Here is a 72,089-nt window from a genome sequence, read left to right as displayed (position 1 = left end):
AATCAGCCGCTCCACGTACTCACCTAGGATATTATATATATATAGATAGATAGATAGATAGATAGATAGATAGATAGATGGATATAGATGTAGATAGAGATAGATAGATATATAATGATTAAATCACAAACAGGGATTCCATGATCTATGTTTCCATCACCAACAACCAACATTTCCATTCTTATAATGATCTAGCACGCATAGCCTACTTACGAACCAATGCGATAACACATGACCGTACATAAACAAGCACTGAATCAGGGAAAACAGTCTTCTCTGCATAGTCATTGTTTTTCCCTGGGCTACATCACAACCCCCTTCACTCCAGTGCAGACACAAAACATAATCAAGAACTTTCCTTAGCACATGGCAAGGCGGCATCAGCAAATTGCATTCGAAATACTTAAGATCTTATGGGATCTATGCTCTCACAATCATTTGCAATTCCTCATAAGCACGTTCTAGCATTACTAATATAAAGAAGTATGGAGCAATCATTATTAAACTTAATCGAAACAAGAACCCAACACACCCTACATCTCACAAATCAATAACACAACTTAGTACTTCATCCAAGACAACTGAACGCTTAATTTTCAACAAAGTCACTCCTCACGTCTTCGGTGCTTTATACCATCATGGCTTTAGTGCCATAACCTCTACAAATACCTTACTAATCTACTTAATACAACTGGGATATTGTAATAAAGTCTTTGAGGCTATCCATCGGTAAACCAGTCAACACAGTCACTGAGAACAATACCAAACACAGGCTTGCCAGCTACCTGTTTAGTAGACAAGTCACCAATAACAAGAATTTTCCTAAACGGAATTCCTCAGAGCTGCATTCCTTCACCCACACTTTCAAGTGTATACAGGCATGACATTCAAATCAACCACCATATTCATCACCAATAGCAAAACTGTGCACAGATATACTGTAACATCACATTATAATATACCGGTGCCACACACACATCCTCAACTAATATCCTGGAGTGACATCGTCAACGACCGCATACGCACACGACATTAATAGACAGTGCGTCCCCAGACGCAATGCACGCAGGGCATTTACAAGTATAGGCTTTGAGCAAGAAAACAAAACACTTTATTTTCTATAAAAAGTATATCAGGTCTTTATATTCTATTTCTCTTCGGTTTGGCCCCCTCATCCTATGTAACATTCACTACAACACTTACAAACCATACAAACCCCAACACCTTTTGTATCACCATTGGCCGCACCAGTAGCTCTCCCACAGGTCACGCTTTCAAACTAAAGTCCTCACTATAAGAGACTACCATGTTATGAGAGTCACACAGTTCTACATGGCAGTTAGTGCTAACAAACAACACTACTGTAATTCAATGACTGCCACACAACACAACTAATCACATAAATTATTCATAGATTAAATAATACCAGACTTTCTTCAATAACCTCCCTCCTCCAGGCATTCCAGCATAATCATTTCAAGTGCACGACAATACAACACATCTTTTAGAACACTGTATAGCACGTCAGTTTCCCCACATTATACATCAGAGACACCCTTTAACAGAGATAACCTAGTTTACCTTGCTAGGCGTACATCACCCAACCCTCCTTAGTTACAAGTTTTTCATGTGCAAGGCAGTACAACACAGGGATCAGAATACTATACTACAAGCCCCTCTCCCGACTTGCAGACATTAGAGATATCCATACGAAGACCAGCGATTTTCCATAGCTGCTTAGATCAGGACATCACACTTCCCCCCAACTCACGTACAGCACACATTAAGGGTTAGGAGGTATTACATAATTATGACGCGTGTCATGCTTGTAGAATGTGTCCCTGCAACCTAACATACAGAATATGAATGGGGGGAGGCGGTGGCTCAATCGGTAGAGAGTTGGCCTGCAGTCCTGACAGACCCGGGTTCAAATCCCGCTGAGGCAGGGAACAGTTTAAGGATTTGAATTTCATAAAATCAGACTTTACTGATCTACCAGAAGGCCCGCCGACATGTCGTAAAAATACCCCCGCTAATACCAATACACCAGTCCTGTATGAGACAACCCTAGCATGTATTCAATATGGACGGTGGGTGTTAGCGCCGAAGTGGTGACATGTAGAGGTGTGCGGTACGTAGGAGGACTACTGGGCCTTGAAAGCAGGCTTTGAAGCCTATGCCCAGAGTCTGTCACATAAAAAAAAAAAAAAAAACATACCACACTAAGACGCAGACTAAACATGAACGGTGTGGGGAACCTGTTGGACGACTTCAAAGGGTCAACTACGGTCGATAGCTCGCCTCGGCCATATGGACAGACCGAGGATAATTAGCAGCAGCAGCAGTAGCAGCAGCAGCAACAGCAGCAGCACCACCACCACCACCACCATCATCATCATCATCATCATCAGCAGCAGCAGCAACAACAACAACAACAACAACAACAACAACAACATCATCAACAATAACAGCAACAACAACAAAATAACAACTGAACAACAACGAAACAAAAACACCAAGTGAACCATACCGAGATATGGAGAATTATAATATTTCTTTCTTACTAATGCTTTGACAAAGTTCGGACCTTTTTCATAACAATATACCTACTGACATTAGTAATGAATCTCTTCATTAAAATATAATAACTATACAATGAGTGATGACTTATGGAACACAATGATGCAAACTCTTATGCAAACTATCAGAATGTTATCTTACAGCTTTAGAATATATGACTGTCAGTTGTAGCCATTTAAATGACCGTTCATACACTAAGAGGTACTGAATCTCAGTGCTAGTATGTGTGTTGGTATAACAGCATATTGATTAACAGATGTACCGTTATCCTCCAGCCTCCACAGGTAGTGATACCAAACCTCATTAATCCATTGGAGCCCAGTGTCCGGAATATTTAGCAGATCTGGGATTTTTCCAAGTCTTTATAAAGTGGGGAACCCCCGGGTAGGGACCTATGAGCTTCGCGACAATGAGCCGATAGGCGGAGGGCGGTACGCTTAGTACCCTCCCAGTGCCATGCCTCGCCCAGCACCCCTGGGATCCAATGAGTTAAGAGTGCACATCTCGACTGATGTAGCTATCCTTTGTAAGACAGTACCTAAATGGGTCATGCTGCAGCTTGACCATTCTTAACCACTTGACTCAGACGAAGCATTTGATTGTTGCATTCATGAGACAATTTTTTGTTCATACGAGGATAAACTTTTCGAACTGGGAAGGTATATAGAGCTTTTATTAGGTGAAGGGAATGAGAGGTAGATTCACCGTCCCCGCCTCGCGCAGCAAGTGTGACGTCAAGGATAATAAGAGAGAAAGAGAGAGAATGGGAGCGTGAAAGAAAACGAATGTAATGGTGAACCAGTGTAAACTGACGATTTCCGGATCAATTGGTAGGTGTTCGGTGTTACTATACCCTCAACCAGTGATCTCTGTCAATATTTTCAGTTGTTTTTCTCATAATCAGCTAGCTTACAGGCATCAGTGACGTCGGATCTGTGTCTGTATGACCCTGTATACAACATTCCTATATTCTCTGAAAACAGATAGTTCTTCTTGAAGACATATTTTATAATATCTCAGAAACATAGCATTAACCTTTTCATTGCTCTGCATGCAGTTTAGGATGCAAATAAAAGTAATCCCTATAGGCCAGGGAGCTCTTATCACAGGGCAGGGAGGTGAGTGACTGGCCTCACTATCAAGCGGAGAACCTCAGTCTGGATTATCTGTAACGTCATGCGCAGACCGAGACACGGTTTTGCTCTCCCCCCCCCCCAGGTGTGAAACTACCTTATATTCTCTTTACCTTGGCATTTATAACCCACTCACTGCAAATCATTATATGCGGCTTACAGTCAAAACTGGAATGAAAAAACTGTCACAGAGATAGCGTTTAAGATTACCTGAGCGTACTGTGCACCACAGTTACAGCTATTGCATTTAACTTGGATGTTTATATGCCTGTCATATACTGTGCACTGTTATTTAAATGTCCATGGAATTGAGTAGCGCTGATTACATTTTCTAGATAACAGAAAAACATGCAAATCAGGAAGGTCGTGGTGAGAGCTTTCGTGCATCTTTTGACCCCGTCTGCATTATAACATTAGATAACCCTACTATTACCATGACGCCCCTTTTTTGTTTATGCTTCTGTGTCTAATCGATTGTATTCAGGTTTGGGAAAACATTATAGCATGGAGTGTTGAGATGTAGAAATCATTATTCTCTTTATTAAAAAAGACCTCATCTTTACCCATTAAAACTGTATGGCCTTAAAAAAATTAATCACATTGAAGGTGTTACCTATACTGTTACTATCCTTTAGCCATCATTGTTGTTTCTTGTTTTACATTTTGTCCATCTTCGCATCTATGTTATCTGCACCTTAACCTTCTCACAGCAGGACCATTATCGTGTTCTTATTCAGGTAATGGTAAAGGATGATATTCAGCTGAGAGTGAGTACAGGAGTTCGGGTGTATTTACAATGATATCATTGACTCAACAGCCAGTAGTGAACTCCAGCAAACTCCAGACAATATTATTTTAGCTGACAAGATGCCGTGCGAGCGTGAGAGCGTTATTGAAACTCTCATTACCATAATTATTTGCGCCATTCCTCGATAAAACAAAATAAAGCGCCACAGCGAAGTTAATTGCTACAAAAATATTTCCTCCAACAAACTTCCCCTGAATTTATGGCCCCAAATTTTGGGGGTGAGCTAATGAACCCGAACAAATAAGCTCTCATAAACTCCAGCCGGAAAAAGTTCATTAAAGCCACACGATGATGCAAGGCTGCTCATTAATCCCAGATAACTACCAGAGCCTCGGAAACCTTTATCTCATTACCAGTTCTATAACTGTTGTTTAGGTGAGGTGTTCTCATGCCCATGTGGTGGATTTAATGAAGACATTGTTTCGCTCATGGGTGCGAGGTGGATGCATGACTTTGAACCATTGCAGTGCAGGGAGGGAGGCTCCTGAGAGATCTTCACGAAGCTTTGTATTGACATGGACTGACTCATCACTTTGAATCTAAGATACTGTGATTAAAATACTATGCATCACGTGCAGAGGAATAGCCTACATTTTCCTATTAGATAAGCATCAAGCAGTAATGTATGATACATCATCATATTCACCATCATCATGATCATGTTTTCCAAGACCTTTATTCCCACCTGTCGATGCATTAAGGAAAATATATATATATATATATATTTAAAATCAATTAAAACTAAAAACCACAAACGAAAATGAATGGATAAAACATAAATTAAGTCCTAAAGTGGCATCCCAAAGAGATAAAAAATATATGCAGTGAATCAGAAAGATGGATAAAATCGTTAAAAAAAAAAAAAAAATGAGGATGCTCCGCAGCTGCCTGGACCTAGTAAGAAAGCAGACCCTAAGCAGAAGTCCTTTTGCATAACGTTGTAACATTTTACGAGAGAATATCTGACTCACTGCTTTTTGAAGTATGATGTCTAATATTTGTGTAAGGATTTATGACTATGTGTGTGTTGGTGTGATGGTGGCTTGGGTCTTGGAGACGCCTGACTGCGATTTAGTTATTGCTGTCAGACTGATACTGGGGGAGATACACACTGATCAACAGATGGATAGATAGATATTTACACTGGCAGGCAGGCAGAGTGAGACTCGTGATGTGTGGGATGCTGTGGGGCTGGATTGAAAATGTGGGACTTAGCTGAGTGAGGGATGAGACAGCGGACGTGGCGTGTGAGGATGAAGGATGAGGGACAAAGGTATGTGATATGCAACAGCGCAAAGACTTCATCTGTAGAAAACTCGTTTTACAGCCAGGAAGAATAGTAAACAAGATAGGTGGAAAAGGTGGCAGAAAAGGAGAAAATGATATATATATATATATATATATATATATATATATATATATATATATATATATATATATATATATATTGTTACATAGCCTATGATTTCATCATCCTTTGTGTAATTTTAACGCACAGTTGCTGCATGTTTGATCACGAGCGTGTTCTGCCTCAGTCCCCCCCTTCTACCGTTATAGTAGAGTAAGTCGACATCTCTGTTATACTTTGCGGGATTGTCATCTCTTTGTCCCCATGGCTTCATTTGCGCGTCCTCATTACAAGTTGTATCAGGCTCTGCTGGCCCCTATATAATGAGCTCAGTCTCTGCATCGTTGCCACTTAGATCTGCTCCTCACTTTGTTCACATCTCTGTCCTCCCCTATACAGATATTATTATTGTGAGTGCTCAAGAAATCTCCAACCATCTAGCAGCTGTGTGTAATTTGAGTATTACTGTTATTGCATTTTTCTTGTACTGTATAGCATAAGTTTAATTTGTAGGCCTAGTGAAGTTTTTGTAATTCGTGTGGGGTTCTTTATGTCAGTCATTTTTGATAATAGTTTGTATCTGTAATTATTTATCTGGCATTCACTGAGTATTATCTGGTATCTCATTTTTATCAGGGCTGACTTAGATAAATTTATTCTTGCTAATTTCGTGTTAATAGAGGCTATTGCAGTTAACCATATATTTAACCTGTTTATTTGCCATTTCATTATCTTTATGAGTCCTGAATGTTTTGTTGTTAATTTAAGCATTAAACTTTAACTTGTAATTTTACCTAACTCTTTTGTTTTGAACCTGGAACTTTACGGGACAGTAGTGATTTTTAGCATTCTCACTGAAAGTGTACGTTATCTTTCTCTGTTCCGTAACATAAATTTGGCGACCTCATATCAGGATATTCAGGATATTATCATAAGGATATTGCTTGATATTTTGTGACTGTTACTTATTAATTATGGCTACTATTACTACACTTGATGAAGCCAAAGATTTTTTGTCAAATGTGCAAACAGTGTGTGATATAGAAAACAGAACAAAGAATGAACTTAAGCTTGTTGCTCAACAATTGGGAATTGCAGTTCACTCTCATCATTCTAAGGATCAAATTGTTGGCATGATTAATAAAAGCTTGTTTAATGTAACTCCTCCAAATGAGCAAACGCAGATTGAATTAGCTAAGTTACAGCTAGCTCTGCAGGAGGCTCGTGCTAAAGAAGCTGAATTTCAGGCAAATGCTAAGCAGGCGGAGTCTCAGGCTCGTATTCAGGAGGCTGAATTTCAAGCACGTGCTAAGGAGGCTGAGTCTCAGGCTAAGGAGGCGGAATCTCAGGTTCGGATTCAGGAGGCACAGATACAGGCACAAGTTGAGCTTGCCAGGATTCAGGCAGACCATGAGTATCGCATGAAACAAGGTGGAACTGGATCATCTTGCTCTGATGATTTTGATGTGGCTAAAAATGTTAAACTTGTCCCTCCTTTTAATGAATCTGATTTAACAAAGTATTTTCAGTTGTTTGAGAGGGTAGCTACAGGTTTTAATTGGCCTAAGGAGTATTGGCCAGTACTCCTTCAAACTGTTCTCACCGGTAAAGCTCAAGTAACTTATGCATCTTTGCCTCAGGATCAGTCTGATAATTATGATGTAGTTAAGAGCTTGATTCTTAAGGCCTATGAGCTTGTTCCTGAAGCCTATAGAGTAAAATTTAGGACAACTTACAAGCAAGATAAGCAATCCCATGTTGAGTATGCAAAAATCAAAGAAGATTTGTTAGAGCAGTGGTTAAATTCTAAGAATGTGGATTCTGATTTCGGTAAATTTAAGCAGATGATTTTGCTGGAGGACTTCAAGAGGTGTATTTATAAAGATGTAAGCCTATATCTTGATGAGAAAAGAATAGATAATTTGTCTGATGCTGCAGTTTTAGCTGATGAGTATGTTCTCACTCACAAGAGATATTCTAGAGAAAAAGGGAAAGCTGAGAGTAAGTACGTTGCCTCTACTCAGAGTACAGGTAACAGGAAAGAGAATAAGGATGATGTTTCTCAGGAAGTAAATACCAGCTTCACCTCTAGATTTCAGAAAAGTAAATGTACTTATTGTAGTAAGCTTGGTCATACTACGGAGAGATGTTTCAGGAGACAGCGTGATGTGAACAAAAAGGAGTCTTTAAATATTCAGTCAATTGGTCTAGTGTCCACTCTTGAGAGTTCCCAGAATTCTTTAACTGAGTTAACTGAACCTGCTTTGAGGGGTAACTTAAATTCTCATGATGGAGCTCCTCTTTTGAGCAGTAACGTGGGTGACACTCTCAAGAGTTCATGTGCTAATTTCCTGTCTGATGGTTTTGTCAGTCCTCTGGACAGTAATGACAGGAAATCAGTTAAAATATATCGTGATACAGGTGCTTGCCAATCCCTTATGCTGACCAGTGTTCTAGGCTCTAATTTTAATTCCTCTGATGAAACTGTAATCTTACAAGGTGTAGGGAATAATTACTTCTCTGTTCCTCTGTGCAGAGTGAATTTAGAGTCTGGTTTTGTTAATGGTTCTGTTATGGTTGGGTTGGTTGAGACACTCCCAATGTCAGGTGTAACTTTCTTACTTGGAAATGATATTGGTGGAAGTCAAGTGTGTCCAGCTCCTCAGTTGTCTAGTGAGCCAGTGGCTGCGTCCCAGGATTGTGATGTCCCTGATGTGTTCCCTGCATGTGCTGTCACTAGGGCTAAGTCTAAAGTTACTGGTGATTTAGAGGATAATGATGATGATGATGTTATCCTAGCTGACACTTTTCTTGCTAATTTGGACCACTCACCAGATGAGGCAGTACCCCGTAGTGTTGATAATTTGTCTCGTCAAGAGTTGGTTGAGTTGCAGGTTGCTGACCCTGAGTTGAAAGGTCTAGCTAACTCTGCTTACAGTGAAGAAGAGTCAGCCGGTGCTTCTACTTGTTATTATGTAAAGTCAGGAGTACTTATGAGGAAGTGGAGACCCCCAACAGCATCAGCCGACTGTGAATGGGAGGTTGTACATCAAGTTGTCATCCCTCGTGTTTGTAGGCAGGATATCATTCGAGTGGCTCATGATTCCAGTTTGGCAGGACACCTTGGAGTGAGGAAGACTGTGGCACGCATTTTGAAACACTTCTACTGGCCAGGTATCTTCAGGGATGTTTCCTGGTATTGTAAGTCTTGTCACACCTGTCAAGTTGTGGGAAAGTGTAATCAGACCGAAAAGGTTGCACCTCTAGTTCCCATTCCTCCTTTTGAGGCGCCTTTCACCCGTGTGTTGGTGGATATTGTGGGCCCTCTTCCTAAGACTTCTTCAGGATTTTCTTATGTGTTGACCATGATTGATATGGCTACTCGTTATCCTGAAGCCATTCCACTTAGAAATATCTCAGCAAAGAACGTGGTTAAGGAAATGCTGGGGTTCTTCACAAAGTTTGGTCTGCCCAAGGAGGTACAGTCAGACCGGGGAAGTAATTTCATGTCAAACGTTTTCAAACAGTCTCTGAAAGAGTTGGGCATCACCCAGATCACGTCTTCAGCTTACCATCCCCAGACCCAAGGAGCGTTGGAGAGATATCATCAAACACTCAAATCGATGCTCAAGAAATACTGTTTGGAACATCAGAAAGACTGGGACAAAGGTCTTCCATTCGTTGTGTTTGCTGCAAGAGAATCTCTAAATGAATCACTGGGCTTCTCACCTTTTGAACTACTGTTTGGCCATGAAGTAAGAGGACCCCTTAAGTTACTCAAGGAATGCTGGCTGTCGGAGGAAGATGACGTCAACCTGCTGGAGTATGTGATGAAGTTCAAAGAACGGCTGTCCACTGCTTTACAGCTGGCGAGAGAGAATTTAGGAGCTGCTCAGGAGAAGATGAAGACTTGGTATGATAAGAAGTCCAGGTTACGCCACTTTCAGCCAGGAGATCAGGTTTTGATTCTGCTACCAGTTCATGGGCAACCTCTTCAAGCCAAGTTTAGTGGCCCTTATTTCGTGGAGAAGAAACTCAGTGATGTCAGCTATGTCATCGCCACACCAGATCGTAGAAAGAGCAAGCAGCTATGTCACATCAACATGCTAAAGTTATATCACAGGCGGGACGAAAATAATCCAGTCTGCACTGTAGCTGTTCCACCCGAGTCTGCAAGTGAAGCTCTCCCATGCACTATGAGCCTGAGTGATAGTTTGGGGAAGAATCCTGATATCATGAATGATCTCCAGACTAAGCTTTCTCATCTACCACCCAAGGAAAGGCAGGAGTTTTCGGCATTACTGCAGGAGTACCCGCAAGTGTTCCGTGCTACTCCAGGAAGAACCACTGTGTTGATGCATGATGTCGATGTTGGAGACGCAAAGCCAATTAAATTGCCTCCTTACCGTGTGAACCCAGTGAAAGTTCCTCTCATCCAGAAGGAGCTTGGCTACCTGTTGGACCACAAGATGATTGAGCCCTGTCAGAGCGAGTGGAGTTCTCCTGTCACTCTGGTCCCTAAGCCAGGTGGGTCACAGCGGCTTTGCATTGACTACAGACGTGTTAATCAGATAACCAAAACAGACACTTACCCTCTCCCTCGTGTGGAAGATTGCATAGACAAGATCGGAAAGGCTAGGTACATAAGTAAGTTTGATTTGTTAAAGGGATACTGGCAAGTACCTATGACTGAACGTGCTAGGGAGATCTCATGTTTTGTAACATTAGGAAAGGCTTTTGCATGTTCAGTAATGCCGTATGGTATGAAGAATGCACCAGCCACATTTCAGAAGCTCATGAATGTTGTAACAGAGGGTTTGGCAGGGTGTGTTGTTTATATTGATGATGTATTAATCTTCAGTGACAACTGGAAAGATCACCTATGCCATGTCAGTAATTTTCTTGACCGTTTAGTTCATGCTAATCTTGTAGCTAATTTATCAAAGTGTGAGTTTGGTCAAGCTGAAGTTCAGTACCTTGGGTGTGTAATTGGTGATGGACATGTTGCACCACCAGGAGCTAAGGTTCAGGTTATAAGTGATCTTCCCAGACCTAAAAGTAGGAAAGAGCTACAAAGATTTTTGGGAATGGTAGGTTATTACAGGAGATTTGTTCTTAACTTTTCTATTCTTGTATCACCACTTACAGACCTACTGAAAAAGGGAGTTAAATTTGTCTGGACCGATAACTGTGAATCCTCTTTCAACAAACTTAAAGCTATTCTATTAAGTCAGCCAGTGCTCGCTACTCCAAATTTTGCTAAGCCTTTTAAGATGGCTGTTGATGCAAGTGATACAGGAGCTGGGGCTGTTTTGCTGCAAGAGGATGATCAGGGTATTGAACACCCTGTATCTTATTACAGTAAGAAGTTCACTCCACCTCAAAAGAACTACTCCACTATTGAGAAAGAGCTTTTGGCCTTGATTTTGGGTTTACAGCAGTTTTCATTTTATTTGTGTTCTGGTTTTGACCCCATAGTCATTTATACCGATCATAACCCACTGAAATTCCTTAGTAAGTTTAAAGATAAAAATCAGAGATTGACAAGATGGAGTCTACTTCTTCAGGAGTATTCATTAGACATACAACATGTCAAGGGGAAAGAAAATGTTATTGCAGATTGCTTATCTAGACTTTAGACAGATTGTTTAGAGTAATAAGAAATTTCCTTTGTAAATTTCTTTTTCTTTGTGGGAAGGTGTTACATAGCCTATGATTTCATCATCCTTTGTGTAATTTTAACGCACAGTTGCTGCATGTTTGATCACGAGCGTGTTCTGCCTCAGTCCCCCCCTTCTACCGTTATAGTAGAGTAAGTCGACATCTCTGTTATACTTTGCGGGATTGTCATCTCTTTGTCCCCATGGCTTCATTTGCGCGTCCTCATTACAAGTTGTATCAGGCTCTGCTGGCCCCTATATAATGAGCTCAGTCTCTGCATCGTTGCCACTTAGATCTGCTTCTCACTTTGTTCACATCTCTGTCCTCCCCTATACAGATATTATTATTGTGAGTGCTCAAGAAATCTCCAACCATCTAGCAGCTGTGTGTAATTTGAGTATTACTGTTATTGCATTTTTTCTTGTACTGTATAGCATAAGTTTAATTTGTAGGCCTAGTGAAGTTTTTGTAATTCGTGTGGGGTTCTTTATGTCAGTCATTTTTGATAATAGTTTGTATCTGTAATTATTTATCTGGCATTCACTGAGTATTATCTGGTATCTCATTTTTATCAGGGCTGACTTAGATAAATTTATTCTTGCTAATTTCGTGTTAATAGAGGCTATTGCAGTTAACCATATATTTAACCTGTTTATTTGCCATTTCATTATCTTTATGAGTCCTGAATGTTTTGTTGTTAATTTAAGCATTAAACTTTAACTTGTAATTTTACCTAACTCTTTTGTTTTGAACCTGGAACTTTACGGGACAGTAGTGATTTTTAGCATTCTCACTGAAAGTGTACGTTATCTTTCTCTGTTCCGTAACAATATATATATATATATATATATATATATATATATATATATATATATATATATATATATATATATATATATATATATATATAATATTATAATTGCGTAATTCAGAAAAATGAAAAGATCAGAAAAAGAAATGAAAACTGAAAACTAGATCAAAACGGTGATGCAGACTATGGTATAAAGAGGAAGTTTAGAAAAACTGTGGTAAAAACCGTGATGTGTAGAGAGATAAACCAAAGCTGTTGGAATGGAAATGATACACAGAGAATGGGAGACAGGGAAGTAAGATGCAATAGAAACAGACGAATAGATGGGGGGATTCGGAAAGTGAGCGACGAAAGAGAGTCTATAACAGAGAAGGCTAATGAGGTTATCAGTTTGATGGTGATGATGGACACATAAGGCATTAAACTGCAATTGCGACACATCATCATCAGTATGTATTGTCTCTTGTTACATTGGTTGAGGTCACTGAAATTACTGCCATATTACTTTTAAATGACCGGCAATAATTCAAATATTTTTCTCAAACCTATCTGTATAATTACGAATTCAATACCGTTGGGTCTTATCTCTTGATGTCTGGAGATGGTTTTATTCAGCTAGAAAAACTGGATATGAAGAAGTAAGCTATAGTCTTAATTAATCCATCACTAGTAATGTCTTCTTATCATCTATAGACTCAGCTGATCGTATGAAGAAAAATATATACTTGTAATACGTACAGAAGTACTTGTGGTGGGAGCTTTAGGACCGTTCTCATAATGCTCTATGTGTAGTGTAGTGTGGAAGGTCTTGGTGCTGTGTTGTGTGACTATGCTTAAATCATAAAGGTAAACGGGTGTGAAACACCCAGCGCTCGAAAATCGTGAGTGAGAGACAGACAGACAGACAGAGTCAGCTCTTAAAGATGCACTCGTATTTGAAAATCACTCGTAGTAATGATATATATATATATATATATATATATATATATATATATATATATATATATATATATATATATATATATATATATATATAAGAGGATAAGAAAAAGGCAGAGTATAAGAGAGAAGTGGAGGAACGATTGGGCAAATATGAATTGGAGCAGATGGGAGACGTGGAAGGTGTGTATGTAGGATATTTACAGAAGAAATATGTGCAGTATGTGATGTGGTGTGTGGTAGGAAGAGAAGATGGAGGGGGGTGCAAGGAACAGCGTGGTGGACTGAAGAGGTGAGACAGGCTGTGGCACAAAAGAAGAAAGCATACAATGAATGGATGAGAAATAGGGGCGTGGAAGAAGTTGAGAGGCGGAGGAGAGAGTTATATGTAGAAAGAAAGAGAGGTGAAAAGATTAGTAAGAGAGAGTAAGAAGAGAGTGGATGAGGAATTTGGAAGGAATTTGAGTGTAAAGTGGAGAGACTGTAAGAAAATGTTCTGGAAAGAGGTGAAAAGAGTAAGACAGGGTGGAAGTGAAGTTAACAGGGGAGTGAAAGATAAAAATGGTATATTACTAGTGGAAAAGGGAGAAAAAGTGAGCAGATGGAGAGAACACTTTAAGGAATTGTTGAACATAGAGGATGGAAGTAATGCGGGTATAAGTGGCTGGGGAATGGCTGGGAGAAGGAGGGACGTGAGAAGACAGGAAGAAATCAGTAGGATAGAAGTTGTGGAAGCAATGAAGAAAGTTAAATCGGGGAAAGCCTCAGGAATTGATGGAGTGTGTGGTGAAATGCTGAAGCATGCGGGAGAGATAGTAGTAGAATGGATGTGGAAGATGTGCAGATTGGCCTAGGAGGAAGGTAGAGTCCCGGAGGATTGGAAGTCAGGTATAATTATTCCCTTGTACAAAGGAAAAGGGGAAAAAGAAGTGTGTGGTAATCATAGGGGCATTTGTCTTCTTAGTATAATAGGAAAAGTGTATGGTAGGATACTTATTGACAGAGTTAGAGAAAGAACAGAGAAATTAGTTGGAGAAGAACAGGGAGGCTTTAGGAAGGGAAGAGGTTGTGTGGATCAGATATTCATTCTTATATCTTTAGTGGAAAAGTTTCTACAGAAGGGAAAGAAGTTGTATGCGGCTTTCATGGATTTGGAGAAAGCATATGACAGGGTGGTTAGATAAGGATTGTGGAAAGTGTTAAGAATATATGGAGTAGATGGGAAGTTGTTGAATGCTGTGAAGAGAATGTACGATGGTGCGAAGGCTGCAGTGCATGTGGATGGTGAACTAAGTGAATTTTTCTCTTTGAAAGTCGGGTTGAAACAGGGATGTGTCATGTCTCCATGGTTGTTCAATCTGTACATGGATGGGGTAATAAAAGAGGTACAAGGTAGGGTAGTGGATGTTGGAGTGGCCCTGGTGAGAGAGGATAGTGTTTGGAAACTCCCTGTACTGTTGTTTGCAGATGATACTGTGTTGTTGAGTGAAGACGAAGGGGAGCTGCAAGGCTTGGTGGATGAGTTTGGGAGAGTGTGTAAGAAACGGAATCTAAAGGTGAATGTAGGGAAGAGTAAAGTGATGGTCTTTGAGAGAGGTGAAGTCAGTGAATGTACAGCGAGGTTGGATGGTGAGGAATTGGAAAATGTGAGTACGTTTAAGTACTTGGGTAGTGTGATGAGTAAGGATGGAGGTTTGGAGGGTGAAGTGCTTGAAAGGGTACAGCAGGGAAGAAAGGTTGCTGGTTCTTTGAAAGCAGTGATAAGAAACAGGGAATTGAGCATGGAAGTGAAAAAGTTACTGCATGACAGTATTGTGATACCAACTCTAACGTATGGAAGTAAAGCTTGGACGTTGTTGGAAGGACACAAGTCAAGAGTGATAGCAGCGGAAATGAGTTATTTAAGAGGATCCTGTGGAGTCACATGGAGAGACAGGCTGACGAATGAGGATATAAAGGAGCATTGTGGTGTGGATGTGGATGTGATAGGAAGCATTATGAGGAACACACTGAGGTGGTTTGGCCATGTGGAGAGAATGGAGGGTGAAAGACTGACGAAGAGAGTGTATGTGAGTGAGGTGGAGGGGGGAAGAGGGAGGGGGAGGCCGAGGATGAGATGGAGGGATGGAGTGGAGAGGTATATGAGAGAGGGGTGTGTGAATTGGGAGCAGGGCAGTGAAATGGCGGGGGACAGGGCGACTTGGAGGCAATTTGTTTGTGGCCACCCCAAACGGGATTGAGGCGTCTGGCAATAGATAGATAGACATATGAAACTTCATTCAATACAGTTTTCATTCATCATGTTTTAATGATGACATCCTCCAAATGGCGGCTGTCGTTGTTTATACATGCTTGGAGGTGATTTCTGAAGGCTGTCATGGCTTGACGGATCATGTTGGGCTCAACTGCGGCTATCCTCTGCTAAATAGCAACCTTAAGGGCTTCAAGAGTTTGGGGTCAATGAGTTTACAGAGCCACTCAAATGAAAATGAGCTTCGTCACTGCACAAGAGAACTGCATCTTCCTGAACATGATGTAGAACGTTCTCGCATAACTCCCTGTGACTTATCCAGTCTTTCGCATTGAGTTCTTGCACAACCATCATTTTGTATGGATGGAAATGAAGGTCTTTGTGCAAGATTCTCCTTGCAGTTTCCCGGCATATCCCTACAGCTAAATCAAGCTTCCGCACAGAATGTCTTGGAGACTGCACGACAGATCGCCTCAATGCTTCAATATTCTCAGGCATACGAATGCTCCTACGTCGACCACCTGGTGATTTCCTTTTTAAAGCTGAGCCTGTTGCCCTAAATTCTCAAACCACTGCAAGATGGTTTTCCGATCTGGAACGTTTTGGTTCCGTGGAATACTGAAACGTCTTTGAAAGGCCCTCTGCACAGTGATCACAGAACGGTTGTTTGTGAAGAACGCTTCGACAGTGAACGCACGGTGTGCTCCCGACCACGCAATGTTGGCAACTGAGGACGGTTGGGGTTGGGCTACCAACAGACCCTAGCCCCGCCCTTCCTGCCTCACTACTGCCAGTGCTACAGCCTTTCAAAATGTGGGAGTTTTGGGGGGGTCACTCTGTGTATATATATATATATATATATATATATATATATATATATACAGTATTTCATCATAAGCAAGTCCACTGCTGGACACAGGCCTTGGCCAACCTTCTCCATGAATTCCTTGACTGAGCCAATCTCTGCCATGTTGTGCCTGCAAACTTCTCTATCTCATCTCTCTACATCTTGTGTGACATTTTATTATTACGCATACAGTCTCTTGGAGTCCAGTCAATAAGCCTTTTGCTCTATCGGTTATCCATTATTCTTGTTACATGACCTGCTCACCTTCATTTCTGTTCTTTTCTAACTTCTGTAATGTCTTTGACCTTAATTTGCTCTCTCACCGAAGTTGATCTTTTCGCGTCTCTGAAAGATATTCCGGACATTGACTTTTCCATTGCTCAGTGAGAAGGGATTTGTTGATTTTCCATCGATTTTGTCAGTTTCTAGGTCTCACAACCGTACATCATAGCAGGAATTATACATTCGTTATATACTTTTCGTTTCATACCTTTTGGCATGCTACTTTACATGATGTCTCTGTGTTTACCAGAAGTCTTGCATCGAACTGCAATGCATCATTTTATTTCGCTATCATGGTTTTTCGTTAGTTTTAGTATTTTCCCAATTTCTTCGTTTATGCTGTTGACTCTCTTTGGTGTATTTAGATTAAACATTAATTTAGTTTTACTCCGATTCATCTTTAGCCCTACTTTGAGACTTCTCTGTTCAGGTCATTTAACACTTCTTGCAATGTCTCTGCCGTTTCTGGAATTTGGACAATGCCGGCTGCAAATCTTAAATGATATAGCTTTTCTCCATCTATGTTTACTCGTTTGTTTTCCCAGCCTAGCGTTCTGAAAAAAAAAAAAAAAAAAAACTAGGCATGCTGTAACTGATGGTGAAATTGTATCTCCCTGAAGCACACGCTTCTCTATCTTAATTTTATGCGAGTCTTAATGCAATTTAACTGTAGCAGTTCCCTCTTTATTTATGTTTTCAAACAGTTATAATGTTCTCATTTACTCCTTGTTCTCGCAATGAATTCATAATTGATATGTGCTCCACTGAGTTGAAAGCCTTTTCGCAATCAACAAAACCTAAGCACGGTGGTTGATTACCCGTCCACACTTCGGAGGGGCTCGGGGACAGGTATTGTTTTCATTCGGTTTGTCTGTCTGTTTGTTTGTCTCATTGTCTGTCTGTTAACAAAGTTACGCAAAAACTACTGGTGCGATTTTGACAAAAATTAGAGGAGTGATGAGCGATGACCTTCTGATCACCTGAATAAATTTGTTGTCCAAACTGGGCCAAGGCCCAGGCTGTAGGCACCCAAAATGTAAAAAAAAAAAAAAAAAAAAAAAAAAAAAAAATCGCCATAACTCCTTTCATATTCGTCATATCGACATGTAAAACAAAACCTAAAGCTACATTTTTCAAATCTGCATCCTATAACATGCCTCATTACATCATGGGGTTCACCCCCCAGTTTGCGGTAGGGGGATCAGGCCTAAAATTTCAAATGGGCATAAAATTGTCATTTTTCATCCAGTTTACACCAAATTTGATATGTGACACATTTGACTAGATGTCCTGTTGTGTTAATACGTCAGCACTAAAATGACTGCCGGGGACGGGTTTGCTGTGCCTTGGCACCACTTTTTGTTATATTCTGTAGTTTTCTCAGTTAGCTAATTCATTGCGTGTACATGATCAGTAGTCGAACACCAGCTTCCGAATCCTGCCTGTTCAAGAAGCTTTCTCTCTCTCTCTCTCTCTCTCTCTCTCTCTCTCTCTCAGACTTGTTATTCTGTTCTTTAGGACTTTAATGAACAGTTTGTAAATAAACGATAATAAACTAATGGGGCGATAGTTAAAAAGATATTTTTATACGACGTTTTTGTAAAGTAAAATAACTATTGCATTACACCATGTTTCGGGAATTTTCTTCTTTTTCATACACTGGGTAAATAAGTGGGTGAGTCTGTTTTGTAATACTATCCCTGCATCCAAAAGTAAATCTGCTACTATTCCATCTCCTCCCGAGCTCTTCGTTCTTTTCACATACTTAGGACAAATGTTTATTTCGTGTCGTGTTACCTCAGGTATTTCACTTGTGTCTACTGAAAAGTTAGCTATTGGTACCGGTACCGCTGTTTGTGACTTTTACATTTCTTTGGAAATTTTTCAGCTCTCTTCACCATCATATATATATATATATATATATATATATATATATATATATATATATATATATATATATATATATATATATATATATATACAGTATGTGTGTGTGTGTGTGTGTGTGTGTGTGTGTGTGTGTGTGTGAAAACATTAAAGAATATTCATGGAATGAAGAGCCTGAAGGCAACCAAGTGGAGGCTTGGTATAGGAAGAAACAAAACGTTTTCTCTCAGATATCTGTGACATTTCCTGCCTCATACCTGAGACGCGACAAATTTGGGAAACTTTTCTCTGTCTCAATTATTAAATTTCTTGACAAATGGATGAAACAAAAAGAATATTGCGAGGAAAGTAGTGAGCACGAAAGTGAACTTGCTGTGGGGGGAGTGGTACTGCATGGAATGACAAAGAATGAAAATATACAAGCTTTGATGGGAAGCGGGCAAAGGATGATGAAAATTATCTGGTTATGAAAAAGAAAAATTAGTCTTCTGTTAGGAACTGAGGAAGAAAAGAGATGAAGAAAAGGAATTGAAAGAAGATAAAAATGTAAATGCATACATGGATGAACAAAATTATGCTGCGAATAACATGTAAATATCTTTCGTCAGTATATTCCAATGAGAGATTATATGGAATTAATAAAATAGATGATTCAGCATAAGGATATAACGAGAGGGAAACGGGGGGATGAGCAAAAAAGGGAAAATAATAGAGGAGTTTGAGAAACACAAGACGGAAACAGCAAGGAAGACTGGAGACTCAAGGAGAAACAATGAGAAATGGCGAGATAAACTGATTAAAAATGAAAGCATAAGACAAGAACAAAGAAAAAAATACAACAAAAGTCAAAACTACACAGAAGAAGTGCAAGAAAGATAAGACAGTTATATAGGAGCTGAGAACAATGGTAGAGAAATGTTACACACAGAGAAAAAAGATGAAGACGCATAGTAAGGAATCACGGCAAAGAGAAAATAAACCGACAGACTGGATCGACCAAACACACGTTTTGTACGAAAAGTGTGTGGCCCGACTGAGACGAGGGAGGCAAGAACAAGAGGAAGAGGAGGAGAAGGAGGTAAAAGCATCAGGAAGGTAGAGAAATGATGAAACAAGGAAGGGAGTGGAAGTGGGAGTACATGAAAGGATACGGTAACATGGAGAGAAGTTAATGGTATGATGGAGTGTAAAATATGGGACGGACAGCAATTAATATGGGAGACTGAAGGAAAAGAAACGGTGAAAGGAATAATCCATTACGGAACAGGTACTGTGAGAGCGATGAATGGGGGGGAAATGATGACAGGAAGAAAGGAAAGGAGTATGGAAGAAATGTAAAAAGAGTAGAAGAAAGTAGAAAAGTGGACGGAAAAAAAGAGAAGCAAAAATAAAACAGAGAAGAGACCGGAATTATAGTTAGGTTTAAGGAACACTATATCCCCCCCCCCAAAAAAAAAAGGAACATGAAAATGAAATAAGAGAGCAGATGATAGAAACCAGAGAGGTAAGAAATGAAAGAAAGAGTGAACGACGAAAACAAAGAGAGAGAGAGAGAGAGAGAGAGAGAGAGAGACCAGAAGGATGAACTCGTAACTGAACGGAATAATTATCAAAATGAAATGTAATTCTTCTTTTATGCAGCCAAGTTTACGCTGGGATTTTGTTATTATTTTATTCTTGATTCTTCTTCACAATTATATCCTGTAGAGGATAGGGTTTTCATATGGAAGGGTTATATTCGATACCTCCGTAAACCTCCTAGAGACTGGGAGTTCTTGGCTAGGAAAAATCACAGAGTAAGAACAAGAATATCCTTTTAACACAATTAAATAACACTGTCACCAAACTCACTACACTATACATGTTAAATACTAAACTCGTTCAAAAAATTATAAAGCGTTGTATGATGCACTATGGTATTCAACACACTCGATTTTCGCAAGAGTATTAGCAAGAAGTAATGGTAGCCTGGTGCAATACCTTACTACGTGGTATATTTCAATAAGTTTCAGGTAGAGAGTGGGGATGTTCTTTATTCATGTACTGTTGTTCAGTTAGAACTAGGGCCTCTTTACACTTATGAGGAAATACAGCTTCTTTCTACGTGCGCAAGCGCCCGTGTGTGTGTGTGTGTGTGTGTGCTTTGTCTGTGTGTGTGTGTGTGTATGTGTGTGAGAGGGGAGGGGTTAAATTAATACCCGTTGTCCACAGTTATGAGAAGATTCCTTCAAATTCTCGTGTCACACTCATCTTGGATCGACCAATTTCCAAATTCCTTTCACATAAACATAAAAAAGTAGCAGATTACTACTTACGCTGAATATTGCACTGGCACACACACACACACACACACACACACTTAGATCAGCCAGTTAGTATAATTATATTGCCGGACACCAAATTCAGAAGCAAACGCCAGTTGCTGTATTTTGTAGCAATGTTCTCTGGTAATGGAGGCATTTTTCATCATCAGGCCATAACATGGCCATATAAGCGGCTCTTAGGCAGTTATTATTTTTTTTTACCTGTCTCACGTTGTGGAAGGAGGTAATAGGCCAGGCTTATAAACAGAGAGAGAGAGAGGGGGGGGGGGATGGCAGAATCACACAGGGAAGAATTGAGGCATGGCACGTCAGAAGGTGGCTTAGTGCCATTTTGGGCGACATCCGTTTTTCTGCATATATCACTTTATTCACCTTTCTTCTTTACCCTGGTAGTGATTTGGTACCCATCCAGCCCGAACCGTAAGGTCGAGAGTCCTGTTAGTGAGAGTAACTTTTTCACTTTTCCACCTGCAGCTCAGAGGCTATGAGAATGCCAGACAAATCATAAAGGGTTAATATCACGTTATAAGCAGGGCCACACATTTTCTCACTATGTTATTGTGTGCCACTGGCACACAGGCCAATGAAAACTTGTGGAAGCATCCTGCTTGCCAGCCCCGTGTTCTTACTGGCTTACATGTTGTGTACTTACCTGACTTACCTGTAATATGATTTGGGGTGAGGGATGAGTGGGAATCATGCACAATACCTTTTATTCTTGATCTGTAGTGAGTGAAATGAGGATATGGCATCAAAAGTGATGACAGTGTCACTTTTTTTTTTTACTTAATTTACACATACTGAACCTGGAAAATTTTGGAAAAATTGGTCCTGTACAAAGAACATGACTGATACCTTCAGTTACTGCATGTGAGGTGAGAGAGTAGTCCTTGATAAAGCTTCCGTGCAATTATGAAAATTAAACTCCCTTGTGTTTGAACATGGCACTTGTTTAAACATTGCCAAACTTTGGATGCGATTTTCTCGAAATATAAAAAATGGCACTTAGTCCCCTTCTGATGGGTCACATCTCAGTTGAAGATAAGGTTAGAGAGAGAAAATGGAGCGACAGGGAGAGAGAAGAAGGTCATAGGAGAGACGGATGGATGGACGACTGGGAAATTGGTCGTTCAATATAAGAGCAAAAGGAGAAAAACAAAGTTTAAAATTCAGCAGAGTAAGAGAAGGAAGATATGTTACGAATGAGGATACCGAGAGTGAAGAGAAATATGGTAGCTCTGTATGGAGTTGGCGGTATGAAAGCGAGCAGAGGCAAGAGAGAATGAGAACGGTTGTAAAGAGGAGGGCACAAAGGGCAAAAGGAAGGGGAGAATAAAGGCGGAACTGGATAAATAGAAAGGGGAGGGGAGGAAGGAAGGGAAAGATGAAGGGACATTGTTTGAGGGGAAAGAGGGTAAGGGACGGAGAAGAAAGGCCCAGAAGAGGATGAGAGAGGGATTAAGAGATGAGGGTAAGAAGGACCTGCGAAAGAAGGAAAAGGGGTTGAATGGACTGGGAGGAGTTGCAAGACTGGAGAGGAGGGAAAAAAATTGAGGGGAAATAGAGTAGAGGGATTTTGAGAAGGGGCAGGAAGTATAAAACCAAGGATAATTGTAAAGAAGAAAGGTGATTGTGTGTGTGTGTGTGTGTGTGTGTGTGTGTGTGTGTGTGTGTGTGTGTGTGTGTTCCATTACCCTCACCCGAGTCTAGACGCTTGTGTATGGAGGTAATTAAACTTTTGTGAGGCCAGGTTGTGAAAGGAGAGTATGTGAGGGAAGGGCAGAAAGAAGAAAGTGGTATTTTAAAAAAATCTGACAAAATGGTGAATTCCATATTATTTTTTAGGTGTACTCTAACTGTGGATACCGTAAACTCAAAAAGCAAACAGAAAACTGAATACCCCACCCACATCAACTCACCAAATTATTTCATCCATTAGGAGAGTAATGTATGGGAATAAAAAATATTTAATAAACAAAAACTCTTGTGAATTCTGATGGAACTGATAACTGAAAACGTAATCTGCGCAATAATGGAATCAGTATGCGAGGGAAATGACAAATAACTTCATTACCATGCTGTGCGGTTCCATTCCCTGATACCTTGACGAAAGGAAATGAGTATAAAGAGATGGTGTTGTGTTACTGAGTCATGAACCATTCAAATGCAAGATATAGCTTTAGATAATGAGCAAATAGTATTGTGAGTGCAGTTTTGAAGTATATAATGTTTGTGTGAAAAATTTCCACATGTTTACAGTTAAACTTAAGAAGATATTATGAACTTCATCTGACTCAAAACGGTTTCAGTTTACAGTATTTTCATTAACACTTCGGCATCTCAGGACGTGGATCCGCGTCCAACCCAAAAGTGTCCAATCCCCTCTTTGAATGGAGATCCGCATCCAAAGAAATATTCACTGTAAATCAGGAATTACGACTAGTGTTTTGAAAGTTAGGCTGATATTAGCCTGATTGAATTTCCAGTTCGATGATACTATTTTCATTCATGAGAAAATTCGAAAATGTGACCAAAAAATGCTTTGGACAAAAGTGGTATACAGATCATTGTGCATTCTTTCAATTTATACTCATCATAGCTATTTTACTTTATGCAATATCACTATATTTTTTCTTTTATCTTATTCTACAAAGTTTCAGCTCTCTAATGGTATAAAAACAAATCCACTAATCCAAATATTCCAGGTGAAATAATGATCAAAACAGAAGAAAACTCCAGCACACAGATAAGGTCTAAACATTCTTATGCACTCTTCCAACTTATACTCGTCAGGACTATATTTATTTATTCACTATCACTTTCATTTACCTTTCATCTTATTCTACAAAATCTATGCTTTCTAACGGTACCAAAACAAATTCGCTAATCCAAATATTTCAGGGTGAAAAATTGATCAGAAAAGAAACAACTCGAGCATGTGGCAAGGTAGGATGGAGGGAGAGCAGGAGGGGGGAAACCAGGAGGGTTCTGTTGGTTATTCGGGGGTCGGATCGAAAAGTGTAATTCATCACTAACATAAAGATACAAATAATTCTTATGTAATATGACTACTGTGTTGAAAAATTCAAATCAGTCCCATAAGTGATGTCTTCATTGAAAACTTCAACCCTTAAACAGTGGGCCACTTTCCAATTTTAATCTGTGTGGGACTGATTATATTGGAAAAAATAGTGTTATGAAACCAGGCAAAACATGCATAAATGGATCAGAATAACTGGAAAAAAAAAACACACAGAGAATTTCACGTTATTCTCTTCAAATTGCGTACTGGCTGGGTGGTGGTGTGAGGTGAGTGAGGGTGGTGGTACGTCAAGGTCACTCTCAGAGGCACGTGACTGAGAGCAGGCGGGCTGAGTCTTGTTTTCTGCTCTTCTTTGTAACAGAAGCCTAAAATATATTATTTTTAAATTATGTACACTGTTCTGTGTCTTTATGGTGCACTTTGAACACTGTACATTACATTATAATGTAAAATTTTTCTTATCTTACGTCTCTACAGTACATTTATAACCCTACTTATGTAAATATTATTTACGACTATATATTACAAATGTTCATACTAATATGTCTTTAGTGTGTGGTATTCTGTAAAGCAATTGATACAGAGACCCACACCACACAGGGCACCACGTAGTTAAACATTTGCATTTACCTGGGCGTCTCACTGAATTCTTGCACACAACTCCTCTGGGCCCGGATACTCGAAGCTCACGTAAGTTGCGTGAGCGACGGGTCATGTAACTGACTTACGTTCAAGTAGCTTACAATGTGTCTACAATCCCAGTTACAGGCCATACTCGAAACATATTTACATGCAAGTATCTCCTCCCGCTTGTAACTCTTTCACGTAAAGTTGGTTGTTGGCGGGACTCTTGTAGCCAATCACAGTGCAGTTCCTTACTGGCTTTAAAGAAGGGTTGCCAATGTTATAGCCAATCACAGGACAGCCAGCTGATGCGACCAAAACAAACGACACGTCAGCACTCACAGATAAGGCCAAGTGGGCACCCCAGCCAGTGACACAGCAGATAATACCCGCTAACAGGACAAGAAGGAAGATGGAGCCTACCGGAACAGCAACAGAGCCATCCGCAAAAAAAAAGGAGACCCAATTTCACCGATGATGAAGTGATGGTGATAATACGAGAGGTGGAGAAGAGGAAGGACATGATTTTGGGTAGCTTCTGGCCTACTGTTAAAACAAAAGCCAAAAACCTTGCTTGGGAGGCTGTGGCACTACAAGTCAACGCCATTAGTAGATTCAGGAGAGACAGCAGCGAAGTCAGAAGAAAATTTACTGACTTCAAAACTCAGTAAAAAAGAAGGCAGCAGCGATAAAGAAGGAGCTAAGTAAAACAGGTAAGACCATAACAAACTAAGAAAATTGATAGTACTGTACCTCAGAGTTTAAGTGTGGTAAATTCCCACAAAACAAAGAAACTGGACTCCTTTAACATTGCTTACCTATGAAGCCATAATGTCACTGACATATAAGCTTTAATTTACCTAAGTTATGGCAACGTTACCAAATAGTCAGCCAGTGATATCCTTTCCTTTGTAGTAAACTTGCAGAAGGGTTCCTTCTTTGCATTTTTGTTTTATGATTCTTTGAATTAATTTGGGAAGCAAACTGCTTTCAACAGTTCAATTGGTGGACATGGTTAGGTTTTTGGGTAGGGGAACAAGAAAATTATTTGGTTGTATAACTGAAGCTCAAAATCAATCTAATTATGTCAGAAATACCAGAAAAAAAAAATCTTTCATCAAATATACAATTATCCAAACGTAAGAGCATCCCTAACTCTTTATTAAGCCATAGTGCCAAAACCAGTGCATATATAAAAGGAAAGAAACAATGAGAAACTTTGACCAAGTGAAAAAAATTAGGTAAATCATGAGTTCTTCCCTAAAAATACTGTATACTATTGATGTAACACTGCCATGAATAGGGTCATTTATTTTTATATTTAATTTTTTTTTTATTCTCAGGAGGAGGTACAAGTGATTTACCAAGGCTAACCGAGATTGAGGAGGCAATGTTAGCCCTGATAACTGTTGAAGCTGCCGAAGGGCTGCCTAATGTCAGGGACAGCCTTGATGATGACCCTGCATGTGAAGAAGGTAAGTACATAATGCTTTTACTTCGTTTATGTTTTTGGTATACATTGTATACTCCCTGCTATTAATTAATATATCTGTACAGAAAAGTAAACAATGTTGGCCACAGTTGTACGTAAACAGACAAAAGATGGTGTACAAGTAGGCACATTATATCAAGTCACAGTGTCTTGTTATTACTGTTTACCTACAACGAAAATTTTCAGTTAATATGGTGAGAATTGATCATTAAGTCAAAACCTTTATACTCTGAAATGGATGCACTCTAACATAGTCAAGGAAAAATGAAGTAGCTGGAATATATATTCACTTGTATTATTCCAGTAGATCATAATTACAACCTTTGAGAGCCACTGATTCCCATTCCCTCTCAAAAGATTTTTGAAATTCATTGCTGCCAGGGATTTTTCACTTATTTGATTGTCTAAGCATTAACTTGTGTCAGTAGCCAGAGCTAATCAAAGGTTTGTGTGAGGTTTGAGGTTGTATTATTATTGTTGCTTAACCACAGCACAGCCTGGGTCTGCCAACCACAGGTACACAGTTGCCACAGAGGGAATGTTTTGCATTTTTCTTATGCTTTTTTCGTTGTGGCGTTTGTTTACAGTGCTATGTGCCATGTATTGCTCCACTATGTGTGTTTTAATTTCCCCACCTCAGTCAAGGCACGTTTCATGTGTTATTTAACCCGGCACAAATCCAAGCTGCTGTGGGCAGGTCTGTGTTGTGTTTTCTCTACTTATCCTGTTGCAGTAGTATTCTATTATTGCGGTTTTATGAAATCATCCAATATAAAAATAATGACAAATTTTAAATTTTGTTTCCCTGTTTCAGTTCCGGTTGCTCATGCGACCGCCGTGCCAGTGTCTGAAGTTGTGCCCGAAGATCAATATACAGTCGAAGTGACTGACTTCAGGATGGAGGAAGTTTCACGAGACACTTCAGATATTCAAACACCCAGTCACAGTGAACATCAATATTGTGGCATGGTCCCAGCGGAATTTGCCACAACAGCACAACAAACACCACGGCCAGCCACGGATCAGCAGAAGGCAACTTGGTTCCCACCATGATTGAAGTTCAGCAGGAACTAAAATCAGCAGTACAGGATTTATCGAGAAACTTGGAAACCATTGATAATACTCTGCAGAATATATCAGATGGTGTTCAAGTTCTTCGTGAACTAACTACTTCATTGTAGCCTGTCCCAAGATCAATGGAAACTCTTGCATCCTCAGTGCAGAGTATAGCTGCAATAATGCATGCAATAAATGAAAAGTAACAAATTTACTTATTAGATAAACAAAAAAATATTTTAAAGGGAAATTAACCATTTCTGGCCAAAGACTTATTGAATGTTAATCTCTCCTTCTCTGTTAGAATATAAAACACTAGGCATTTATCCTGGGACTGGCTGAGTATGGTATGTAATTATTTGGAAGTTGCCCTATTAATTTCGGAACACCCACCTTACGATACTGTGATGTGTAATGGTCAGCATTACCTACCTACCTCTAGACTGTGATATAATAGCCAACAATGCTCATACGTAGACTATAAGAGTGAAAAATAATGTTGTTTGCAGATGATACGTTTGTGTAAAGTGAAGGTGCGAGCTGTCAGGCTTGGTGAGTGACTTTAATAGAGAGTGCAACAAACAAAATCCTAAGCTGAACGTTATGGTGTTGGAAAGGAATGATGCTAGTGAATGTAAAGTGAGGCTGGATGCTGAGTACATGGAGAATGTGAGGGCCTGTCATTCCTTTGTGTGATGAGGTTGGGCTTGGCAACACAATCATTTTTTAGTGTCAGTGTTGGAGCATGGTATCGAAGTTTTGTTGAAGCAATGATTGTGTAAACGGAAAAACTAAGACGGTTGTTGTCTACATGATCAGTGCTTCTGCAAAACTTCGATACCATGCTCCAAAACTGACGCTAAAAAATGATTGCGTTGCCAAGGCCATAGGATGGTATTTTGGAAGATGAAGTATGTGAAAGATTGTAGCAAGGAAGGAAGGTTGCTGGATCACTGAAAGCTGTGATAAAGGATATGAAATTAATTATGGAAGTGTTATGGTCACTCCATGAATGTATTGTGCTACCCACCTTAATGTATAGAAGTAAAGTGTTTGGTAATGTAGATGTTACTGAAAAGGTGAAGAGGAATACTTTATGGTGGTTTGGACATGTGGAGAGGATGGGGGAGTGGAGAGGTGATTATTTTTTTACTCTACATGTATTTTCCTATCCTGTCATTAATTTTGATAAAATTGTATTTCTGTAAGTAAAGTGGTTCATACCTTAAAGGAATGTATTTTATGTTCCTTTTCAGTCAATTGACTATCCAGTTTTTTATGTAACTTGTTGTTAATGCATGTAGTCTTCTGGTTATTGCAGGTAGTAACCCAAATTTGCTATTCTTAAAAGGGATACAAAAATCAGAGGATATTGTTCACATTCGTGGTTACCAGTTTTACTGGTATTAGCTTCAATAGGTAATCAACTAGCCTACAGCTAAAACATGGGGTGGTTATCATATAACCAGGGGTGATGAACCCACTGAGGTGCCTCAGTTAATTGGATGGAATATGTACATTGCCAAAGCAACCACAGGTTTCCTCGCACCTTCCTATTGTCAGATGCTGTCTGTCGTATAAGAACATCGGTTCACTCACGATGACCCAACATGAATGTCAGATTGCATGCGATATATTGGGTGTGTCGTCCCAAATGACTTCGGTTTTTCTACCACAGAAAACAATGAAAGAACTTTTTGGTTCTACTGGTACATTAATGAACAATGAAAACAAGGTACACAGTGTGAGATATAGTTTAATGCCAAAACCATAACACTGATTTCAGATAAAAACATACATACATACTGTACATATACCTCAGCTGTTTTCCCTTCAGAGAGGGAGTATAGCCAAGACAGGGCAACACAATCATCCAGTACCCACACACACACACATTTACACTCATACCTTAGATAAAACAGCTAACATTAACTAAACTTATATGTAAATTTTAAATTATGTGCTTAAATGCCATGAAATTCATGAAAACTACCAAAACTGTTTAGCAGGAGGAAATTAATCATTAAAAATTATTTGTTTTACATCAAGTAGACTTCAATAAGAAAATGAAACTCTCATCATGACAATTTCCTATCAAAACAAGGTACAGTATAAGGTAAAACCTAATAATGACAACACTTTTGCATACTGTACAGTAGCTGAAACAATATGGTCAGTCAGCAGGAAGAATGACATGATATCAATGCAAAATATGAAATAAGAATTCTATGGAAATATGGTTGCAAAGCATGGTACTAATATTGAACAAAGACAAGAAGTGCTTATATGTAGGAGGAAGGTTTGATGCGGAGGTGGAGTGAAAAATGAAGCATGTTATGTGAACAGTCCTCTCTAGCAGGCTACATGAAAGCAATTCAACTACCTCTCGCCTTACTCTGTGACCATCTTGGTTCAATCTTTCCTCGGGTGGATGTTGGTGAGGAATGTCTCCATGATTATCCTGTAGCAGCTCAGCCAGTGGGATTCGACGCTGCACACAGTAATTATGAAGCAACATGCATGCCACTGTAATTTTGGCACACTTCTCTGGAGCATACATCAATGTTCCTCCCGAATGATGCAGGCACCTGAATCGTGACTTCAATATTCCAAAAGTATGCTCGATAACTGATCTTGTCCTGCCATGGCTTCTGTTATACCTTTCCTCTGCTGGTGTTTGGGGGGATGCAAATGGTGTGAGAAGGTATGGCTCCAAAGGGTATCCACTGTCACCTGAAATAGAATTGCAACATCCAACATATTACCGCTGAGGTGCTGGGAATCGAACCAAGGTCTCTCAAAGTGAGAGTCAGGCACCATAACACTTTGCCATGAACAGGTAAAAGTTAACAGTCTTTGGATGATATTTCCTGTGAACATAAAAGATTCCCTCTTCAAAGATGCATCATATTTAAACAATATAAACTTAGTAAAAAATTATCCTTTAAAATTATGATATCATCCTAACCCTCAACTAGCCTTACCGATATATGACAGAAGGAAAGTAATTTGGAATGACATTTAATGAGATCCTTTTTTTTCATCAATCAATTATCTCCTTTCTACAGTAGAAGCAAATAAGGACAAATCAAACTTACCTAATAATACGTTTCCTCTGAACTCCCGTGCCTCAAACCGATCTCTAAGAGGACACTGGCTCCAAATGAAGGCATCATGAGTGCTTCCAGGATACCCAGCACAAAAACTAGTTATTAGATTGTCACTGTTGCACACAGCTTGAACATTTAGAGAGTGGAAGTTCTTTCTGTTTACATAAACATACTCATTATGGACTGTTTTTTTTATTGGTATATGTGTGCCATCAATAGCACCACAGACACGGGGAAAGCCACTCTTTTCATAAAATCCCTGCACGGTTCTTGTTAAATCAGCAACACTTCGGGGCATCTTTATTTCTCTTCTCCCTTTTTCATAGAGAATATTAGTCACCTGCTTTATTATTCTACTAACACTTGCTGGAGTAAGGCCAGTTGCATCCCCAATCACACTTTGAAAGCTTCCACTTGCATAGAAGCGAAGAGCCACTAATAATTGGGTGTGTGTTGGGGTGGCATGCGATCTTCTCGTCATGCGCTCAAGTTGTGGTTCTAGTTCTTGGCACATACGCAGAATTTCTTCACGGGGAAACCTGTAATACCTGATTAAATGTTCATCACTCAAATGCAATAGATCCAATGGGTCTCTGAACCTCCTCTCGACGTAATTGCCGATCATGTTCATAGGCGGCAACAAGCTCCATCTTCACTGTAGTATCACTCTCAGTGCCTTTCAATCTCGTCTCTCTCCTGAGAAAAAAGATAGCACCTTTAGGGGAGGAAATATTTCCCACATCTGCCTATGTAGATGCACTCTCAACCTAAACGGTATCGAACACACATCGTTTTGCCCATACTATAGAGTCCTTTCACTGGTCAGTGTCCTTTACCTTTGGTTAGGTTAGGTTTGGGTATTGTTTGTTTTTTTAATTGCATTTTTTTGTGTGTTTTCACTTACAGTTTTATTTAGAGCTTTAATTATGATCATGTATTGTGGTATTAGATCGTTACTTAAGGTTTGGTTATTGAAAACAAAATTTTAATGACATTTTTTTGTTTTTGTTTTTGTTTTACTTATTTTGGATCCCTTACTGAATTATCTTATAAATATATAGATTTTATTATAGTTTAAGCCCAGCAAGTACTTTCTTTCGTCTTCACCCAAGGAAAGGTCGTTAGATTAGGTTAGGGTAGGTTAGGTTTGGTTAATTCTCTTTTCTTTCTTGTATTTCACCTCTTATCATTTTTTTCTCTTTCTATATCATACACTATTTCTTCTCTTTTATTATCATTAACACTCCAAGACTACATGCTGTGGGTCCCCACATCTCATTATGGTTGTTTTTGCTCAATATTAACACTAAGAGCAATTTTGACGTCTTTCTCTAACACTTGCTGCTATAAAATGTCGCTTGGAAGTGCATAAACACATTAATTTACCAATAAAATCCCGTGAATTGCTTTGATAAAACTGAGGAGGGCCAGCAGCAGTGTCAGAAACTTCCACGTAGGGGCCTTACAGCTCCTCCGACCCTGCTGTAAGTTACAATTCGAGATACAAACAAATATGGCCGCTACAATGTTTTGAGTATGCCTTGTAAGAACCGTCTGTAAGTTACAACAGAGAATTACAATCCAATATGGCGGCCCCCAGGCTTTGAGTATACGTTGTAAGAACTTACAATGAGAGCTTACAATGTTTACATCAAGTTACAACCAACTCGGCGAGATACAATGTTGTAAGTCGTTTCGAGTATCCACCCCCTGGCTTTTTCCGCCACTTACATGAACTGGAAGTGACTCAAGGTGGTGCCGTAAGATATATTCATTCCCTACCAGACACTGTTGCCATATCTCCCATTTGTTTCATATAATAGGCCCGCAGAATAGGAATACGTGCCGGATCGTCAACCGCCCTTTCCTTAGCAGACGTTCAGGAATGTTGACCTCCCTTTAGGGGTTGAAATACTTGGTTTTTGGAAGAGTTGAATGGGAAATAAGAGTTGTGTCAGAATGGCTGCTGATATCGAATGATGTTTTACTGTAGTCCGACTGGTGGAATTGATGTGGCACAATCTGTAAAAACTGCGAACAATTTTGGGAAGGGAATGAAGGTCTGGGCGATGTTGACACTGACCTACTTTACACTCCTGCCACTCTGGCAGTCAGTAGCCTACATCTCGTGAATCAGTTATGAGTGAACGTCTCTCTTTTGCTCCCCTCAAGTGTAAGTGTAAGCAAGAATAACAAGGCAAGTAAGTCAAGAAAAGAAAAATGTTTTCTAGACAGTGACAGCTTATCGAAGTTTGCTTTTGACCTGGGATGGGAGGGTGAGATATCAACATCCCTCATGCTCACTCGCTCTGCCCACTCTGCAACTCACAACCCACAACCCTTCTCGTGTAAATGGTAAATTGTTTTTCTTTTCTTTACTCATTTTATTGGTCATTATTTCTTTTATTGTATTGTTCTCCTCTTATTTTATTTGCAAGAAAAATATTCATATTCCTGGCTTGCTTTCATTCAGCCTGCTCCAGAGTTGCACTTGTCTAGCAACAAACTCTCATCCCTTTTCTGTCCAACACTCTAATTGAAGAGTTAACCGTTCTTACCAGTCTTTCATGTATGCAACAGGTGAAGTCTGGAACTGTCCCCCTCTGTCAGTATTTCCTACTGCCTATGATCTTCAGTCTTTCAAACGCAGTGTGTCTAGGCATCTCGAAATGAACGGTTCTTGAACTTGGCTTTTTTTTCTTTTTTCTTGGAGGGAACAGTATTGCCAGCTCCTGGCCTGTGGTTCCTTCTTTCTTCCATTAAAAAAAAAAAAAAAAAAGGCGCTGAGCAGTCAGATTCAGTTGGTATTATGTTCTGAGAGTGTGCTCAGCACATGCATATTATGTAGAGAGGGTTTCAATATGATCGTATCATCAATCATGAATGAAGTTAGTATGGAAATTAGCTGTGAAAAAATATAAAGGAAGCTACACTCTTATGAATGCGTTTGAGATTCACTAAAATATAGACCTATGAGCTCACCATAGAATACCATCAGCATAGTCTTAAATATGCGACCCTGTGAATGCAAACTATAAACATTCCCCAAACATTATAGCACCAGCTACGACATAATCCAAAGTGGCATTACTTAATGAAATTTAGATAGATGTAAAATGCCAGGGTAGTGCATCATTTGACCATGTTTCACTTAGAATAAAGAGACTTGCTGGATGCGAATGCACCTCATTATAACCTGTTCTCCAAAACCTGCGAGAGAGAGAGAGAGAGAGAGAGAGAGAGAGAGAGAGAGAGAGAGAGAGAGAGAGAGAGAGAGAGAGAGAGAGAGAGAGAGAGAGAGATTTTGACTATGAAATCTTGGCATATCCTCCCTCTCCCTCCCCCCCCCCGTCTCTCTCATCAGGTAAAAGCTGGCACATGATGATACTATACGTCGTCGTTTGAGGTCATAGTGCCGTCATAAACAATACCTGATCTACCATACAGAGAGAGAGAGAGAGAGAGAGAGAGAGAACTCTGATATGTTAATCACGTTTTCCATTCGGTCCTACCAAGGTTACCTGCTCTACCATAGTCAAAGAAAAGAAAGGGAAGGTTAAGAAAGACGGTTACGATTAAGTTTGGGAAGTTATTTGAAAGGAAATTATATGATGAATGAGCAGATATAAGAGAATAAAAGAAGTTAAAGGGAAACATAGAAAGAAAAGTAAGAACGACCAGACAGGAAGATGAGTGAAGAGGAAATGAAAAGGTGAAAAGAAAGAAAGAAGGAAGGAGAAGGGGGGAGAAAAAAAAAAGAAAAAAAAAAATAGAACTCGGTAAAGAAAAGCAGAGGAAAATATAGCACGGCCGAAAATAGGGGAAAGAGAGGACTGGGAAGCGGTGTGAGGAATTTCTTTGAAAGAGGATGAGGGCGACTAATGAGGGATATAGCAAGGTGAATGAGGATGGAGAGAATAGGATCACCATGAAGGGAATAGAATGAGGCTGGAGGGAAGAAGGTTAAGGTGGAGGAAAAACTCTCAGGATGGAGGGAAAGATGATCTGGAGGCAGAATAGTGATAGAGGAAACACAGGATACATGGAGGGAACTACACCAGGATGGAAGAGTATAACAAGATGATGAAATGAATGCTAGAACTCTCTCTCTCTCTCTCTCTCTCTCTCTCTCTCTTTTCCTATTTCCCGAAAACTCTTTTTCCTTTCGTTCCCCTGATTAGATTAATTTTCTCCTGCTCTCCTCCTTCCATCCCTTTCTGCCCTACAGTATCCCTCTCCCCTTCCATTCCTTCCCTCCCCTCTGCTCACTTCCCTCTTTGTCTCATACTATTCTGCACCTTTTCAAACTTTCTTTCCATTAATCCTCCCCTCCATTTCCGTTTTCATCATCTTCTCAATCATCTTTCGGTGCTTGAACACCGCCTTCAGGAGGCATTGCTTCTCTTCTTCGTTTGAAGTAATTGAAGAGTTGAACTCTGCAACCAGTGCAGTCCCCCTTTCTGCGCAGTCATTGACAACCGCCAGGCGTGAGAAGCATTTTAGTCCGAGCTCGAAATTAAGGTGATCCTTCCAAGCCACTGGGGGCTTCTCCAGGAAAGATGAATCAAAATCCATTGCTGTGATGAGATCCATGGTCTCTGCTGTAACAAAGTCTCCGAGTCTGTTGTCCTTGAAAGAATCCAGACCCTTCTTCTCACGGTGCTTCATTCCCTTTTTTGAGTCCGGCTTCTTGAGACTGTTACACATACTTTTAAGGTCCACTGATTTTAGCCCTTTGTCAAAAAAAAAAAAAAAAAAAAAAAAATAGTCCAACCAGGGTGACCGATGGATACCAAAGGTGGCGTTTAAATGTTGTGGTCCCCTTCTTCGTTGAGTCACCGAGAATGCCTTCTTCTTCAACCACTTCCAGATTCTGCAGAAACTTCAGATCCACACGAGGAGCTAACTGAGTAATAGCTACAAGAGCCCAAGCCATGGCATACACCAGGACAACAGAGAGACAGATGTTGGTGATGCCTTTGAGCTCATGTGGCGTCATGTCGAAATGATCTTGAAAAAGAAAAATTTTGAATGCATAAATAGCTTTTCCCATCCACCTGGGCTATTGGTAGGCTCCTGGATTTCAGACTGGACCCAGGTCAACAGACGTCGTTCCCAGAAACAGGAGAACCAGCTGTAAAGTCTCCTTATAGTCATCACGTGGCTGGTTTGTTAGGAGAGACACCTGTATGACTTAAACAGTTAGTTCACAAAGCACTGCTGACGAAGTACAAACAACACTGTATCCAGTGCAGTACTTACAAGGGAGCGATCAAAATGATTCCAGTACTTGTGAAATCGCTTAAAAATCGCGATATCTAGTCCCGAAGACAGCCCCACTTCCGCCTCAAACACACGAGCAAGCACAATCTCATAAATTTGATGTCTTCATGGTAGATGAAGCAACTTTAGGCCCAGAACGTCTTCAAGCTTTGCACAGGCACCGGGCAGAAGTCCGGTGTTACATGCTGTGATGTCAAGAGAAAGATCAACGATCCTTCCTTCTAGGCTATGCTCTCCCAGCAAATCGCAGCACACACGATCAATCGCAGATCCAGTACCTGTATCAACTTTCGGGACTCCGAGAAGTTTCTCCTGGCCACTGGCAGATACCAAGATAGCAGTTCAATTTACTGTTCCTTCACCTGTAATATCTCGCAGGATCTTCCCATCAGAATGCAAAACCTGTGTTTCTCTGTTACACAGAAACTTTCTTCTATGTAAGCCTCTGCAACATGCCTTCTGAGAGATCAGCATGTCTGGTATATCATGGAAGGAGAAATAGATACAATAGCTCTGTCATCATGACCCAGTGATATTGCTACCATCAAGCTGTGACAAGTTCATCCAATCAGATGCAACAGAGACTTCGTTTGGTATCAACTTCTTCGAGCGCTTGGAAGCGGGCAGAGATGTGGAAGTGACTGCTTCGAAACTAGGACTGTAAGTAAACGTAGCCAAGGAGTGTAATTATATAGAGAAGGCTGTCTGCTTGCATCATCGATGGGAGTGGCACCAAGAGGGAGAGTAAAGGTGAGGCATTGTAGGAAATGTCAGTGTAGGCCTTCTCTGTTATGTTTTCCTCTTTGTATTTTAAGTGGGATGATGAAATAGGCAGATTTGGGTTGATGGAGTTTATTGTGAGGTACTTATATCGAATTTTGATTTACAGCGTAACAGAGTGTGACATCCAAGCCTCCTTGCTGACCCTCATGTTATCAGGCCTTTTTTCAACCCTTTTTCTCTCCTGCTCTCTCTCTTGTTCTTTAACTGGTACTCCCTGTGATATTGGACTTATATCCCCCTCTGGCTTTTGGCTAAAGTGTGTGGGCATGTGTGCGTACGTATGTGCGTGTGTGTGTGTGTGTGTGTGTGTGTGTGTGTGTGTGTGTGTGTGTGTGTGTGTGTGTGTGTGTGTGTGGGCCATGTTTCTGGCACATGATCAGGGGTGTTTGGCATTCTTCATTAGTCTAGATGAGGGGATGTGTAGTTGTCTCTTCCTGGAGAACTCAGACATAACTACCTGTGTTACATATTGTTACCTACAGGTATATAGTTACATAATGCAGTTACATACAGTATTGTGTTATAACATATTATGCCTACATATTGCTCGGTCACGCCCACTGTCACACCAGTGACAGTAAATATTGTCATACTATATTACTGCATACATGCACACATAATTAACTTGCAAGTTAATTAAGTGAAATTCGTAATATTGTAAAGGTAAATAATGATGATTCTTGGTCAGAATTTTCAGATGTAGATAGTGAACTTTAAAAAAATTTACCTCTAGTTTACAACTTAGAACATGGAGTATGAAGGTCAGGAAAAAAACATATAAATTTCAAGCAATGACGACTGCAAGGAAAACACTGTAAAGATAGCTAACTCAGATGCAGCAGGCACCAGTGCAGTACCTTCTCCACAAAATTCCAGTATTACTCCACTTCCAGTGTATATTTTTAATGAAGACAATGATCTTACACAATTATTTGGTACTGAAAAAGACAAGACTGACAAACACAATTACTGAACAGTGTCAGCAATATTTCATTAGGAGACACATCACAGATGAGAAAGGAGAAATAGCAGTTTTCTCAGCTAGAATAAACCAAGAATGACGCCTAGCAGACAGTTTTCTCAAGTCAGACAATCTGTTGACAGCTTCAATATTTGAGCAATTTAAGACAGAATTTCTGAGGAAATTCTTTGGAGACAGGAATTTTCTTGGTGGTATAACCCAAGAATTACACAAAATTGTAGACCTACTAAGGCAAACACACTCAGGCTCAGCTCTAGAAGATAAAACAACAGATATTTCAACTATTAAGAAAGCCTTGTCATCTAGCCTAGAAAACTCAAACTGGGTCACAGCTGATGGTAATATGTCACCAGTGCATGTCATTGGCATCATTGGCTACATATCAGCCCTATGCAAACTTCCTGACAGGGTGTTAAAAATCGCCAAAAGTAATGTTGGTTCTTGCTATATGCGAATTACACGGTTGCATAAGGCCCCCGAGCTGCCATTATTATTATTTTTTTATAAATTAAAATGTGTTTTGAGTCACTCTATATTCATTTAAATGTTAAAGGCTTACCTCTAGACCACCTTAGAGGGTTTGGAATTCCCCCACCATAGTTTCACAAAATAGGGGACCCAAACAGCACTCCGCATAGGGCCCCCAAAAGACTAGAAACAGCACTGCCCTAAAGCATCCCATATAATCCAGGGATGTGTTTATTTGATTTCATTTATGAGGTGGAATAAAACTGCAGCAAAGCTAGCATGACTGACACATCACAGGCCAACAGGACAGGGATCAAAGTGCCAGAAATTGTAGCAGGGATAAAGAAGTCAAGTCCTGGAAGGACTAGAGACAATCTCGTCCAGTTCACACACAAACACACAGTCAGGTTAGCTCAAAGACTCGTTCCCGCACACCAAGTAACAGGACGGTACAAAAGTATGGCCAAAGTCCCAGTAGACATCGGTCGGCACATGGAAGATCACCTCGTAGGTTGAACTCAAGTAACGCGCTCTGTTACTATTGCACAAATCCTGGTCACACAAAATCTGCATGTTACATTAAGAATAAAGAGGATAGGCAAATGGCAAACGGGTTTGAACTGTATTGCAGGCACCATAAAATTTCCGGTCATTGGACCTCAGACAAAAACAACAGAAAAATTGGTATCCATATATAGGTCGGAGAATGTCATACTAGCACAAAGATGACGACACATAAAACACCCAAATAAACAAACAGTCAACATAGGAAGTCTCTTTGGAAATAAAAGCATTTTGGTCTCTGCTCTGTGTGAGGAGGAAGAGATTTCATTATTTTGGATTCAGGCTCACCAGTGAATTTAATAATGCAAGATGAGTTAGAAAGAAATTTTAGAAATAGAAGAAAAGTGACATTTTTGGAAAATTCAGACTTAAATTTATAGACAGTGGATGGGAAAGAAACACCAGTTTTTGGTATGACTGAGTTAAACATGAAATTCACTGAGACCACAAAATTGTACACTGCCCCCTTAATGTGGTAGAAAAATTATCAGTTAGTGGAAATATGTTGCTTGGACTAAATACAATGAAGACACAAAATATGATATTGATGCCCCATTTCAATGTAATGAACTATGACAGCAAATTCATAGAGGAAACTTCATCTTCTGATACTACAACCAACAATTATAGAAAAACTAGAGTCACAAGAGCGATTAAACACAACACAAAAAAGGTAGAGCCTGCTGTACAATTTCTCAAACACAAGGCGTTACAGGCCTAAACCCACTCCTCACTCACTGACCCACAATGCAATGGTGAATCACTCATTCACCCAGCAAGCATTAATTACGATATAAATTTACCACCAAAATCATTCATGCAAGTTACTATTAACCCCTTAACCGCGGGGCGTCACTTTCGTGACGCTTGGGAGCAAGGGATCATACCGCGGGGCATCGCTTTTGTGATTCTGTGTTATTTTGAATTTACCTGGGCTTCTAAGTGGTGGCTTGTATCATCTATCAGTAATGCCAATGTCCAACACTAGTCAGCACTCCTAATCTCATCTGTACTCCCATCCATTGTTGACAATTTAGCCATTTCTCCCTGTTCGTGACTTCCCTCCCTACCCCCCCTCCATTACCCTATCCTCTCGCCTGCCCGGCCGTGCTACGCTAAGTAAATCTTCCCTGGAATTTTTCACTGATTTCATCCATTGAAATAAGCCCTATGCTCTATTCTTATACCAAATAATATATTTACAAGAAAGAAATAAGGTAAGTGAGAGTGCCATACACCTGGAATTGGCTAATTATCACCTGAGAACACCTCACATGCACTCGTTCGCTGATTTTCGCTGTTTATTTCCCCTTGAAATATGCCGTATAATCTATTTTCATAATAAATATACATATAAGGAGGGAAGGGAGAAGCCTAAGTGATATTTACATTCACCTGGAACTACCTAATTTATAATGTATTGTCTAGATTTCCTGCCAATCATTTCACTGCTATATATTAGCTGCTGTCAAGAGGCTAACATTGGCAGTAATGCATTTCCCTAGGTAGGCCACCACCCTGGCCCACCCTTATCAGTTCACTCTCATCTTCCAATGTGGAGGTACGTCTGTTTGCTCTTGCTAACTTCAGGGACTTTTCACCCCCATGCAAAGGGCCCTGTGACCTTCACCTCCTACTAAACCTCATGTGGAAAGAGGTAAAGGGCTGACAATTGATAAAAGAGTGACTACGATCTTTCTATTGAGTAAAACAGTGCAAGTGGAACTGTAAATAATGTGCAAATAATGTGTAAACAGCAAGTGAAAGTAATGAATGTAAATATACGTGAACAGTGGAAAATAGTTTTATAAGTTACTTCAAGTGACAGTGCATAACACAGTGTAAATAAAATAGAAATGTAAATGAGTAGTATTATAAGAATACGAGTATATACCCTATGAGTAATGAAAGTGAAAGTTTCACTCTAGCATGTCTGAATACTATGAGTTATGAGAGTGAAGGTGAAAGTGACATTCACTCTCAATGCTAGTATACAGGACGAGAAAGTGAATGCTACGTATTTTACTGAAAGAAATTGAATCCCTACAGTGACAATAAACTAATACTACTGAAGGAAACTTATGGATAAAGACTGTAGATATATATAAATGTTATATAGTAATAGAAATATAAACTGTGAGTGTTTTTATGAATAATAAATGACAGAACATGAGCGGCGAACGATTGCAAGTGGGAAGGTCATATGCACTCATAATTTTCATTGCTTTCACAGTGGTTTTTATTTGGAGTATGGATCCTAAAGTACTTGATAATCATAGAGTAGTGTTTATAGTGTTAATATCTGGCTGTGGTAATCATATTACGGGTTGTCGGGAAGTGTAAAGTGGAGACTTCGTTACCCAACTTCAGAGGTCTCCACAAGTCCTACGGTAATCGACGAAGGCTCAACAAACATCCCAGGAGAAAGCTGAAGGTATGTGCCATAAGCATATGTAATTTTAGTATTCTAGGACTAATAACTGATTTTTGGCAAATATTTTTTGAGAGTCTGTCGGAGCCCGAATAACCCCGCTGGAGACGCAAAACATTGGGAAACATGCCCGCGGTGTAAGGGTTAAGAGCAAATTGAAAAATTGTAATGCCATTGTATCAGAAGAGACTATTAGAATAAATGGCCTTTCGATTGATGCCATATGTTGGATATATGACAAGGGTGAGACTAATGTCATTTTAGCCAACACCATGAATGGAGATGTGAAGATTAAGAAAGGAACCTGTATTTGTAGGTTAGAGATTTCCTCAGCTCCTATATGTGAAGTGACAGTAGCGGGAGCATTGAGCAGAGTAAACATGTCAGACACAGAGTGCATAAAGGAGCATTTGATTTGCTCAGATAATTCTGTTGTGGAAAGTGATTTATTTGATGTACTCCAGAAACATCGACAGGCTGTCTCATTACCTGGTAATAACTTAGGATGTACATATCTAGTCCAACACCATATTAACCCCTACACCGCGGGCTTGTTTACCAATGACTTGCATGTCCCGTGGGGTTATTTGGGCTTCGACAGACTCTCAAAAAATATTTGCCAAAAATCAGTTATTAGTCCTAGAATAATAAAATTATATATGCTTATGGCACATACCTTCAGCTTTCTCCTGGAATGATTGTTGAGCCTTCGTCGGTTACCGTAGGACTTGTGGAGACCTCTGAAGTAGGGTAACGAAGTCTCCACTTTACACTTCCCGACAACCCGTAATATGATTACCACAGCCAGATACAAACACGATAAACACTATTCTACACTTTTCAAGTAGTTTGGGATCCATACTAAGAAAAAAAAAAACACTGTGAAAGCAATGGAAATTACGAGCGCGTCTGATCGTCGCACTGGCACTAGTTCGCTCTTGGTACTCTGTCATTTATTATTCATAAAACCCCTCACACTTTATATTTCTATTACTATATAACACTTATATATATCTACAGTCTTTATCCATAAGTTTCCTTCAGTAGTATTAGTTTATTGTCACTGTAGGGATTCAATTTCTTTCAGTAAAATACGTAGCATTCACTTTCTCGTCCTGTATACTGGCATTGAGAGTGAATGTCACTTTCATCTTCACTCTCATAACTCATAGCATTCAGACATGCTAGAGTGAAACTTTCACTTACATTACTCCTAGGGTATATACTCGTATTCTTATAATACTACTCATTTACATTTCTATTTACGTTCTCTATTTTATTTACGTTATTTACATTTCTATTTTATTTACACTGTGTTATGCATTGTCACTTGAAATAACTTATAAAACTATTTTCCATTGTTCACATATTTACATTCATTACTTTCACTTGCTGTTTACACATTATTTACAATTCCACTTGCACTGTTTTACTCAATAGAAAGATCGTAGTCACTCTTTTATCAATTGTCAGCCCTTTACCTCTTTCCACACGAGGTTTAGTAGGGGGTAAAGGTCACAGGGCCATTTGCATGGGGGTGAAAAAAGGCCTTGAAGTCAGCAAGAAGAAACATACGTAAGCTCAATTCGGAAGATGAGAGTAGACTGATAACGGAGGGCAGGGGTGGAGGCCTGCTTAGGGGTTATTCAGAGTTACCAATATTAGTTCTTGAAACAGCTAAGTCTAGCACTGAAATGATTGGCAGGAAATCTAGAAAATACATTATAAATTTGGTAGTTCCAGGTGAATGTAAATATCACTTAGGCTTCTCCCTTCCCTCCTTACATGTATATTTATTACGAAAATAGATTAGAGGCCTACTTAGGAGATATATATTCAGAGCTACCAATGTTAGATCTTGAAACAGCTTTGTCTAGCACTGAAATGATTGGCAGGAAATCTAGACAATACATTATAAATTAGGTAGTTCCAGGTGAATGTAAATATCACTTAGGCTTCTCCCTTCCCTCCTTACATGTATATTTATTACGAAAATAGATTATACGGCATATTTCAAGGGGAAAAAAACACCGAAAATTAGCGAACGAGTGCACGTGAGGTGTTGTCAGGTGATAATTAGCCAATTCCAGGTGTATGGCACTCTCACTTACCTTATTTCTTTCTTGTATATATTATTTGGTATAAGAATAGGACATAGGGCTTATTTCAATGGATGAAATCAGTGAAAAATTCCAGGGAAGATTTACTTAGCGTAGCACGGCTGGGCAGGCGAGAGGATAGGGTAATGAAGGGGGGGTAGGGAGGGGAGTCAAGAACGGGGAGAAATGGCTAAATTGTCAACAATGGATGGGAGTATAGATGAGATTAGGAGTGCTGACTAGTGTTGGACATTGGCAGTACTGATAGATGATACAAGCCCCCACTTGGAAGCCCGGGTGAATTCAAAATAACACAGAATCACAAAAGCGACGCCCCGTGGTATGATCCCTTGCTCCCAAGCGTCACAAAAGTGACGCCCCGCAGTTAAGGGGTGAAACTTCTGAGACACTTTGATGTGAATCACATTCTTTGTGGTTTGGCATATAAACACACGAAGACGCAAATCACGTTGTTAAGCAGAAAAAACTGTCAAAAGGAAAATTTTCTGCAGATTTGCATCAAATTTTGACACATTCTAGTGGGTGTATCTCTCTTCCAAGGTAAATGTGTGGCAACACTGTGACTGCTCTGATGAGGCAACGTGCAGCAGAAAAACCTCAGTATCTCATGACCAGGCGGGCTGAGGGGTAGTGCTGCTGTCGGTCATCCCTTTAAATCCACCATTTTCCCCCCCCCCACCCAGTGCAGAAACCATTATTGAAATATTGTGATTGTACAGTGTTTTTGACTATAATGTGAAGTGAGTGTGTCTATGGAACATAGATATATTGTTTGTAAAGCATTGGGGCCCGTTATCAGCTGTTAGGCCTAGAGGCAGGAGTGTGGTTTGTTATAACGGGGTTTCCACTCTGCTTCACCCTGCCCATAAATGATGTATTTTACCTTTATAATGAAGCCAGTACTTATATATTGTGAAACATATAGTGCCTGGATTAGTAAAATAACTGACCTACCATAGCAGGCATCACGTATGCCACAGAGATATGCTATAGTTTCTAAGGAAACAAGCAGTCATGTATGCCATACAGTCAAGAAGGGAATAATAGAGGAGGTTGAGATGGAATCATCTGATCATGTTTTATATTGCATATGGTTCAGTGTGAAATATACATACAAAACAGTGCTGCGAGTGTTCATTGAGAAATATTGTGTGCATTGACTAACTTAGCTCAAACCTAGCACAAGTATCAGAGAAAACAAATACGCCACACAATCACAGAAGAGCCGTCGACCCCGGGCCCATCTCCCTTTCCCCATGTCCCCACCACAACGTGTGACGGCCAGCTACCCCCCCCACACACACCACCGACCACTACAAAGCTTCCGACTGTTTAATGTTACGCACTGACTGGATACAACCGTCAAAATGATAAATTGTATGATTACAGACCTCACTGTCATACGAATATATTACTATTTTATATTACCCTGCGTTCAGATCGTGGTGTATAAATAACTATACTATGGAGTAAAATACTGTGTAATGTGTTTTTATTCGTTATCATAACAAAACCATTATTTCCCAAGACAAATGGATGACGGAAGAGTGATTGAGACAATGCGAGTAAGCCCCTGGATGTGGGGAGGGTGGAGGGTAGACGAATGATTGGGAACGAGGGAGGGGAAGGGGGAGGGACTGAAACTGGGGGTGGGGCTGTGCCACATATACCAACCTGCTCGTCAAGCTGGTCGCTCGATTTTTGGTGGAGTCTGTACCACTTGAACAATTCAAAGTGGTAAACAATGCCTTGTATAGGGTAAATCCAGGACAACCAAATCATAGAAAAAATATTAGCCAGTTAGTCATTCCTAATACAGTGATACCTCACATTTTAAGGATAATACATGACAGTCCACGTGCAGCGCATCCTGGCAAGGACAGGACAGTCAGGCAGGCTCTGATATCATATTATTGGCCAACTTTATGCAAAGACATACATAATCACATAGACAAATGTGAGTCATGTGCAAGACACAAAGGTTATACGTTATCACCTGCACCTATAGGGAAATATAATGTAGGCTACCTAACCAACCATGGAAAATTGTCGCGGTTGATTTACTTAACTACCAATCACAATAAATCTATTTGTTGCTACTTATCATTTCTCACGATATGTGATCTTGGCTCCAATTAAGGATAAAACAGCAGAAACCTTTGTGTGGGTATTCATTGATAGTGATATCTGCAGGTTCACCACACCGAAGGTGCTAGTAAGTGACAATGGTGGTGAATTTAACTCAGAACTTTTGCAAGAACTATGTAAACAATACAGTATAGAGAAGGTTATTATCTTTGCCTACCATCTAGCTTCCAATAGATTGATGGAAAGGCAGATTTAAAAAATATTAGATGTACTACGGCACACTCTTAATGAAAATTGTGCAAACTGGGATACCTGGATCCCCAGAGTTGAAGCATCACTCAATTGTGCAATTAATAGATCCATAAGATATCCACCTCATTTCATCACTTGCAGGTCAGACAAACGTCTCCCTTACGAGATGCTATAAGGCAAACAAATTCCTGTATATAATTATGATGATTATCCCAAACTTTGCTTACGTGAATTTCAAGAAATACACACAAAGGTAAAGAAACAGTTAACGATGTCCAAGGAAGAGATGACAGAATCATATAATAAGAAGGCAAAAGGATCAAACATCAGCAGAGGTAATACTGTTTATGGAATCATTCACACTAGAGACAATAAACTGTCACCGAAATTGAATGGCCCATACAGTCATTAAGAGAAAAGCCAATCAGGTAGTGATTAAATCACTATCAAGTGACAAAGAAAAAGAAATACATATTGATTACTTAAAAATGGTCTCAAGAAATTTAGCTTGCAACTATAAAACACAGGACATGACCGAAAAGCCTAGTACACACAGTGAAAATAAGCCAGAAGCAATTAACACGTATCGGAATAAATTGTGGTCGCATACCAAACAGACAAACATAGGTGCAATCAATACAGCTCTCACCATAACAAGGCATTTACATGGCTTAGAAATCTATTTTCACTCCTTGGCTACATCTACTTAAAATACTGTAAAGTTACGTAATTGTGATAATGTAGTGATTATAACTGTAGTCATTGTAGTATTATAACTGTAACATAATAAAATGGTACACCGCTGCCACCACTGTAAGTAGACGTAGTCGAGGAGTGTAATTATATAGAGAAGGTTAACTGCTTGTATCATCGATGGGAGTGGCACCAGGAGTAAGAGTAATGGTGAGGCATTGTAGGAGATGTCAGTGTAGGGCTTCTCTGTTCCCTTATCCTCCTCATATTTTAAGTGGGATAATGAAATAGGCAGATTTGGGTTGATGGAATTTATTGTGAGACATCGAATTATGATTTACAGCATAACGTAGCATGACAGCCAAACCTCCAAGCTGACCCTCGTGTTAGTGGGCCTTTTTTCAACCCATTCTCTCTTCTGCTCTCTCTCTTGTTCTCTAACTGGTACTCCCCTTCCTACATATGATACTGGACTTACTGTATATCCCGCTCTGGCTTCCAGCTAAAGTGTGTGGGAGTACGTGTTCATACGTATGTGCATGTGTGCGTGTCGGTCATGTTTCTGGCACATGATCAGGGGTGTTTAGCATTCTTGATTAGTCTAGGTAAGGGGATGTGTAGTTGTCTCTTCCTGGAGAACTCAGACATAACGACCTGTTGTACATACTGATACCTGTAGCTATATAGTTACATACCATAGTATTGTGTTATAACCAGAGCTTAAAAACGAAATTATTTTTCAAATGGTTCGTTTTGAGCAGAAACAATATAATAACGTTTCGTTTTCCGTTCCTCCTCGAAACATAACGTTTTTGAACCGGTTAGAAAAAAAATGAAAACCGGTTAGAACGTTATTGTATTGAATATGCTATTAGCCCTATGCATGACTACATTCTAATAGATGGTAATAAAGCCAAACATTTCCTGGTCCACAGTATTCAACAAAATCAAACCCTTAGATATCATAAGAACTATATACGACTACATTAAAAAGTTTACTTTATAGTTTATACATTACAGCAAATATTGTCACATTTTCCGTCAAGGTACTAAACTCCTAACTTGGCCAAGTAATCTAAGACTTAAAGCTGATCCATGTTACTGGTATGGTGTAGGTCTACTGTTAAGACAACACAAGAGATTGCTATTAACTAGCTCTTTTGTCATATTTTTGATGCAGAAATATCTGTGTGTGTGTGTGTGTGTGTGTGTGTGTGTGTGTGTGTGTGTGTGAGAGAGAGAGAGAGAGAGAGAGAGAGAGAGAGAGAGAGAGAGAGAGAGAGAGAGAGAGAGAAATCCTGCCTTGAATTAAAGAATGCTTGCAGATAAAAGATGTATTTACTTAAATCCTTTGGCTACTGGAAGTGAAATTGGATATTGACCAAATAGGACATGGAACGAAAAATTAACGTTATTAACCGATTACAGGGATTTTAAAATAGTGTTTTTGTTCCAAAACAGTAAATATGATAACGTGTTCGTTTCCGTTTTTGTTCCGAGCATAATTTCTTTCGTTTCTGTTTTCGCTTTCGTTCCCTTAAACCGTTTCAAAGCCCTGGTTATAACATTTTATGCCTACAAGATCATCATTCTCTGAATCCGTGGCCAAAGAAGTGCAGTTTCCTGCGTCACTGTTGGCATGTTCAGTGGCCTTCTTCACTCGCTCCTCATCTTTTGTCCGTCTGTGCTCACTCTCCTTGTCTCGTCTTGTCTTCCTAATTTCCTTCGCATGCAGTTTTGCATCCATCCCCACCATGCTACTTTGTGTTGGGTCCTCCTGTTGGCTCTGGTAGAAGAGTTAGTCCACTTCATTCTTCATCATCGAGGGGGCACTGCTGTGGCCGATATAAAAAAAAAATCTCGTTCTTCAGCTATGACTGGAACACCTCAACTTGTAAACGGAATGATTCTTGTAGTATTCTGTGGTTTTTTACCAGTTTATCGTACCGCTCCAAGAGAGCTTCCATGTTGCAAAGTTCATTGTCCTGCCTCATCGTAGGAATCCTGGCTGTGTGCCAGAATGGAAGTATGGTGTCCAGGCAGAGATTCAGACATTTGGTTCTGCCCAGCTTTTGCTGTGTTTGATGATACTTCACTTTCTTTAAGACCTGCAGTTTTCTTGGCAAACAGCAACCTAAAATGTCTGCACTTAGCTGTCCAATCAACCACACCTCGGAAATGCTTTAAGTGTCCATCGCACTGTATGCTGACAACATTCCTGGTTGAGTGCTCTTTACAAACTAGACAAAGTGTCAGTTTGCAGGACCACTAAACGCTGTTGTATCATGTCAAAACTTGTTCAGACACCTTTTCACATCTAAATGAACACAGGCATCAATGAGGATCAAGTATTTTGCAACATTCACTATATACCTTATGCCCTGTGAAACATCCTATTATATATATGTATATATATATATATATATATATATATATATATATATATATATATATATATATATATATATAGATATAGATATAGATATATATATATATATATATATATATATATATATATATATATATATATATATATATATATATATATATATATATATATATACTGCACAGATATTAAAAAGAGGTCACTCTGGAGAAGTGGGAAGGCTGTGTTTGAATAAGTGCTGGAGGCCGTGGGCAGGGTGAAGCTGTCTTCGTAGGACGGGGATACTCTGTCAGGATGAAACTGGCCCCTCCATTTCTCTCCCTGTGGCACTTTCACTCAGTCCCTTCTTTGTGTGAGTAGGTGGTTTGGCGAGTTTGAAGGTGGTACAGGGAGAGAAGCCAGCAGAAGTGGCGATAAGTGAAAAAGAAGAAGCAGAACCAGAAATATTTGTTCCACAGTCTTCCATGGGGCGTGATTGACTGCCTTTACCCAATGCCTACCTTCCCTACGGGTGTGTGATACCATGGTGACAGAAGAATTGCATGGTCACTAATTCTGGCAGAAGAAAAAATAAATAAACGGCGCTGACACCTCATATTCGATGGCCGTTGCTGTCAGCCAGGAAACACATAAAAGGTATAACTCATAGCCATTGAGAACGTGATACAGAGGTGACTCTGGAAATATTTGTGAAACGATACTTTTTCTGCTGATTAGATTAAGTTTCATACTGGACATGGGGGTATAAATTCTACTTTAAAATTTAAGGAGACATATTAGTAGGTAAACAGTTTTGTGATTCTTTCATAACTAAGAAAAAGTAGTTGCCTAAATTACTCGTGAACGTACCAGGCTTGTGTTTGTAAAGATGTGAATGTGTAACAGCAAAAAAGGTAACCAACTTTAATACTTACCATAACTGGTTATGGGTTGTTGTGTTGTGTAAATGATTCCTATTGATAAAGGTGACTGGGGGCAATGTGAAACTTTAATGTAAGAACTTTAACTTGTTATCAATCACAGTTTTAATAGCCTATAGGAGCTGTTTTTATCTCTAGTGAAATTTTGGATTATTCTTCTACATAGTTTTTCGTTGTGTCTCCATGCTCACTCACCTGGAAGTTTATTTTATGATGTACATGCGGTCATCAGTTGCTCTAGTATGCCAGCATGGTTACTTGTTATTTACATCCCAGGCACGTCGCCAATAGTTAGCATTTAGCCTTGTGAAGGTGAGAGGAAACTCATGCTGCTGCTTGCTGTCTTTATTATGTACCAAAGAGGGGAAGCGGGGGAGCAGCTTACAGAACTCTAGTCGTAGAAATCATTGATGAATTATATATCACCTTGATACCTCCATTCTAGCACTATGTAACCATACTTACTTGTATGAGAACAATAAGCACCAGCAATAGGAACTATAATATGGTCATCAGGAAAAGTGTAAATGTGACACAGAAATCCTTACCACAACACGGATATATGCAGTGGAAACTGGGCTATTGGGAATCAAAGAGCATCCAGATTATACGAGTATGTATGTATGTAAAGGAACCCACAGTTAATTTAGACGAGTTAACCATATAGTGTGGATTCTCAGTGATTCTTAGTAGCCCAGCTCCATTGCTTAATACCATGTTATGTTAAGGATTTCTATGTAATATGCACACTTCTTCTGATGTCCATATTATAGTTCCTATTGCTAACACTTGTTGTTGTCATACATGTAAGTTTAGTTACATAGTGCTAGAATGGTGGGTCAAGGTGATATATTCGTGAATGTTTTCTACAACTTGAGTTCCGTAAGCGCCTCCCGCGCTCCCCCTCTTTTGTACACAGTAAGTTTGTGACAGCAAGCAGCAGCATGTGCTCTCTCACACTTCCATATGGCTAAATATCCCAACAATTGTCGAAGACGTGGACGAATTCAGGCAGCAAGCCCAGAGCTTCCCAGGTGACAGTCTGTTGAGAGTTATACCCAGCACAGCCCCGGGGCAAACCAAACATCATGCCCCAGGACGGAGCACCACCCGCCTATTTCTCAGTGCAAAGAACACTGGTCTTCGGTTGACCAACGATAGAGGACGTGGAAATCAGATTTTTCATACTACCTTGAGGCTACACTCCAGGGGCAGACAACCTTTTCAGAGTGAGGGACAGATGAACAGCACGCGGACCAGAGTGACAAATGAGAACACAAAAGTGACAAGGTACAAGAATTTTATTGGAAAACATGCAAATTAAATCTATATCAGGATATAGCCTTCCACACTTGAAGGGGTGGAATGTGTCTGAGCTCGCGGGTTAAGATCTCAAAATATCTGTGAATTTGAAAAGTATTACATACATACATGGATATACAACAAGCGTGTACCTGCCTTAAAAGTGACACATACCTCCTCTCAATGCAGAAGTCCTACAGACGCTGGTGTCTGGGAGGATGGTGGAAAGATTGTATCGTGCGGGTGAGGGGAGCGCCAAGTTGTCAAATAGCATCTGCTGGCAGCATGAGGCTGGCAGATGCTATTTGTCAGAATTGAATTTGTTTTGTTTGGGGTTTCATGGGCAGGATTGCCATGCTCATGCCAAGGAGGTTGGTGGGCTGGATGCTAGATATTTGCTAGCCGGATCTGGCCTGCAGACAGGAGGTTGTCCCCCCTTGGGCTACAGGTATCAAGGAGAAGATACGTCAATGTGCATTGTTACTTCACGCAGCAGACTCAGAAGCACAAGATTTTTTTCAACACTTCCAGGACCACTGAATGACTATGATCAAGCAGTTCAAGCATCAGATAGGTATTTCTCACTCATGATGAATGTTAGGTATGAGAGATTCTTATTTATGCAGACAACTCAGGAGGAGAATGAATCAACAGATTACCTTGTTACAAGACTTAAAAAGGTGACAGCAACATGTGAGTTTGCAGATAGTGATGACAGATTCAAGTTGTAGGGGAAATATTCTTCATCGAAGTCGAAAAAATTACTCCAGGAAACTGAGGACTTTACATTAACCCTCTGAGATTTTCGGCCCTCCGCCGATTGTGTCTGTGCCGGATTCAGCCGGGCGCACATAAAGCGCTCTGTCATGCAACAATGTTTGTACTTAATCAGCCACTGTACACTAACTTTTTATGGTAGACTAATGAATGTGTTACCGTTTTAAAGCTAAATAGTTGCTCTTTATTGTAGTATGGTTGAAAAAGTTAAATACGATAGCTAAAAGGCCATTATAAGTAGAAGTTAACCAAAATGGAAAATCGCACACCCTTCCGTAGAAAAGTATTAAAAAAAAAAAGGTATTAAAGTTACGTGGAATTTGATAGCACCATGTCCATCTACAGTAAATTCCCTTTCTATTGATATATAGGATATGGCAATTTATGTTAGTTTTAACAGTGAAAAGCAAAAGCTCTCACCGTCACGCCGGCAAATATCCAAACAGGTAATGCCGATATTATTCATGGTAAAAACCTAATTTAATTATTATGCATATCTCTCTGATGTATTCGTCACTGTAAGAACAATTAGTTGGAAAAGGATAAACAGGATAGTGTATCTGGAACAAGGCCAGATAGGAGATAGAAAACATGAATATATATATATTGTTACGGAACAGAGAAAGATAATGTACACTTTAAGTGAGAATACGAAGAGTCACTACTGTCCCGTAAAGTTCCAGGTTCAAAACAAAAGAGTTAGGTAAAATTACAAGTTAAAGTTTAATGCTTAAATTAACAACAAAACATTCAGAACTCATAAGGATAATGTAATGGCAAATAAACAGGTTAAATATATGGTTAACTGCAATAGCCTCTATTAACACGAAATTAGCAAGAGTAAATTTATCTAAGTCAGCCCTGATAAAATGAGATACCAGATAATACTCAGTGAATGCCAGATAAATTATTACAGATACAAACTATTATCAAAAATGACTGACATAAAGATCCATACATGAATTACAAAAACTTCACTAAGCCTACAAATTAAACTTATGCTATACAGTACAAGAAAAAATGCAACAACAGTTATACTCAAATTACACACAGCTGCTAGATGGTTGGAGATTTCTTGAGCACTCACAATAAATAATATCTGTACAGGGGAGGACAGAGATGTGAACAAAATGAGGAGCAGATCTAAGTGGCAATGATGCAGAGACATAGCTCATTATATAGGGGCCGGCAGAGCCTGACACAACTTGTAAGAGGGACGCGCAAATGAAGCGATGGGGACAAACGGTCGACAATCCCGCACTGAATAACAGAAAGGACGACTTACTCTACTATAACGGTAGAAGGGGGGGACTGAGGCAGAACACGCTCGTGATCAAACATGCAGCAACTGTGCGTTAAAATTACACAAAGGATGATGAAATCATAGGCTATGTAACACTATGTATATATATGTATATGTATATATATATATATATATATATATATATGTATATATATATATGTATATATATATATATATATATGTATGTATTGTTTCGTATGACTCAAACTCGAGTCATCAGAATCCCAACGGTTGGATTTATGATGACGCGAAATCGTGTTGTCGGAATCTCAAGGAGTTAACCAAAGTTTTGCAAACCGCCAGGTCCTTAAAAGCATTCACACCCCAAGTTAGTGCCATAGTGAGTGGAAATATTTCACAAGGAAATGGCATATCAGCTGTAAGGCAAAAAAGCAATTGGTCACAGAGTAACTTTGCCAAAAAACAAACTCAAGAGTCATCACAAGATTTTCAGGGAACCATGCAAAATGTTAAACCAAAGTATGTTAAACCACAGCAACCGCATACAGGCCACACAAAACAAGCCCCGACTCAGTATTCCAGGCAGTGTTTTAGGTGTGGTAGTTACAGTCATTCAGGTCATGAAGCTGATAAGCGCCCTGCTACTGTTCAAAGGTGCTATGTCTGTCAGAAGTTAAGCGATCTTTTTTCAAACGGTATAAATTAAAACAAGCCAAAAAACAAGTACATTCACCTGTAGAGAAAATGCAAGACAATACAAGCAATGATGCTGATGAAGAATCACAAGAACCCACAGATAATGGCGATCATGAATTTGCTTTTCAAATATGCTCTGTAACAAACAGTAAGAAAATAGTCATGCATGAATTGCAGTTGAACAGGAAGGACATAAATATGCAGGTAGATACTGCAGCTGGTGTAACGGTAGTGTCAGAGGAAAATGCTATGACAACTCCTAATCTGAATGTTCAGCCTACTAACAGTATGCTAACAGCATACAATGATCGGGAGATTAGTGTCAAAGGTAAGGCAAAGGTCACTATGAAGCACAAAGGACAAGAATTCAAGGAACTATCCATAACCATTGTTTTAGGAAACAGACAAGCTTTATTTGGGTTGGATTGGGTATATTGTATTCCATTAGATTGGCAGAATTTGTTTGCAGTGAAATCCGAAATACCCAAAGAGTGTTTGGACGAGCTAATTACCAAGTTTGAGGATATATTCAAGGAAGGTCATGGAGCAGTCAAGAGTGCAAAAGCTCTTCTGTCACTGAAACCTAATGCAACACCGAGGTTCCATCAACCTAGGCAAATACCTTATGCACAGAAGCCTATAGCAGAACAGGAAATACAAAGACTAGAGTCCAACCAGATTTGGGAAAGAATAACATGCTCAGAATGGGGTACAATCTTAGTGCCAGTTGTCATGAATGATGGGAGTATTAGGCTTTGTGGATATTATAAGGTAACTGAGAATCCAAACTCTATATGGGCAATTTATCTAACTTAACAATGGTCTCCTCTACATACAGAATATTTTTAGTAACAGTATATAGCTTATTTGTTATGCATTAGCGGCTCGGTAAACCTTGGAATGAAAATAATATCACGAAAGTACAAGCGGGATGGCTGTATCTGAGTTTTCTGGACTGTTTGCAGATTGAAGAAAATACTTAACTACGTGGCATTATAGCGGTTCAAAATAAAGGAATAGGAGGGGAAAGGGTGTTGGGTGAGACTGCTGTGTCTGGTTTTTGCAGTGTATTTTTTTATATATTTGTTTCTGATCATGAATTACAGTATTATATGCAATATAAGAACTTTAGCTCTGGAGTGAAATTTCTTGGGTAAGGAACTTATTAAAAGTGTGATGAAAAATACAGTAATGTGATGAAGTAAAACAGTCTTACCAATCCTAAACAAATCCAACGTACATCAGCCGAAATGATTAGACTGAATTCAGAATTCAATCCAACGGCGTATTTAGTTTTATTTTCCATTGTCTACCGTTAAATGATTTTATTCAGATAAGTATAGATTTGTTTGAATTAGAAGGGTTACATTACAACCTTCGCCACCAGATTCAATAGAAAAGATATTTCCTGTGTATAGTGATGTCACTTGTAGGTAGGAAGAATATGCAACAAAAAAAGTCATCGGACTAAGGGGGCTAAAGCGCGAGTGGTTTAGTGCAGGTGTGCAGGTAAAAGTTTACCTAAGGCTTCCACCGAGTTCAACCCACCCGACAATAATAATATTTCCCTGGTGAGTAACTCCACGCTTGCCACGCCTCTGGACCCTGTGTGATAACTCCAACTGCAGCGCTTTAAAATTGTTTTATCATGTATTGTTTCTGTAATGCTGCTTCCCTCTTCCTGATAATCTGCATCTTACTTCAGTGCTATTATACTTTTTGTACGTTTCATTTTTCTCTAATTTTCTCCTCATCCCTAATGCCTGTTCTCTTTCCATCCATGCATTTTTATCCCCGCTTCTCTCTTTTTTTTTTTATTCATTCCCTCTGTACCTTCACACCCCAACTACTCACTTCTCATCAATCGTCTCAGTCCCTCACCTTTTATCTCTCATACTGGTATTTTCTAATTCTTCCCTTTTACTGCCCAAGCCAGCCTCATTTTCCTTCTCTTTCTCTTCCCACACATCTCTAAAATGCCGCATCTTTCGTTTAGATCCCATCCCCTCACTTTTATATGTCTCTCCCCTTCATTTGCAGTTTCCCTTTTTTATCTAAGAAATTCCTGACTACATTTTCTACTCTTCCCTTTTATTTCAAACCTCCTCCTTTCTCCTCACTTCTGTTTCCTCTTGTTTCCTGCCGTAAATACCTACCATTTTTCTTCCAGTTTCCCGTTCCCTGCATCATCTGTCGTCCAATATTCCACATACCCTCCCTTGTCAACAGTGCGCCCGTACATTATTCCCCAGTTTCTCTTCTCCTCTCTCTCTGTCTCTGTCTCTGTCTGTCTGTCTGTCTCTCTCTCTCTCTCTCTCTCTCTCTCTCTCTCTCTCTCTCTCTTTCTCTCGTTTCTTGACATTTTTTCATATCTGATGCTGAGAGTCCATTAATGCTTACATCTAATGGAATTTTATTACGTTTTGTGTCCAAATTATTCTCATTAGAATCGGGACATTTTTGTGCAAGTGTATGTGAACTATATGCACATAACAGTTTATATTTGGTTAATATTGTATTACTTCTATCAAGCCCTCGTTTGCATATTTGGTATTATTGATAGGTCAGACCAGTTTTTCTAATACCGCCCGTGGAATTATGTATAGTGACTGTTGCCCTGGCTACACGGACAAATATTTCTATCACAGTATACATGTCAGGGCTCCATATTATAATAATACAAATCATAGTAGATAGCCTAATAGATAGATGTAGGAATCTACATTATCATAATACAACTCATAATAGATAGCATAATAGATAGGAACACCAGTAAAGCTAGGTGTGGGAACAGGAAATATGTCAGCAAGAGTTAAGCAAAAGAATGCCAGAGGGCACCGGAAGCGCTGCATACACACGGACACACACAAGCTTCTAGAACCCGTACATACGGGTTATACACGTGACACAAGCCCTCCTAGAGAAGCAAGGAAGAACTAGAGAGTGAGAAGGAGGCTAGTTACAAGAACAAGAGGTGGTAGAGAGAGAAGAGAAGAGGGGTCTAGCGAGACAGGCTGGGAGATAACAACGGGACTCTACTCTATACTTCAGTCGTGTGTGAAAGACTTTAGCTAATCTTTTCAAGACAATAAAATTATAAATAGTCCCATACTCATCCTTACCTCTCATGTCATATTATGACAAAGGGAACTAAGATTATCTACTTACAAACCTACTCACGTACAACTACTGCTCGTCCACGAGTATAATATATGCATAACTGATCTACAAAAACCCCCTTGGGGGTAGGGGGGTTTCACCCCCCTGGGGGCAGGGGCGTTTCAAGAATACTCCCGCAGTATCCCTGCTTGTCGTACGAGGCGACTAAAAGGGTTGGTGGTGGGTTAGTGCCCCACCCCGTGAAAAGAACTAACTAAACAAGCGAATAAAGCGCCTCGGACCAGGACAGACCATACGTTGACGACTAAGAAACGGACAAAGGACATTCTGAGGGTGAGAACGTGGAATGTGAGAGGAGTGAATGATGAAGTGAAAGAGAGAGAGATTGTTCAGGAGCTTCAGGATGCAAGAGTGGATATATGTGCATTGACTGAAACTAAATGGAAAGGTGAAAGGGTGAGAGAATGGGAATATGGTTTAGGTATATGTGCAGGAGTCAATGAGAATGAGAGGGCAAGAGAGGGAGTATGTCTGATGATAAGCAAGAAGTGGAAGGAGCATATAAGAGAGTATGGAACAGTGGGTGCAAGGATTGTATGAGTGAGGATGAAAGTAGGTATACCAGCGTGGGCGATTGTACGTGTGTATGCTCCGACAGAGAACCGAGTGGCAAGAGTGAAAGATTAGTTTTGGGCGAGAGTAGAAGAATGTATGGACAAATTAGAGAGGAGTAAGAGAGTGCTTTTGATTGGAGACATGAATGGCAAACTTGGGAATGTACGAGTGGATGGAGTGGTTGGTCAGTGGGGTGTGCCAGCTGAAGCAGATGGGAATGGTAGCGCTTTGGTGGACATCTGTGCTGGTAAACGGTTGGCAATAGCCAACACCTACTTTCGACATAAGATGATCCACCGGTATACATGGAGAGTAATGAGGAGGATGGATGGTGAACTTGTTGAACGAAAGGCAATGATAGACTACGTGTGTGTGGATGAGCGAATGAGAAGACAAGTGTTGGATGCAAGAGTGTGGAGAGGGTGGGGGAATGGAGTCTCGGACCATCACTTAGTGATGGCCAAGGTAAACCTGCAAAGAAAATGGTTGAGGAGACGAAGGGGAAGACAGGAGGAAACAACTCCTGTGAGAAGAGTGGAGAATTTGCAAGATAGTGAGAAAATGGCAGAGTATAAGCGTATAGTGGAAGAAAGATTGGGAAGGTATGAGCTAGAGCAGATGGAAGGGGTGGAAGACGTATGTAAGATATTTACGGAAGAGATAGGCGCAGCATGTGAGGTGGTTTGTGGAGTGAGGAGGAGATGCAAGGGTGTGCAAGGGACAGCATGGTGGAATGATGGGGTGAAACGAGCTGTGGAACAAAAGAAGAAGGCAGAATGGTTAGCTAGTAGAGGTAGGGAAGAAGATGAGAGAGAGAAGAGAGAGGTATATGTAAGCAGGAGAAGGGAGGTGAAGAGACTGGTGAAGGAGAGTAAGAAGAAAGTGGATGAAGAGTTTGGGAGGAATCTGAGTGTGAAATGGAGGGAGAGTAAGAAATTGTTTTGGAAGGAGATAAAGAAAGTAAGACAGTGTGAATGAGGGTAATAGTAGGGGAGTGAAAGATAGGAATAATAGATTGTTGGTGGAGAAGAGAGAGAAATTGAGGAGATGGAAGGAGCACTTTGAGGATTTGTTGAATGTATAGAGTGAGAGCAGTGCGAGTATAAGTGGTTGGGGAATGGCTGGGAGAAGGAGAGATGAGAGGAGGGAGGAAGAGATCAGTAGGGTGGAAGTAGTGGAAGCAATGAATAAGATCAAGTTGAGAAAGGCCCCATGAATTGATGGAGTGTGTGGTGAAATGCTGAGGTATGGGGGTGAGATTGTTGTGGAGTGGATATGAAAGTCATGTAGATTGGCTTGGGAAGAAGGAAGGGTTCCAGAGGACTGGAAATCAGGTATACTTGTTCCTTTATACAAAGGAAAAGGGAAGAGAGAAGTATGTGGTAACCATAGGGGTATTTGCCTTCTTAGTGTGACTGGTAAAATATATGGTAGAATACTCATTGATAGGGTTAGGCTTATGACAGAGGAGCTAGTTGGAGAAGAACAAGGGGGATTTAGGAAGGGAAAAGGGTATGTAGATCAGATATTTGTTCTAAGATGTTTAGTGGAGAAGTATCTAGAGAAGGGAAAGAAAGTGTATGCTGCCTTCATGGACCTGGAGAAAGCTTATGACAGAATAGATAGGCAAGGCATGTGGAAGGTATTAAGAATATATGGAGTGGATGGGAAATTGCTGCATGCTGTGAAGAGTATGTACAAAGGAGTTAGGGCTACTGTGCGAGTGGACGGTGAGCTGAGTTCTTTGATCTCAATGTGGGACTGAAACAAGGTTGTGTGATGTCTCCATGGCTGTTTAATATATACATGGATGGGGCTGTAAAGAAGGTGCAAGGTAGGGCAGTGGATTTGGGGGTGGCTCGAATGAATAAGGGTGGGATTTGGAAGATTCCGGTGTTGCTGTTTGCTGATGATACAGTATTGTTGAGTGAAGATGAATGGGAGTTGCAGGGTTTGGCGAATGGATTTGAAACAGTGTGTAGGAGGAGGAAGCTGAAGATTAATGTAAACAAAAGTAAAGTTATGGTGTTTGAGAGGAATGAAGTCACAGAATGTACAGTGAGGTTGGATGGCGAGGATATGGAGAATGTGAGTGCATTCAAGTACTTGGGTAGTGTGATAAGTTAGGATGGAACTTTGGGGGATGAAATGCGTGAAAGGGTACAGCAGGGAAGGAAGGTTGTTGGTTCACTGAAAGCAGTGATGAGAAATAGGGAGGTGAGTATGGAAGTTAAGAAGTCACTGCATGATGGTATTGTGATCCCTACCCTGACGTATGGAAGCGAGGCGTGGACCTTGCAAGAGGGGAACAAGTCAAGAGTGAGAGCAGTGGAAATGAGTTACTTGAGAGGAGCATCTGGAGTGACATGGAGGAACAAGTTGACGAATGCAGAAGTGAAGGAACGTTGTGGGGTGGATGTGGATGTGGTTGAGAAGATTAGGAGAAATACACTGAGGTGGTTTGAACGTGTGGAGAGAATGGAGAATGAAAGACTGACTAAGAGGGTGTATGTAGGTGAGGTGGAGGGAGGGAGAGGGAGGGGTAGACCGAGGATGAGATGGAGGGATGGAGTTGAGAGGTATATGAGGGAGGGGGGGAGAGCTGGGTGGAGGGTAGTCAAATGGTGCGTGAGAGCGACTTGGAGGCGTTTTGTCTGCGGCCACCCTTTGCGGGAGTAGGGCGTCGGGCTATAGATAGAGTTTATCTGAAGGTGTATATATGCGGCCTTACATGACTTGAAATAAGTTAACAGTGTCAAGAGGCTCATTTTGTAAGTGCACTTAGGTGGAAGAGTTATCACACGAATATGCAATAACACCATACGAGTATTCTGTTATAAAATCATTGGCAGCCAAGGTCTTGTGGCTGAGATCGCCATCAAGAGTTATAAGGTGCTTCTCCTCTTGAGTAAGCTTTCCATGTGCAACAACGCAACTTAGGTTAAAGGAACAGTTAGCATCTGTCCATCCATGCACTGTGCATCTTCCAGTTGACACTGGGAAACTGCTTCTCATAAGATATGTAATCACCCTCTTGCAAGCATATGTAAACACTAGGTAAGGTATCTTCCACCTGCATTTACTGCACAAAAACAGACGGTGTCTGTGCATGTTCTTCTTTGGTTATATGTCTAGTACTTCTGGCTCCTGGTGCCGTAATATGGACAGGATTCTGAACGTATTCCATTCTTGCCGTGAACTGCAGTAACCTTTAGCTCATACTTCACGATATGCCTTGAAGAAATTATGGAACCCAGAGACGAATAAATCCCAGTGCTCTTGCTGTATTTATTGCCTAGGGCTTCCGTACTAAGAGTAGTTTCGTTATCTCAGAAAAGGTGCCAACTAGTCTTTTCTTGCCATTAATGTAATCTTACAGAATCTGTGAGGAATTTTCATTTTCTCAGCAAAACCGAAAGCAAGGAGGCGTGCATGAATAGTTGTGAGGCCAAACAGTTCTTTCTCCATTTCATGAATACGGCTATAAAACACGACCCCAATTCTTTTTTCCATTTAGGCTCCACGATTTTTTTTTCTTTTCTAACCGTTGCCTTCGTAGGGTCTTACAAGGAATGCTATAGATTTTTTATACTACTTTCACTGGATCAACAGCCTGAACTGCTTGAGGAGTATCCCTCAGGCCATTGCTACCCACAGGAGTCAAGTTTAGATTTCCTTTTGTAAATATTTTGCATTTCGCATCTGAAACATCAGAATATGAAAGTAAGAATTTAGTATGTTAATCAAAGTGTTAAAAAGGTACACGAAAATATCAAAGAAGGAAAAAACACCCATCATTGGATTACTTGCCTCCCGACGCTGGGGGTCTTTTACCCATGAGACCGTTTTGATGCAAACACCAACTCCCCTACCACATCAGTCTGATGGCCAACTGTTTATGCGATGTGGTCTTGGATCCTCAAAGTAATTATCAAAAAATACAAAGATGTTTGTACACTCAGTAGTCGCTCACAAGAGATCACTGAAGTAATCGGAGTACTTACATGTGGTAAAAAGAGAACAATTTGCGAAGGATGTCGGCATCTGCCTCCTCCTAGGTGCTGTTTGTGTCAGGGGCTGCAGAGAGATGGCGTTGATACTCTAATCAGCTGGCTGGGACACGACGTTTCCATATAACAACAAAAGGTGATGGAGGCCTTTTACCTCACTAGGGTATCTTACCTCTCTACCATACTTGTGCCAACTCACCCCACAACATTGTCCGTTCGATGTTTGTGCCTGAAATCAGGCTAAATCTGTCCCTCACCATTTAAAAATTAAGGGCTGTACTTTACTGAAATCGAAAACCTAATTCTTCTTTCTCCTTTTGGCACCATGCCAAAAACCTTTCTTCCTCTCTTCCTCCACTTTTCCATTCTGGTGGGTTTGTAGGTCTCCAGTGATAGAGCAGAACTCACCATCCAGACATTCTCTTCCATTTCCACTGCGGATGATTTCGTCACTATCTCCTCATCTAACTTACTTATCTATGGCATTAAAATTTTCACAAGAGATACACCTTCTGCCCTCCCTGGTCTCAGTACCAAGAATATACGGACCTGATATGGGTCCCTCCTAATGTTACCAAAGAACTGTGCTTCAACACTGATACCTTTCGTAGAATATTTTTTCTTTTTCTTTTCTTCTCTCTCAAAAAACCTTCATGTTTCTCTTATTTCTCTCATTCCTTCCTCCTACATTGTCTTCCAGGCCGTTCTATCTCTCTCGCTTCTTCTCTCTCCTACCTGGCAGTACAGTTAGCCTTAATGTAATGAGGATATACACACACACACACACACACACACACTCTCACATGTAATGAGGATACACACACACACACACACACACACACACACACACACACACACACACACACACACACACACACACACACACATACACACACACACATACACACATTAGAGTGGTCCTTAATCCCTGCCATGCTAATACTTATCAAGCTGATTACCTTCCCTGAGTAATTTTTTTAGGACATTTTATTTTAATATTAAGTTGATTTTTTTTCATCAGATCTAGTGTGTCAGAGTTCGAACACCTCATCATCCTCGTCGTTTTGTAATTTACGCCTCTTGGGTGGGTGTGAGGGTGTCGATAAGTCGCCAGCACAGTGGGAGGAAGGGCATGAATCCGCCATTGCTGGGCTACAAATGAGTACTGATTTACCAAATATGCTGTATTTGGCAACTGCGGTGTGGCACGGTTTGGCAACAGCTCTGATGATATAGACGGAGACTCAACGTTCTCATGGAAACCACTGACGCTTCCTCTTGCTTGAAATCATGGTGTGGAGACCCATCGCTTCATATGAGGCGATCAGCGTGGCTAAGGGTGGCCTGCATATCTGAATTATTAAATATGCTGTATTTGGCAAGTCCAGTGTGGCAGGGTTTGGCAGCAGCTCTGATGATGTACAGGAAGATTCAATGTTCCCGTGGAAACCACTGAAGATTCCTCGTGCTTCAAATTCTGGCGCCAAGACCCATCCCCTCATATGAGGCGAACAGTATTGCTAGGGGTGTCCTGCATATCACCTCATATAAGGCGATGATTGCAGCTTTGATAAGTTTTCAACTTGAAAAATTTGCTGCAGCTGCTGGGGGACTTCGTTCTAATTGATAAAAAAAATTGTGTATGGAAATCTTCCTCCTGATTAGATAACTTGAACTGGTGCCGCATCATGTTCAAAATTATACTATTATGGCATAATGTTACTATGCCATTGGGTTATCTAGGTCCCCCTCTTTGCAGAGTATCAGCCATTCACTGGGGGAGGGGGGTATCATGGGAACCCAACTCCCACTCATTGTCGCCCAGTTTTATGGCTTGTAATTGCTGCCAACTGTAGTCTTCTTCCATTTGGATACAGTTGCCTGTGTTGCTCAACGACCTGGAGAAGAAATTCCTGTTCATAATCGTTCTTCGTCAACACTGGATTAAAATCTTGAATCAGTGCTACCTCTCTTTCAGCAAAGTCATTTGTTACCTGCATCCCCTGAACGAGCACTCAGCTTCCTCGTAATCCTCACGACTTTCCCATGTGGATGGGTCGAAATCTAGGAATGGATGAGAAAGGCCAAACAGTGCGAAGATCTTGGTGTTACTGGTCACAAAACTTGAAAATGTTTTCTGATTCAGTGCTGTCACCTCAAGTTCAACTATTGCTCTCTTTAGTCGATCTTTGCTTCTTTCTGCGTTATGAGCCATCACCATTTTTTGCTTCTCTTTAAGGTCAATATTTGGATTAAAAACGCCAATCAGATTAATTGCTCTGACAAACAGGCCTACCACAAGTGACGACCAAATGCTTTCAAGCAGATTTGTGAGATGTCCTTATCAGGATAAAGTGACAATTCCTGGAGATGCCTCAGATCATTTGCTGGAGCAGGAGCTGCTTTTGTTGCAATGAACCATGATTTCAGGTATTGCTTCATGATGGTCACAACAAACCGCTTCAATCATCAGCCTTGCTTCAGTGTGATGCTTGTCTGATGATGGAAAAAATAGACTTTGATGCTGTATATAACTAGCCGTCCATCTGGCATGGTGGCAAGCACCAGGGCGCTGAACCCGTGTTCCACTGGGTGGTATCCCACCCAAGACAACAACGGATAGTTCAAGCAGTTTTCGATAATCATCTCGAGGTTGGCTTTCTTACAACTGTTTCATACAAAATACTATGAGCTCATCATGCTGCTCACTGTCACATGACACATATAAATTATAGCTAACTGCTTGTCAGTGAAGAAGTTACGGACTCTGTACAATAATTCAAGTTTCTTTGAGGCGGGTTTAGCAAGTGATCGGACATGAGAGGTACAGCTGACGGCGTTGTTAAGTGTGACACGGAGAATTTCAATACTCTTGGAGATGGGAATATTGTAGCACTGAAGGTAATATACGAATCTTGCAATACCTGTCTATTAGTAAATTGTATATACTTGGTTTTACTAGCATTAAATGAGACAAGGTTGTTTTGTACCTATTCATTGATCATAGATAAGTCTTGACTTATGGAGATGGCTGTACCGTGTTGAGAGAGATATTAGACTTTGTAAATGGGTGTCTGAATGTGAATGAACTATGAAGTGTTGTCATCTGCATATGAATTAATGGGATTGTTGGTGACAAATAAGAGATCATTAATATGAACCAGGAACAGGGTTGGTGCCAGAACTGATTCCTGTGGCACACCGGCGTTAATGGAGTGGAAATTGGAATATACATCATGTACTTTTACTGTTATTTTTCTGTCGCTGAGATATGAGGAAAGTAAAGGAAAAAAAGAAGTTAGTCCATAGCAAGGGAGTTTGGATAGTAGGGAACGGTGTCGTACTCTGTCGAAAGCTTTAATAATATCAAGGGCTACTACATAACTCTCTCCATGTAGGTCGATTGATTGATGGACCATATGAGTCAACTGAGTATGTCAATGGTGGATCTTTCGTGGCGAAAACCATATTGTCTATCACTAATTAAGTTGTTGGATTCAAGATGTTTAACTATGTGCTTATTAATTAAAATTTCAAATACTTTTCTAAGGGAAGATGCGACTGCTGTTGGTCTGTAATCAGAGGGGTCAGAGGAACTTCCTTTCTTTGGAATTGGGTGGCTATTGGCTTCTTTCCATGAATTAGGGAATGAAGAAGGACATATGCATAGTCTGAATAATTTAGCTAAAACAAAGGCAAGTTCTAAGGAACCCCTTTTCAAAACAGTTGGAGGAATTCCATCTGGGCCTGGAGCTTTGTTAGAAGGTCGATTGTCTAGGATGGATTTTACGTATCTTGTCTATATTTTAAGGGGACCAGTGTCAGGAGAGTTTAAGGGGACCAGTGTCAGGAGAGTCAAGTTCTAGTACTGGGAAGTTCTGGCTGACTTCCTTAATGGTAGAATTTCTGGCAAATGTACTGGCAAAGATATCTGCTTTCCCACCCCGATCATTTGTATTGTTGCCATCTGATGATTTTAGTGGGGGAATGGATGATGACTTGTTAAAGTTTTTACTGGATGAATTGAGAGTTGACCAAAATATTCTATTGTCATTAGGGTTGTTAAGTAATTTCGATACTAGATTTTGAAGAAAGTTTGATTTACTGAGATTTATTACAGGTTTTGTATGGTTTCTAGCAATTTTAAATTAACAGTGATTAAGATTTTTTTATTTTAAGTAAGAGTTATATGCTAATGACTTTTGGGCTATTGCTCTGGCAGAGTTGTTATCAAACCGTTTTGGAGAGTTCGATCTTTTAGTGAAATGTTGACTTGGTATGAATAAATCCATACCAGCCAGTATGAACTCACAAATGTGGGACTGGGTAGAACTGGCATCACTAGAGAAGAAAGACTGCCATGGAATGTCAGCAATATAATTTCAAAATCCGTCCCAGTTTCCTCTATCAAAGTGCCACCGAGTCACCTTGACAGTTTCAGAACGGGGAGGTTTTGGGGGGCTAACTAATGAGGCTTTGATGAGATTGTGGTCAGAGGATCCACGTGGTGACAGTATCTCTGTCCTGTATTGATCTGGACTGTATGTCAGGAATAGATCCAAGAGATGGGCATTATGGTCAGGATTATCTGGTATTCAGGTTGGTTGCTTTACCAGCTGCGTGAGATTAAATGATTCTGCAAAAAGCTCACACTCTAGACTAGCATCATCAGTCCTGGCAGAATGCAATAACCATTCAACATTATGTTCGTTAAATCACTCAAAATGGTAATTTCGGAGCTAAGGTCAAGGTTAAGGTTACTCAACTGTGTGGGTATGGAATCAAATACACTGGGTTCTGAAGAAGAGTTGGGGGAGCGATAGACTACATAGAAATATTTGGTAATATTTAAACAATTTAGTTTACACAATGAGTAATCAAAACTGGATGGAGTGAAGTTTAAAACTGTGTCAACTGCATATTGAGATTTGATATGTCAACAGGTGCCGCCCTTGTTACGGAAGTTTGTGATGAGATGGTAACCAGCCTGTTGATAGTAAACATTGTTTGACCTTGTCCACAGGCAGATGGTCACAGAAAGCAGATGGACTGCAGCATGGTCTGAAGACTTGGTCCGACCTAAACTAGCAGCAACTGGAGAAATGACAACTATTTTTCATGCTTGTTGGCGTTTCAGACGAGAAGCTGCAGCCGAAAATTAAGGACCTGCCATATCTGTATAATCGTCACCTATTTTGCATTCATCACTAGTTGAGCTTTCCCCCAGCTCCACTATTTCCTCTCTTACTGCTTGATGACTTTCCTCACACTCTATCCTCCTCTGTTAGTCTGTTTTCTAACCCTCTGTCTTCCTCTTCCGGTGGAGTTTGACGTCAATCCCTAGTATTGAACCTTACCTCCCTTTCTCCCTCTGAGCCACAAGAAGCTCCTTAACCTCACGATTTTTGATGAGGTCGAAGGCATTCGTGTGTGGAATGTCAAAGAGATCTTTCATCTGTTCCTGGAAGTTCTTTCTCTTCTCCTCTCTTTCTGTATTTCAGCTCTTTCTCTTCTCCAGCTCTCTCCATTCTTTATAGAGAGATTCGATTTGGGGGATACGATTCCGTGGCTCAGAAGCAGGAATGCGAGCTCTCTCCTAGAATCCCCCTAGTTCATCAGACAGAACACATGTTAAATCCCTCAGTGTTCGTGTCTCTATTCGTATCAGGTAGAAAAGTTGTGCTAACAATTCTACACAAGAAGGTAACTTACCTCCAAGTAGTCTTTCACTTGGTTGGCCAACAAGCCAAGCTGAGATGTGGGCATCATCCACCCTCTTGAGTTATCGAAAGAGGCTGGATGACTCCGTCACTGATGCCTGTTCAGGATGCAGCTCAGCACCTTATATTATTAAGCATATTATGAAAGACTGCATTACAAACAATCGCATGTGCCAACAACAAAACATACACTCCTTGAGAAATCTGTGGGAAGGCCCGGCCTCGGCGTGGCCTTTCTTAGGGACTTGTGACTGTTCGGCCAGACTGCCTAGGGAACAGCTACTACTAGTACTACAAGCCAAATCATGGTTTTGTACATGCTTTTCCTAACTGGCGTTGACACTGTCACTTCACAGTAAATAAGTGCTTAATAATAACTCAAAAGGCCAATCCCTGAAAAAAAAAAAACAAAAACAAATACTGATATTACTAGAATGTAGCCTCAAGTGAAGTATAGCTGTAAAGCAATTAAAAATAAAGATTATCACAACAATAATATTGCTTATTAGGCTAAAACTTTGGGTAAGATGCGTCTCCAGTAAATATCATCCAATTCGGATGAAATTCGGCATCTCAAAAGTTTACACATAAACTCACAATATATATTGCCAGCAAACAAAATATTCCAGAATAAAATTTCTCCCATCGCAAGAAGGACCTCCCTAACACACACACACACACACACACACACACACACACACACACCATAGAATGTTAGAACCCGTCGAACGGATGCGAAAACTTTATAGTTACATTCATATCCGGTGCCTATATCAGTTTTCTATACAGACAATTATACAACAATTATCATGTCGGAAAGTCGCTTGATGTGCGAGGATGGAGAAGGTATATGTCGTGATAAATGCTCCTTCTATTAGGTTAATGTCTTCACCTACGCACAAATCATTACCATTTTAGGATTGCATCCTTCAGATAATTTATTCAGCTTGAAATATCTTTTCATAATGGAGGGGTTACGTTTATCCTTCATTTGCCCTTCCCGGCTAGGGTCCTCTTCAGACCAGACGCAGCCATCCAGCTTCAGAGTGGAGAATTAATAAGAAGAAATTCCATTATATGAAGCCGTTTCCGTAAACTGAAAAAAAAAAAAAAAAAAAAACTTAAACTCATCAGTACGACAACTACCGTCAAGCGGAAGTAAACATGCTAAACTTTTGAAAATTATCACGTTGCCTCCCCAGTACTTTATTAAAGAATCAGTTAATACAATATGTCTTAGTACTTGCAAGCAGTTACTTTTACATTTGGGGGGAAGATCTAATCTCGTTAATATATCTGAACTAGATTTATACTTCATTCATTCATTTTTGTTTCTTTGATGCCATCAACCGTTTCACTTTTTTCACACTTTCGTTATCGCCTCTCTCCTCTGTTTTTTGTATCTTTTTTACTCTTTCTCCTCTAAACCCATTCTATATTTAGCTTCCTTATATTTTCGATTACCGCGTCCTAAACTTCTCTTCCCATTCCCCTCTCTCTCTCTCTCTCTCTCTCTCTCTCTCTCTCTCTCTCTCTCTTTTTCTGTGTGTGTGTGTGTTCTTACCTAATTGTATCTTTACAGGAATGAGTCAAGCTCGCACTGTCCCGTGTCATAAACCATTTTTATCGTACATATCCTTAAATTTATGAATTGTTTTGGCACACACTGTTTCATTCGGTAGTGTATTCCACTGATCAATTGCCCTATTTGGAAAACTACTGTAAGTTTCTTTACGTTTTTATCGCCTCTTTGTTTATACTTTTTTTTTTTTTCACTGTCCTCTTGCTGATGCATCCCCATAGTTTATGTAACCATTTATGTCTGTTTTCTCCTTCCCTGATACGCATTTATATAGCATAATCATGTCTCCTCTTTTTCTTCTCTCCTGTAGTGTAGGTTGATTCAGTTTTTCTAGTCTTTCTTCGTAGCTTAGATCCCTTAAGCTAATCTTTCTTACCTAATTGTGTTTTTTGAGATGAGGACCCCAGACTACTGACGCATACTCCAGGGTTGGTCTGATGAATGATGTTATCTTTCTTACATAGTATTCATTTATGTATGTGAATGCTATTCTCATATTTGCAGGCAGTGTACACATGTTCCGTACGTTCTCACTGATTTGGTCAGCCGGAGATAATCTGTTACTGATAATCACACCTAGGTCCCTCTCTTTTTCTGATGTGTGTTGGGTTTTATTTCCTAACTTATAAACCCAATCAGGTCTTTTTCCACTTATACCAAACTTGATTACATGACACTTGTCCACATTGAATTCCATTTGCCATGTATTGCTCCAGTCATGAAGTTTATTTAATTCTTCTTGTAGCTCTTTACAAGAGTCTGTGTTAGTAATTCTCATTTATATTTTTGCATCATCAGCAAACTTATTTGGATAGCTTTCATTTCCAGTGTTACTGTCTATATCAATTATATACACTAAAAACATAATTGGTGCCAGCACTGAGCCCTGTCGAACACCGCTACGAGTAGTCACTTCCCTCCATGATGAGTAATTTCCCCTTAGTACTGTTCTCATTTCTCTTTTTTTGAGAAAATCTTGCATCCAACAATACAGTTTGCCCCTGATTCCTCCTTGATGGTACAGTTTCCATAAAAGTCTTTGGTGTGGTACTCTGTCAAATGCTTTCTTGAAATCTAAATAGATACTGTCCACCCATCCTTCTCTGTTCTGTAATGTTTCTGTTACCCTATCATAGTAGCTGAACAAATTAGGTGCACATTGTTTTCCCTTTCTGAAACCAAACTGTCTTTCTGTTATCATATTGTGTTCTTCTAGATGATTTACCCAAACTTTTCTTATCAGCTTTTCTAATACCTTGCTTACAACACTGGTTAGTGATACCGGCCGGTAGTTGAGTGGATTTTGTCTATTGCCTTTCTTGAATATGGGAACAATGTTTGCTTTCTTCCAAATATCAGGTAGTTTACTATTGTCCCAGGGATTCCTTGAAAATTAAAGATAATGGTTTACTTAACTCCTTGCACTTTCTTGTAGCACCCAACATGAAATTTCATCAGGACCATTTGCTTTTCCTTTGTCTAATTTACTAAACTCCTCCTGTATTTCTATTTCTGATGTTTGTATATCTGGTAGTATGTGTGGGCATGCATGTTCCATATAATCCCTCTCAAAATTATTTGCTTCCGTAAAAACTGATTGGAAGTTCTTATTTAGTGCTTCACAAATATCCTTCTCTTGTATGTAGGTGATCCCCTCATCTGTAATGGATTGTATTTTATCTTTTACTTTGGTTTTGCATCGGATGTAGCTGTAAAATAGCTTCTGTTGATCACAGCTTTTATTTACGATGTCCTCCCCAAACTGTTTTTGGGCTTTCCTCCTGTGTGTGTGTGTGTGTGTGTGCTTACCTTACCTAATCTTTCTTACCTAACTGTATCTTTACAGGAATGAGTCAAGCTCGTACTGTCCCGTGTATTATACCATTTTATCATATATATCCTTAAATTTATCAGTTGTTTCGGCACACTGTTTCATTCGGTAGCACATTCCACTGATCATTTGGGTAGCTAAATGTCCTTACGTCTTTATCACCTCTCATTCTTTGTAGCTTTTTGAAGTGTCCTCTTGCTGATGGTTCGCTATACTGTAGGATATATACTCATTTATGTCTAATTTCTCTTTCCCTGAGATGCACTTATATAGCATAATCATGTCTCCTTTTTTCCTTCTCTCCTGTTATGTTGGTAGATTCAGTCTTTCTAATCTTTGTTCGAAGTTTAGATCCATTAAGCTTGGTACCCACCTTGTAGGGGCCCTTAGTACTGTACTTTTTCATTCTTATCTATGTTATTTTTTAGATGATTCCTGACGACCGATACATACTCCAGGGTTGGTCTGATGAATGATGTTATCGTTCTCAGCATGTTTTCAGTTATATATGTGAATGCTATTATCATATTAACACTCAGTGTATATGTATTACATACCATCGCACTGCTGTGGTCAGCTGGAGATAGTAAATTGATAATCGCTCCTAGGTACTCCCTTTCTGATATGTGTAGGGTTGAACTTCGTAACTTTTAATCCAAGTTTGGTATTTTTTCACTTTTACCAAACTTAATTCCATGACACTTGTACACATCAGATTCCATTGGCCACTTAATGCTCCATTCACGAAATTTATTTACTTCTTGTAGCACTATGCAAGAATCTATATTAGTAATTCTCCTTTGGTATTTTATGCATTATCAGCAAACAGATACATACTCCAGGATTGGTCTGATGAATGATGCTATCGTTCTTAGCATGTCTTCAGTTATATAATTATGTGAATGCTATTATCATATTAGAAAGCAGTGTATACTTATTACATACCATCTCAGTGCTGTGGTCAGCTGGAGATAGTTATTTGATAATTGCTCGTAAGTCCTCCCTTTCTGATATGTGTAGGTTGATCTTCGTAATTTTCAATCCAAGTTTGGTATTTTTTCACTTTTACAAACTTAATTCCATGACACTTGTACATATCAGATTCCATTTGCCACTTGATGCTCCATTCACAAAGATTATTTACTTCCTCTTGTAGCACTATGCAAGAGTCTATGTTAGTGATTCTCCTTTGGTATTTTATGCATCATCAGCAAACATATTTAGATAGCTTCCATTTCCAGTGTTACTGTCTGTCTCATTTATATGTACTATGAACATAATTGGTGCCAGCACTGAGCCCTGTGGAACTCCGCTAGTCACTTCCCTCCATGATGAGTAATTTCCCTTTGGTACTGTTCTCATTTCCCCTTTTCTAAGAAAATCCTGCATCCAATAGTACAGGTTGCCTTGGATTCCTCCTTGATGGTACCGCTTCCGTAGAAGTACGGTACTCTGTCAAATGCTTTCTTGAAATCTAAATTGATACTGTCCACGCAGCCTTCTCTTTTCTTCTAATGTTTCTGTAACTCTATCATAGTAGCTGAATAGAGTAGTAACACATGGTTTTCCCTTTCTAAAACCAAACTGCCTCTCTGTTATCATACTATGTTCTTTTAGATGGTCTACCCAAACGTTTCTTAACAGCTTTTCAAATATCTGACATCACTGGTCAGTGGTACTGGTCGGTAGTTAAGTGCATTCGATTTCCTCTCGTGAACAGGAGAACAATGTATGCGTTCTTCAAAATATCAGGTAGTTTACCTTGACCTAAGGATTCCTTGAATATTAAATATAATGGCCTGCATAACTCTTCTGCACATTCATGTAGCACCCAACCTAAAATTTCGTCAGGACCATTTGCTTCATCTTTGTCTAATTTGTTTAACTCATCCTGTACTCCTATGATATATGTGTATCTGGCAATATGTTTCAGCATGCGTGTTTCACATTATCTCTCTCAAAGTTATTTTCTTCTGTAAAAGCTGATTGGAATTTTTTAGTGTTTC

This window comes from Coenobita brevimanus, chromosome 72 (assembly GCF_032717465.1).
Source record: "Coenobita brevimanus isolate Jiangsu-jjx chromosome 72, ASM3271746v2, whole genome shotgun sequence".
In the NCBI taxonomy this organism is placed as follows: Eukaryota; Metazoa; Arthropoda; class Malacostraca; order Decapoda; family Coenobitidae; genus Coenobita; species Coenobita brevimanus.
The sequence above is the reverse complement of the archived record's forward strand: the minus strand, read 5'-3'. Positions refer to the sequence as shown.